The sequence below is a fragment of the Leuciscus leuciscus genome (genome assembly GCF_965113295.1).
Source record: "Leuciscus leuciscus genome assembly, chromosome: 25".
Classification (NCBI taxonomy): domain Eukaryota; kingdom Metazoa; phylum Chordata; class Actinopteri; order Cypriniformes; family Leuciscidae; genus Leuciscus; species Leuciscus leuciscus.
The window spans coordinates 7,235,743-7,306,993 of record NC_138724.1 but is presented as its reverse complement, the minus strand read 5'-3'; the positions used below and the strand labels follow the sequence as shown (position 1 = coordinate 7,306,993).

At 41.3% G+C, this 71,251-nt stretch overlaps 10 protein-coding genes across 10 annotated transcripts; all 10 read right to left on the bottom strand.

Annotated features, from left to right (window-relative positions):
- Positions 1–11,020: 11,020 nt before the first annotated feature.
- LOC309490558 (histone H2B-like) lies at positions 11,021–11,476 on the bottom strand. The gene has a single exon (XM_082159794.1). It carries the CDS (start codon positions 11,438–11,440, stop codon positions 11,066–11,068), a length of 375 nt encoding a protein of 124 aa, XP_082015920.1. The 5' UTR covers positions 11,441–11,476; the 3' UTR covers positions 11,021–11,065.
- A 7,587-nt stretch (positions 11,477–19,063) lies between these two features.
- On the bottom strand, positions 19,064–19,786 carry LOC309490546 (histone H3.2-like). Its single transcript, XM_082159778.1, has one exon. It carries the CDS (start codon positions 19,751–19,753, stop codon positions 19,343–19,345), a length of 411 nt encoding a protein of 136 aa, XP_082015904.1. The 5' UTR covers positions 19,754–19,786; the 3' UTR covers positions 19,064–19,342.
- A 534-nt stretch (positions 19,787–20,320) lies between these two features.
- On the bottom strand, positions 20,321–21,036 carry LOC309490553 (histone H2A-like). The gene has a single exon (XM_082159791.1). The coding sequence runs from the start codon at positions 20,985–20,987 to the stop codon at positions 20,601–20,603; it is 387 nt and encodes a 128-aa protein (XP_082015917.1). The 5' UTR covers positions 20,988–21,036; the 3' UTR covers positions 20,321–20,600.
- A 750-nt stretch (positions 21,037–21,786) lies between these two features.
- On the bottom strand, positions 21,787–22,500 carry LOC309490526 (histone H1-like). The gene has a single exon (XM_082159745.1). The coding sequence runs from the start codon at positions 22,431–22,433 to the stop codon at positions 21,819–21,821; it is 615 nt and encodes a 204-aa protein (XP_082015871.1). The 5' UTR covers positions 22,434–22,500; the 3' UTR covers positions 21,787–21,818.
- Positions 22,501–45,438: 22,938 nt separating this feature from the next.
- On the bottom strand, positions 45,439–45,908 carry LOC309490563 (histone H2B-like). Its single transcript, XM_082159799.1, has one exon. It carries the CDS (start codon positions 45,856–45,858, stop codon positions 45,484–45,486), a length of 375 nt encoding a protein of 124 aa, XP_082015925.1. The 5' UTR covers positions 45,859–45,908; the 3' UTR covers positions 45,439–45,483.
- Positions 45,909–46,418: 510 nt separating this feature from the next.
- Positions 46,419–46,827, bottom strand: LOC309490569 (histone H4). Its single transcript, XM_082159804.1, has one exon. It carries the CDS (start codon positions 46,786–46,788, stop codon positions 46,477–46,479), a length of 312 nt encoding a protein of 103 aa, XP_082015930.1. The 5' UTR covers positions 46,789–46,827; the 3' UTR covers positions 46,419–46,476.
- An 11,630-nt stretch (positions 46,828–58,457) lies between these two features.
- LOC309490844 (histone H3.2) lies at positions 58,458–58,932 on the bottom strand. Its single transcript, XM_082160121.1, has one exon. The coding sequence runs from the start codon at positions 58,907–58,909 to the stop codon at positions 58,499–58,501; it is 411 nt and encodes a 136-aa protein (XP_082016247.1). The 5' UTR covers positions 58,910–58,932; the 3' UTR covers positions 58,458–58,498.
- A 728-nt stretch (positions 58,933–59,660) lies between these two features.
- LOC309490943 (histone H2A-like) lies at positions 59,661–60,139 on the bottom strand. Its single transcript, XM_082160271.1, has one exon. The coding sequence runs from the start codon at positions 60,088–60,090 to the stop codon at positions 59,704–59,706; it is 387 nt and encodes a 128-aa protein (XP_082016397.1). The 5' UTR covers positions 60,091–60,139; the 3' UTR covers positions 59,661–59,703.
- Positions 60,140–60,789: 650 nt separating this feature from the next.
- Positions 60,790–61,510, bottom strand: LOC309490843 (histone H1-like). The gene has a single exon (XM_082160120.1). The coding sequence runs from the start codon at positions 61,446–61,448 to the stop codon at positions 60,828–60,830; it is 621 nt and encodes a 206-aa protein (XP_082016246.1). The 5' UTR covers positions 61,449–61,510; the 3' UTR covers positions 60,790–60,827.
- A 3,215-nt stretch (positions 61,511–64,725) lies between these two features.
- Positions 64,726–65,174, bottom strand: LOC309490845 (histone H2B). The gene has a single exon (XM_082160122.1). The coding sequence runs from the start codon at positions 65,142–65,144 to the stop codon at positions 64,770–64,772; it is 375 nt and encodes a 124-aa protein (XP_082016248.1). The 5' UTR covers positions 65,145–65,174; the 3' UTR covers positions 64,726–64,769.
- Positions 65,175–71,251: the final 6,077 nt, after the last annotated feature.

Sequence of the window (71,251 nt, the reverse complement as noted above, 5' to 3'; positions counted from 1 at the left end):
AACATTTTCTGTCCCAAATAATGCTTCCTACTATTTCTGAAACTCAGAAGGTTGAATTAAATGCACCTATTACTAAAGATGAAGCACTGTTTGCACTTAAAGCATTACAATCAGGGAAGGCGCCCGGGCCGGATGGCTTGAATGGCGATTTTTATAAAGAGTTCCACCATGTGCTATTGGACCCTTTTTTGACTATGCTAGAGCATTCTTTTACATCTGGCCTTCTACCTCAATCTTTGAGAGAGGCAGACATCACAGTTATCCTTAAAAAGGGCAAGAACGCAGATCACTGTTCTAATTACAGGCCCATCGCTTTGTTAAACCAGGATCTTAAGTTACTTTCTAAGATACTAGCGCTCCGACTCGAAAAAGTTTTGCCTGTCATAATCAAGGAAGACCAGACGGGGTTTATCAAGGGAAGAAGTTCTAGCCACAATGTAAGACGACTCTTAAATATTATTAATATATGTCAAACTCAGAATATCGAAAGTCTAATCATCTCACTTGATGCGGAAAAGGCCTTCGACCGTGTTGAGTGGCCTTATTTGCATCATATTTTACATAAGTTTAATTTAGGAGAGACATTTATAAGGTGGATTGGTTTGCTGTATAATAACCCTTTAGCTTCAGTTATCACTAATGGCTGTAGGTCTAACAGTTTCTCACTTTACCGCTCGACACGCCAAGGCTGTCCTCTCAGCCCCTCCCTCTTTGCCCTGGCGATTGAGCCCCTGGCTGCGGCCGTCAGGCAAGATTTATTAATAAAAGGAATTAGCGCTGGCGACACTCAACATAAAATTTCTCTACACTGTAAACCCTAATGTTGTCTTTACTTAAACAATCAAGTGTACTTGACTAAACATCAGGCGCGGAGTTTGCGGGGGGGCAGGGGGAGCATTGCCCCCCCTGGTGAAACGGGTAATTACATTTAAAAAATAAAATAAAAATTGCATTGTTTTAAAAAAAATATATATTATAAATATTTTAAATAACACAAAACAACTAAATGGTGGTAGGTAATACATCTGATTTCATATAGGCCTACTGCTTTAGTAAAAAAAAAAAAAAAAAAAAAAAATTCGGGGCTCTGGGTCATGTGACTTCACATCGAAAGCGACATTACGACCAAGCTCTCATCGCTATGCTCTCACCTGAGACCATTATCGACGCATATGCAGGACGCAAAAAACGAAAATTACTGTTGCACTAGTCTGGATAATGTCTAGGTCTGTAAGTTTTATTTCTCTGCCAAATAACTGCTTAAGCTGGAGAAACTCAACACACTGTTTTCAATATGCTGTTCAATATGTTTAAAAAGTGGAGAGTATTGTGTTCATTTTTCCCTCTCAAAATGTTTTAAATGTTTCATGAAGTACAACAAAATGCGAAATATAACTTGTTTTTTATTCACTCTCATTGCCACAATGTGTTTTGAAAAAAGGAAAGAAAAACCTTAAAAATCTTTTCGTTTTGGTTGAAGATAATATTTTAACAGTGCAAAAGTGGTCCACATTTCATTGATCCCAATTGTGTCCGAACGAAGATGCGATGCGAAGTCAAGTGGCGAAGTTCTACCTGTTTACAAATATGATTGTATTGTTGTACTGTTTTTTCTTGGGTTAAAAATAAATATGTGTTTATTTAGCATGTTTGTTTTGTCCATACAGTATGTGCTAGTGCTGAGTTCCCCAATTGATAGGCCATGCAGGTCCCTATGGAAGCTTGTTTCCGCCACAAAATAAAACATTTTAAAAGATAATTGTGACTTTTTATCTCATTTTGCGACATCTCGCAATTCTGACTTTATTTCTCAGAGATATAAAGTCAGAATTGCGTGAAATAAAGTCGCAATTGCGTGTTATAAAGTCAGAATTCTGACTTTTTTTCTCGCAATTGCGACTTATATCACGCAATTCTGACTTTATAACACGCAATTGCGACTTTATTTCACACAATTCTGACTTTATATCTCTGAGAAATAAAGTCAGAATTGCGAGATGTCGCAATTGTGAGATAAAAAGTCGATAAAAAAACTTTTTTTTATTTTACCTCAGAATAGTTTATATCTCACAATTCTGACTTTATAACACGCAATTGCGACTTATATCAGGCAATTCTGGATTTATATCTCCCAATTGCGACTTTATATCACGCAATTCTGACTTTATATCTCCCATTTTGCGACTTTATAGGGGTCGCAATTATTGTTATTTATTTATTATTCAGTGGCGGAAACAAGCTTCTATAGGTCCCAGCTGCTACAATGATTTTTTTTTTTTTTTTTTTTTTTTTTGCCCCCCCTGGCTCGAATGTCAAACTCCGCCTATGCTAAACATTACTTTAAATTTAGCATTTTGGCCCTGTCACTCAAAAATATAAGTTCAAATAACTTATTTACCTTCAAAATACATAAACTTAAGATTTCAAGTGCTTTGAGCTCAAAATCATGATTAATCCTCACAAAAGGTCATTTTCACAAATGTTGTTTTCTTGACTGTGAAATGATAATACATTCATACATGCTTTATTCGAGTGCAAGGTGTCATTCTTATTTTACCAGAAAACAAATGGCTTTCATTATATTACAATTATTGATCGTAATGGAAATAAACTGATTTTTATTAAAAAACATTTTTTTTTTTAAATAAAAAAAACTGATACTTTAAACTTGATAAATAAACTTTAATACCCATATACAAGAGTTTTTGTAATACTGGGGGTTGCAGTTTTCACTCAGTATAGCCTTTTAATACAAGCTCATACATTTGTAAACAGGCACGTGACGTGCACATATATGCCATGTGCCAAAATGCATGAAATAGTTCCTCACAGCCACCTCCCAAGTCTCATTAAAAAATATACAAAATAACAGAAATATAGCGACGACACATTTTAAAGTTAAATCAAATTCATTTCAAATTGGTTTAATTAAAATGGCTCTCTCTGGTCTTCCTTTGATGCGATTGGCCACGCAAGCGGTTCTGCCTGGCAACAAGAGAACTAATGCACTGATTGGTGGATTACAAAATTGGTGATTTTCGCATCGTCTGTTGCTGACACCAGTGCAAATTTCAAGACGGTCACGGGGTGTGCCATTCTCGGTAAGTACAATTATTAAGATATAAAGTTATTTTGTGTGACTTTTTAAAACTGAAATATGTTTATTTAAATCCTTGCACGGTTCTATAATAAAAGAGAACGCAGCCATAACATTAATTACAATATTTCCTGGTCAAACTTTTCCAACATAACGTTAGCCACTAATTAACGTTATTTTATTGATGGTTTTGTGATGATATGATAACTGCGATATCAAACGATTCTTTATTTTATTAGTAATTAGTAAAATATAAACTTAATCATTGTGTAATCGTGTATTTCTCGGCAAAAGAACATGGCAGCTACTATACTACGTTATACCAGTTAACGTTAGTGATGGTTTTTTTCTGGTCAAACTTTGACAACCTCGACATTAATTAACGATATTTTCTTCATGATTTTGTGATGGTATGATTATTGAAATGTCAACAGCTTATTTCTTTACCTGTGAGATACATGTTTGATGATCTTTTTTTCTGTGCAAGAAAGAACATGGCAGCTACTGCTTAGACCATGTGGGTTATTTTTCCCGGGCAAACTTTGTCAGTTTCACCAGTTTTTGACAATATTTTCATGATACATTTCTGATTGATCAATTTGTGAGCAAGTGATGTGTTGCTACAGTTCTCCAAATCTTTTCAGATAAAAAAAAAAAAAAAAAAAAAAAAAACCTCCTCTATATATTGAATGGCCTGAGAGTGAGTGCATTTTCATGTTTGGGTGAACTATTCCTTTAAAATACAAATGTGGTCAAGTCTTCAAATGAATAAACATAATTTATACTGCATACTTATAAAAAAGTATTGTCTTTGCTGGAAACATGTACATTTTCAAATGCATACTTGTCCATATAATTTGGGATTAGGGTTAGTTATTTGTGTTTTTAATAAATCTAGTGCACGTTCTGATAAACATGCATTGATAAACATTTGATTCTTGATCGCAATACTCTATTTATGCCTGTTTTTTCACTAGGTGTCTGATCATCGCAACTCCATCCTTGATGTGCCAGTGGCCAGTGGGCATCTTATTTGAGGACACTGAACTCCAGCCCCCCAATTCCTTGCATTCAACTACTACGATTGGGATAATACTTGAAGGTCAAGTGGTGATGGAAAAAATGCAGGACCTCCCACAGGCTATGTGTCTCCTCTTCGGTCTGATCTACGCACTAGACCTGAATTACCCAAAATCACTTGCCAACATGTTTGATTTCATCCAGCGTGTGCTAATGTCAATGGGACAGAATTCTCTCAAGCCTAAATTGCAGTCTTTGGCAAACCAGCTTTTTGTTTAAAAAAGCGTCACTGTGAGACTTTAACACCACTGTGAGAATGTTCTACAAATGATTTGCAAGAAATAATATGGTATATTGTTACCATTGTTACTACCTCTTCAGTTTGTGACCCAGAAAATATTTGTTTAAAAAACGTCACAGTGAGACTTTAATATCACTGACAATGTTTTGTTTTTTCCCCTCGATTTACTCCATTATTCATTTATGAAGGAAAAAATGGTTTAAATTGTTAAATGCTCAAAGTTCTATAATTAATGTGCAGTTAATTTTGTATATTGTTACCATTGTTGCTACCTCTACAGTGTGTTTGTGACAATATTTCAATTACAGTATAGTTTGTACTGTAATATTGTGCAAATTTGGTCAGTACATTAACACAAATGTGAGACTTAAGTGTAATGTCTAATTGATTAGAGTTGTACAATTGATGTAGTTCACTACTTAATGTTGGACAGTGTTGCCACCTTTAGAGTTATGTACAGGGTGTGACTCATTTCCATTTGACATTTTGGTCAATAAAGACTCAAAGGATCAATATGTTGTTCATTGTTTTATCTAAGTGCAGTGTGCACAAAGCTTAGAGTCAAAAATTATAACTTTAAAATTTTGAATTAAATTTAGAATTCTAATTTCAGTTAAATTTTCTTGTTGAGTTTACTTAAATATACAAGTACACTTGAAATTAACACTAAGTTAAGTGAACTTTATTGTTTAAGTACATTCAATAATCGTCAAGTTTGGTGAACTAAACAATTTAAGTCAAGTCTACATAAGCACCAAGTTAAGGAAACTTAAATATGCACGTTTTGGGAGAACCCATTACTCAATTAAATTGAGGGAACGAGTTTACTCAAATCAATTGAGTTCAATCAACTTATTAGGGTTTTCAGTACGCGGATGATATTTTATTATATATATCAGAACCAGCTTCAACTATTTCCCGTCTCATCAAATTATTTCGCCAATTTGGAACATTTTCGGGTTATAAAATAAACTTTTCTAAATCTCTTGCGATGCCTCTGGGGGCTCTCAGAGGAATGACTAATTCCCTTGTACCTTTTCCATTTCGTTGGTCCCTGTCTGGTTTTGTGTATCTAGGTATCCATATCACCCCTATGTTTCACCAAATGTTTAAGGCTAATTACACTCCTCTACTAGATGTCATAAAAAGAGATTTACAAAGGTGGTGCTCTCTTCCCTTATCTTTGCTTGGTAGGGTATCTCTTATTAAGATGAACGTTCTTCCTAGATTACTCTACCCCTTACAGATGATCCCCTTACTACTTTCAAACAAAGTACTGAAACTACTTAACAGCTGGTTGAGTGAATTTATTTGGAATAAAAGAAAACCCAGGCTTAAATTTTCCAAGTTACAGTTACCTACGTCAAAAGGGGGGGTGGATGTGCCTAACTTCAGATTGTATCAACTGGCATCACATTTGAGGTTTGTAGCCGAATGGGTAAAGGAGGATCCCACCTCTGTTTGGTTATGTCTAGAAAAGTTTCATACTCACTGCTCATTGCTCGGTCTTTTATCCTGTAAGAATATAAAGTCTGTAAGGACTTTGTGCAATAACAACCCTATAGTTGTTAATACTGTTAAAGCATGGTTTGCAGTGCGTAAGTTGGAGGGAAGATCTTTACTGACTCCTTTGCTTTCCCCAGTGCAAGGAAACCCTGACTTTGAACCAGGCATGACAGATACAGGTTATGATATCTGGACACGCCAAGGAATTAAAAAGATGTGTGATTTGTTTGTGGGATCCTCCTTATCCTCATTTGAACAAATTCAGGCTAAATATAACCTCCCTGTCTCTCATTTTTTTAGATATCTCCAAGTGCGAGATTTTATATTCAAAAAAACTACATTTGCTTCTGAAGCCTCTTTATCTCTAATAGAAAAATTACTACTTAAATGTCCAGTTAAGAAGGTGATCACTTCTTTTTATAATGTGCTTAACCAGACATCTGTCATACTGGCAGTCTCAGACGCAGCACTTACATGGCAAACTGAATTGGGTGTAGCTATTGATAAGGAGAAATGGGATGTCATCTGTAATCAAACAAAACGGATATCTGTCTGTAATCGCGCCAGGTTGTTACAGTTTAAAATTATTCACAGATTGCAAATATTTCCTAGCAAAAGACATAACATGTATCCTCATACCTCTCCTGATTGCCTGAAATGCAAAACTGCGTTGGGTACATATACTCATTGTGTTTGGTACTGTCCTAAAATTCAGTCATACTGGCAAGATATTCTGGAAGATATGAGTGCTATTTTTGGAACTGTTTTGACCTGTGATCCTGTCTCGCTGCTCTTGGGATATTCATTTAGCTGACGCTTTTATCCAAGGCGTGTAGGGACAGTAAAATCAGTCCTGGTTCAGGCAGACTGTATGATATTCTCACCTATGCTGCACGCAAGAACATTTTCCTGTCGTGGATTAGCGACAAACCTCCTTCTAAAACATCTTGGCATAAACTCATCATGGAGCTCTTTCCTTTGGAATACCTAACTTGCCTTCTTCATTCCACAAAAGGACGTTTCTTAAATAGTTGGACTCCCTATCTTCGTTTTACCAACTCTACTGTTGCATCTATATTGAATGGCGTCGCTATAGATTAATCATTTTTATTTGTATTGTGTCATATGTCCTGCATATTGTCCAGATGTATGCTGTCCAGATCTATATTGTGCTGAGCTTTGTTCTCTGTTTTTCTGTTCTTGTTTGTTAAACCTAAATTTGTTCAAAAGAAAAAAAAAATATATAAAAAAAAAAAAAAAAAAGAGTGTTAAGTTGATAAATGTCCCATTTATTATCATTATTATTATTATTATTATATAGCCTATTACAATTGTACTTATTTACTTAGGCCCATCGCTCCTCCTAGAGCAAAGGCCATCGACAACAATTCTGCAGCGGGCACGGTCTTGGGCTGTCTTTTCTATTTGAGTCCAGGTGATACCACTCCCCTTCAGCTCTGTCTCAGTGTCTCACCTCCAGCTGTTCTTGGGCTGTCCTCTCTTTCGTCTTCCTTGAGGGTTCCAAGTGAGGGACTGGCGTGTCAACACATTACTCATTGGTTTACGTAATGTGTGTCCAATCCAGCCCCACTTTCTCCTCCCTATCTACTGAGTGATGGCTTTCTTGATTGGCTCTTTGCCAGAGCTCCTCATTGTTGGTACGGTCAGGCCACCAGATCTTGAATATGCGCCTTAGGCATCCATTGGTGAAAGTCTGGATCTTCTGCAGTGTGCGCTTGGTCATTCTCCATGTCTCTGACCCATATAGGAGAACAGACTTCAAGTTGGAGTTGAAAATTCTCATTTTGGTTGCTTCTCCTATTACAATTGAACTTGTGTATAATTCTGTCAGGACAGCCTAGCATGGATAAGAGCAGGGAGCATGAATGAATGCAGATATCATTAAATCGAGAATCGAGAATTTATTCTGATTCAGGGGGAATCAGAATGCCTTACTGACTGGACGAGATGAGGAGCTGGGGATGGAGGAAGGTAATTAGCTCCTGAGAAACGCGATAGCTGCTGATAATACTGAAGGAGCTTATATGTATACAGTGATAGGCGTCATATTCCTGTAGGTAGACGTGGATCAGCTGAGAGGCACTGGTGAGAGCTTGACTAATGTGACCTACCAGAACTGACTTGATTTTTTGTTCTATTATTGGTTGTTGAAATGTCTTGGTAACATTACAATAAGGTTTAATTTGTTTACATTAGTTAATGCATTAAAACTAAATGAATTAACAATGAACAATATATGTTTTATTAGCCTTTGTTAATGAAAATGTTTATATTCATGTTAGTTCAGTGTATTAAATAATGTTAACAAATACACATTTTGATCTCAAAATGTATTAGTAAATGTTGAGATTAACTAAGATTAATAAATGTTGTAGAAGTATTGCTCATTGTTAGTTCATCTTAGTTCATGTTCACCCACAATTTTAATTATGTCATCATTTATTCAGCCTCAAGTTTTTCTGACAAAACATGTATGAATTTCTTTCTTCTGTTGATCACAAAACAATATATTTATAATAATGTTGGTAACCAAGCAGTTGCTGGTCCCATTGACTTCCATAGTATGAAAAAAGTCAATGGGACCATAAACGGTTTGGTAACATCATTCTTTCAAGTGTGTGTGTGTGTGTGTGTGTGTGTGTGTGTGTGTGTGTGTGTGTGTGTGTGTGTGTGTGTGTGTATAACTGATGTGATCTTTGTAAGGGGCGGCCTACGAACTCCTTGTGAGTCTTGAAGCTGATTTCTGCCTGATGAAACTGCAAACTATCTTCAGTAAAACTTTTCTTCAATTTCTTATAATTCCGACTCTGGGTCTTCTTTCATCATATCTGGTTCTGGGTCTTTGACTGTAAATCCCCTTAGAGTTTCAACTAGATTCAACAATTAACTTATAAAGGGAGTGGTGGCCCTCTAATCTATTTTTTTTTTAAAGCTCATACTATATAACTTATTTAGCATGTAAAAAAAAAAAAACACCCACAAATTAAGAAAACATCTTCATAAGTTTTACAACACACGTGTGCTCCAAATACTCACAACACAGACCTCTGCAAATAACACAGACCACAACGAAAATGTTTCCAGCGAAACCAAATAAGTGACAAACTCGGCTGGGACGTGCTTACAGCTCAAAAGTAATTTTACTTTAAAAATACTTTCTTTATTTTTTTATTTATTTTTGCAAAACATACAGAGATTACATTTTTATGACATACAACTTGTATACAATATACAAAATGTATTAACAATATGTTCAATGTCATCAGAATACAAATGAGAAAAGAACAATGTGCTGAAAACTAAAATAGGTAAATAAAAAAGATAGAGAAAAAGAACATGAGGGAAAGATATTAATCTATACATCAGTTGCACATTTTTTCATGTTATGTTTAAATTTTCATAAAGAAAAGTTTCATAAGAAATGTTAAGTAATGTAGGGTCCAAAGTTTTAAAGTTGAGACACTCACACACAGATATATAACGCATATTTTAAAAGTTTTTTTGTAAAAAAATGTTTAAATAATAAAAATAAAAAAACTTATATGAGAACATCCCAAGTGAAAAAAATGAGGAAATTACGTTGTCTTTCGTTGCTCCCTTCATCAAGTGCGATCCAAACGGCTACATAATGGCACACTAGTGCCCTGCTCACTCCAAAGTCCCACTTCAAGGGCTCTACTGTCTGCCCTTCGAAGGGAGTAGGGCATAGGGATGCTCACGAGCAATAAGCACTTCCCAGCCGTGGTCTGTTATTTGCAGCACGTTTCTGTATTTGGTTGTGTTGTGAGTATTTGGAGCACACGTGTGTTGTGAAACTGATGAAGATGTTTTCTTAACTTGCGGGTGTTTGTTCTCTTACGAGAGGTCTCTCGTACTGCGTAAGATATCTTACGCTAGGGGAAAATACTTTTCCGCGAGATATTGAAGCCAAAAATTATTATGAATTTACACACACAGAAATACAGTGTAATAAAAGAGAAGGATATAAGCGCCGGAAAGCGCAGCAGGAAGGCAGGAAGGCAGGAAGGCGACGCGGCCAGCGACTTCAGTGACTCGTCCCGCTGAAGGTGCTCTCTCTCGACGGCGCGGCTTCTAATCCAGCTCCAGCGATGCGTGTGCTTCGCTTGAAGGATGAAAAATCAGATAATAGCTGCCTGCGAGCGATATTTATAGGCCTAGACCACGCCCATTTCGGCGGGACGTGACGCAGCGGGCGCGAAGTGCCCTGATTGGGTCTGACGTCACGCCAGGCCTCGCTCGATAGGCTGCTGCAGTTGCCGCCGAGCAGCCAATAGGCGCGCGAGCTGTCTCGCCTATGTCTGCATTGCTGCTGCAACGCGTTTAGGTTACGTTAGTAATCGAGTACGTTTTTTTTTTCTATTTGCATGTGTTTTCTTCAGTTGAGCTCTCTCGGCCACCGTAAATCCAGGGAAATAAAGTTTTTAAATGTAACTTTTATCTGCACACAGCTGAATAAATTAAAACAATAAAATAAAAGTTTATGACTTGAGTTTTAAATAGTAACAAAACAAACAAAAATCTTAAAATGTAAAAAAAACATATCTCTTCTTTAAAAAGTGTCAGCACATCATGGTAATTTTGTCTGTACTTCTGCAAATCCATCTTATTTTATGACCTTTTTATTACTTTTCTCTTAAAACTTTAACAGTGATTCTTACTTTCATTGGTATTTTTTTTTTTTTTTTTATGGTATAATAAGGCATGAATACCTGTCGTTGGAAGGTAAAGCACATTTGAGTGAGTTTCAAACGTAAGGACGTTTGCGTTTTGGTGTTGATATTTACACAAGTTGGATATTGGATAATGCTGTGAGTAGGCCATTTACACAAGGAGCAAGGAAGAAAAAGACAACCTTCCTTTCAAATTCTTAAACTAAGGACAGACTGGAAGAGATGGATTAGATTTATGAAAGTGCTCAGGTTAAATCACCTCAAAAAAACTTAAAACAGTTTTGTTAGCTTTTATATGTAGATTCACCAATTCTCAGTTAAAAGCTGTAGCTAAAATAAAAAATAAAATATAAACCCACAAAAGCTCTTTATCTGAGAAGATGGGTGGCTCTTAAAAGAACCTTTGGGATAGTTGAAGTCAGGCACGCCTCACTTTGAGCTGGTGTATTTGGTGACGGCCTTTGTGCCCTCGGACACGGCGTGTTTGGCCAGCTCTCCGGGCAGCAGCAGACGCACGGCGGTCTGGATCTCTCTAGAAGTGATGGTGGAGCGCTTGTTGTAGTGCGCGAGGCGAGACGACTCACCGGCGATGCGCTCGAAGATGTCGTTGACGAAAGAGTTCATGATGCCCATCGCCTTGGAGGAGATGCCGGTGTCAGGATGAACCTGCTTCAGGACTTTGTAGACATAGATAGCATAGCTCTCCTTCCTGGACTTTCTGCGCTTCTTTCCTCCCTTACTGGCGGTCTTGGTGACGGCCTTCTTTGAGCCTTTCTTAGGCGCGGACTTTGCTGGTTCAGGCATGATGATGCGAGTTCAAAAGACTGACAAAGTAATGTTCCCTTCTTCTTCTTCTTCTTCTTCTTGCTTTTTTACGGCGGATCGCAGACAGATATGTGCATTACCGCCACCTATCTAGGAAATGGACCATTGACACAACTATAACCTCTATTTACCCGCACAGAATGTTCCCTTCAGTGCGACACAGAGGTATTTATTCACTGCCCTATGCTAATTTTCAAAGCGATACGAGAATTCTCCGATTGTCTGTTTTCATAGACCAAACCTATAAACTCGTACTTCATTGGACAACTCAAAGCATCACGAGGGCCAATCACAGGCGGATAAATAGTAGTCCCGCCCACAACTCCCCAAGATTCCCCGTTGTTTCGTTTCCCGCTCTTTCATTTTATTTTATTGATAAACGGTTTCAATATTTTGCATCATCGAATAATTTTAAAACCCCTTATAAATCCACTGAGGGAGTTGGGGAGAAAAAGAAAAAAATAGTGTGTGGAAAAAAACAAACTGTGGGTAGTCAGGAAACTATTGTTGAGATGTTGAAATGACAAAAAAAGAAAAAAAAAGAAAATATAAGCTCATTTGACAGTTTGAGTAACATTTTCTACATCCTCACTTCTGCTAACTGTAGAACTGTTTTGATCTAATTGCTTTTTTGTTGATTTCGTAAAAGAAATTAGATTCAAGTGATTAACATGTGCAACACAAACAAATGTTTTAGGTGTTATCTGTTAAAAAAAATACAAATGTTGATACAGTCTTGATTATTACTATAAAAAGTTATTTGGTGGAGTTCATCCTGGACTCAGTTAACAAAACGTTGATTCTACGGCTGATATAATCAAAACATTGACTCTTTATGTGGCAGAGTGTGTGGCTCTTAAAAGAGCCGTTGGGTTTGTGTGGTTTCTCCCGGTGTCAGTCGTTTATCCGCCGAAGCCGTACAGGGTGCGTCCCTGTCTCTTCAGCGCGTACACAACATCCATGGCGGTGACGGTCTTTCTCTTGGCGTGCTCGGTGTAAGTGACGGCATCGCGGATCACGTTCTCCAGTATGGCGAGTGGATAATGCCTTTTCTAAGACTACCCTGAAGAAGGCGAAGGAGCAGTCTACCCTTCCGTCGCCGTCAGTCCGTGTCTATTTTTGAATGGGATTGATAGAGACGTCAAACGACAGACCGGCGGCGACGTCATGGCGACGTCACAGTAGTAACGTATACCTTACGGCGACGTGGCGACGGCGTACGTGAGAAATCTATAAAAAATCATAACGTCTGAACCAGGCACGTCGCCTAATAAGACGCCTGATACACACGTCGTCCCTCAGTACGTCGCCTAATAAGACGCCTGATACACACGTCGTCCCAATATTATAATGTTATTTTTCCCATGTTGATAACGAAAAGTGAATATAGCATGAGTATTGGATTTGCAATAGGCTATATCGGGAGACATGATTTTTGTTTTGTTTTGCAGGAAGCCTTTCTTTAAAGTGAATTTTGTTTAATTATATTTTAATTTTAAGCAATTTGTCATCAACCAATTGCATGGATTTATTAAAAAAGAAGCGAATATTCCATAAACAGGCTCTAACTTGTTGGTCTTTCTACAGCAGTGTTTCAATAAATGGTCTATCTTTTCTAGACAGAAAAGTTACAAACAAAGTAATAAAAAATATTTTATGTGCAAAATCTATCCCTGCCTCCAATGGTCCCCCTTGTATGAAAATATTAATTGGAATAGAGCATGGAGTAACCCACATACATTTTTAATTACAAACAAAGTAAAAGAAATATCATTTAAAATTCTTTACCATTATAACCCCTGTAACAAGATTATCTCTAAATTTATACCGTAGACGAAAAATGCAGCTTTTGCTTTATGAAAACGGAAACGTTAGACCATTTAATTGCTCACATAGCTCTTCTCTGTGGAATGATATAGCCTACAATGTTTCATTAATGGACAACTTGGCTCAAACATAGTCATTTATCTAATTTTGATATCTTCTTTTACTTTTCTGACTCAAACTTCTCTGTACAATATATAGTCAACTTAATAATTTTGCTTGGAAAATTCTTTATTCATAAATCGAAGTTTATGAAAAACTACGGTGCGCATTGCTGCCACATAGGCTACATATTATTTTTTCCACTCAATTATGTCGAGATCTTTTGTCGTTTTAACGACATCTTTTTCTCGTAATAACAAGATCTTATGTCATTAAAACGTCATATTTTCTTGGACTTATAAGGACATGTGTAGTCATGTACAAAATATGTCTTTATCCACATAAAATTGATCATACGTTCAAAAAGCTGAAGAAATAGCAGCCCCCATCGGACATTCATGTTAAAAGATCACATTATGTACACACCTTATTAATAGCAGATGAACCCAGAATACGAACATTGTGTTTAATTGCATATTAGGCTAAACGTTTTCCTCCCATAGAAAACCATTATTATAAAGAAAAAGCTTAATGTCGCTTAATAGGCTACTTCAGTGATAAAGATCAAATGCTGTACACACCTTATTAATAAACCATAGGCCTACTATCCTACAGAAAAGCAGATGAGCCCAGAATATGAACGCAATGCATTTAATTATACGTTAAGCGTTTTCTGATAGAAACCCTTTATTATAAAGAAAATAAAGGTGGCTCTTAACGTGTCTTTCTATATGGGAGGATGGCATTGCGGTGCACAGCAAATCCTTTAAATGGTATTCAATGCAAAACAAAAATGAAAAATAAAAGTAGCCAATAAAATAAACAAATTATTGTGGCATTAATTAGCCCACAAACAATATTTATTTTAAAGACTAAACGAATTTGTTTAAAGAAAAACACCAGCGTTGGGCGTTTATCTGTATAGGCTAAGTGTTTCAGCCACCCTTTTCAAACTGGCGCAATAAAATGCAACAGAATTTGATTTGTTAAACATGAAGAGGACTTATCAGTCTGGCATGGCCATTCGCTCTAACGGTAACCTAGATAGGCTAAATGTTCGCTATTATTAAGCGCATATCCGAGTGTTTGTGCGGAGTGTGGAGCGCGCACTGCATGACACACATGGACGCGCCGGTGCCATCACTCGCATTTTCCTATCAACAGTGGAAACAACTTAAAATACTCCATCATTTCTGGTCATACAGAAAAGAATAATACATCAGTCACAACTACTTTTATTTGTGTAAACTCTCAACAACAAGAAAACGTTGTGCTTTTGTAAAATAAAAGAAAACGAACAGGGCGCGCTTTCATGATCTCTGTCAATTGGAGCGCGTCTCAAAAATGAACTGAAAAACAGTGTATAGACAAGCCTCACAGACATGAGAAATATAACTATCTATATAAAGTTTATAAATAAAAAAATGTCCACCAACGAAAAAAAATCCAATCGAAAGCAAATACGGTATAGGCTACCATCTGATTATGTGATCCTGTCCGTATGAAAGGCGCATCTCTAGAGGCTAAATTACAGCGAAGATGTAGATATGTTTGCAGGCAGCCTACACTGATTTAGAAAAGACTAATTCATTAATAAACAATTAAAATGCTTCATTATTTTTTTCATACACATTTATTATATCATTAGCCTACTTTTGCCGGTGCTTTGCGGCAAGTTTTATGCATGCGGAATAAAGGCTATAGCCATATATAGGCCTACACCCAGGGTTGAATATAAACGTGCGATTAGTCCTAATTGCTTAAATAAATGACTACTAGTCTAGAAAAAACCTTTAGTCTATGGCAACTATAGCCTACATTTAATATTTGACATTATTTAATTAGTAATTAGTATCCAGCTCTTTACATTAAATTAGTTGAGTTAGCATAAATAGTTAATGAACAAATAAAATAATAAAATAAAGTTTAAATTAAGATACTACCGGTTACCATATATTTCTATATAGCATTGCTTATTCCACCACACAAAGGACTGTTTATAAGGTGACAATCCGTTATACATGTGAAGATTGTATATGGCTGTATCTCGAAGATTTTTGTATTGTATCTTCTGTTATAAAGATGAAGATTGACATTTCGTTAATTAAACAAAATAACACAATGTTGTAAAAAATAAACAACTTAGGCTATGTTCTGTTAGATGTGTTTTTTTGTTTAATTATATTTCTAGGTAATGAAGATATAGCCTATTAACAAAAATAAATCTTAGGATATAATATATTATATAAAAAAAACCTTATAGGCCTATACGCCGGTTATATATATAAAATATATTTAAAAAAAGGGCCTCATTGATTCATTTTGCCTGATTGGGGGCTGCTACTATTGCTTAAGCTTTTTGAACGTATGTGTGATAAAGGCGCGATAGGCTGTCAATTTAATGTGGATAAAGGCATATTTTGTACATGACTACACATGTCCTTATAAAGGCAAAAAAAAAAAAAAAAGATGTCGTTTTAACGACATCTCGTTATTACGAGAAAAATATGTCGTTTTAATATGCGTCATCGTAGTACTGCTCTTGATGTAAAGTGTAACAATTATCGTCAGCCCTCTTGCGCCCTCTGTTGGCATTTGTACATAATATACATATGTTCATTGTTTATATATGTCTTCATGTATTTTAATAGTGTTGTTAAATAAAATAAAATAATTAATTACTTTTAATAGCCTACTTTATTTGAACCAATTATATTCCCTCGTTTGTAATATGTATTTAAGTCATACTAAAGGCTATTGTTCACTTCATATCTATCTTTATGACCAAAAATAAAATAGTCGACACTGACAGCCTTTTGAACATTTGAACATGAACCTACATTGTTTTGCATTTTGTGACTAAAAGACTATTTCCCTGTCTTATATTTTTTCATTGTTGATTTATTGAAAATAATATTAAAATACTTTCTTGTCACCTTCTCCTGTAAAACAATATCGTGAATAGTTTCATATTGTGTATTTGCCCATTATGGTCAACTGTGTAAATTAAAATGATTACCACCTTCAAAAGTAAAAACTCAGAATGACACAATTACAATTAATGAATTTATCTGTTCAACTTTAAAGTTGTTGTTAATAATTGTGCAAAAAGTTGTGACTTTGATGGTGTATAATTTGCATAGTCCTCATATCCAGTAGAAAGTGAGTAAAAATAAATAAATATATACTGTTCATAAACCATTCAGAGATGACATTAATGACATGCACAACTTTGTATACAATACAAAATTTGTATCAATGATATTTTCAATGTCATCAGAATACAAGAAAAGAATGATTGATTAGAAAGATAACAAAGGAAAGATAAGAAAAGCTAGGGAGAAAAATAGATATTATTTTATTGTGATGCGACGTCACAGGTTGGTGTCACGCGTCTGTGGTGCAACGTGCTGTGGTGCGACGTTGGAGTCACGCGTTGGTGTCAAGCGTCTGTGGTGCGGCGTACCCCTTCTGTCACGTAAAAGTACACGACTGTCGACTTCGGTAAGTTATCCGTGGCACTATCCACTCGCCATACTCCAGAAACACCTTCAACACTCCGCGGGTCTCCTCGTAGATCAGACCGGAGATGCGCTTGACACCGCCGCGGCGAGCCAGACGACGAATGGCGGGTTTGGTGATTCCCTGGATATTATCGCGCAAAACTTTACGGTGACGCTTAGCGCCTCCTTTTCCGAGTCCTTTACCGCCTTTGCCTCTTCCAGACATTCTTCAATTCGATTTCTTCAGTCGATCAACGAAAGACAACAGATATAGATATTGTGAGTGCGTTGTAAGGAAGCCCTTTACATTCGCTTACAGGACCTGACAGAAACCAGCGCCACGTCACATGACACACACCCCTCCCCCAAAATATAGCTAGAGCACATGTGATTTAATCCCAATCGTGACGTTTGTTTCATAATAAAATTCAAGTTTCATAAAATGTATTTAACAAATATAATATATTTTACAGTAGTACTGGTTGATAATGAAAAGTGATTTACTGAAAGTTCACCAAATTAAACGAAGAGGGACACAAGATGACATATCACAATATTAGTAAAATTATTTACCCATGTAATCCCATTTCCCTCCCAGAGATAACATTTATGAATATGTATGGTATCTGTAGGGATATTAAACAATCAATGTTAATTATGTTTAAAAATAAAATAAAAATGAAAAGTCCATGAAAAATGGGTTTAATGTCTGGTCATAAACACAGGGAGTCTAGGTCTATGGTGTTAATGCATTAAACAAATGACAAACCTCCTGCAATTAGTTTAAAGACTGGGTTAAATAGTTGAATTGAGTGTTTTATTCCATTAACAAATAAGTAAACATTGTCTGGCTCAGTTTCAAAAGGGACAAATGCATTCCTATGCAGCAGTACTGCTTAAATAATCAAATAAAATGATGACAACATTACATAAATTATAGGAAATTGGAAGGTAATGATGGTTAACTTCATTATAAACTGAAATAAATAAATAGCACATTAAATAAGTAAAGTGAAGTAAATATAGATAGATAGATAGATAGATAGATAGATAGATAGATAGATAGATAGATAGATAGATAGATAGATAGACAGATGATGGATAGATAGATAGATAGATAGATAGATAGATAGATAGATAGATAGATAGATAGATAGATAGATAGATAGATAGATAGATAGATAGATAGATAGATAGATAGACAGATGATGGATAGATAGATAGATAGATTTTAAACACAATTATATATATATATATATATGTGTGTGTGTGTGTGTGTGTGTGTGTGTGTGTGTGTGTGTGTGTGTGTGTGTGTGTGTGTGTGTGTGTGTGTGTGTGTGTGTGTGTGTGTGTGTGTGTGTGTGTGACATTCTACCAGAAACTTACATTATCTGTCCTTGAATTGTTACAGTGAATAAAAAAGTATTTCATCCAAAAAATTCTAAAACTGGCTCATAGTTGATTTCTGTAAAGGAATATGTCATTCATTAGGTTCTCAGATATTTTTTTCTTTATTAAAAACACTTTTGAAAATTACAAATCCTGTCCATGTCCTTGTCCACAGCCTCAACAAAACTATGAAAGATGTAGCTCCAATTTGCTACATCTTTCATAGTTTTGTTATGCTAAAAACTGTTATTTAGAAAAGAAAAAAAAACTCCATCAATAACAAGTTTAAGCTGTTATCATTCACATCAACTGATCAAAAACATGAAATTATATATAAATTCTACAAATAAATTCTATTTTACAACTGTCCCCATGTTTTGGTCAGTCCTGTCACATTTACATAAAACTCTACATAAAATGTGTGAAATATGCCTTTAAGGGAATCACTCATACCCCTTTTCCACCAAGGCAGTGTTGGGTGTTTCTCATAGTTTAACATGTCCTCCATATGACTCAACGTTCAGATTTAAGAAAAATATATTTTTCCCCCCAAGATTTTTGGAAGTGGAAATGTACGTTTCTGGTAGAATGTCCATATATATATATTAGTATTGTCATATGACATTTGACAAAATTAAAATCTATTAGTCATGCTTAAAATTGTTGGCAGGAGACATTAGCACATGTTAGGACACATGCTGTGAAGGGAGTCCATTTCAGACTAGAAAATACATATCAATTATAATTATTATTGTTTTTTATTGTTCATCCAAATGCATTTTATAAAGTTTTTGGTCATTTTTTAATCCACATTTTGTAAAATCAATAACATCGGATACTTTGGTTTGATACCGTTTTAACTTTAGGATTTTTATTTTCTGCTCGATATACTGTCTTTTCTAATTATTCAGACCTGGAAGTTAGTTTAATCATATATCATGCTGCGTAGGACCCGGATGTTTAATATTTGTTATTTTCAATGTTACATAAGTCGAAATTCCCTCGTTCAGTGTGATTGATGTGGCTCTTAAAAGAGCCGTTGTGGGTTGAAGCAGACGCGGGTTTAAGCGCGCTCTCCGCGGATGCGGCGGGCCAGCTGAATATCTTTGGGCATGATGGTGACCCTCTTGGCGTGGATGGCGCACAGGTTGGTGTCCTCAAACAGACCAACCAAATAAGCCTCGCTGGACTCCTGCAGGGCCATGACAGCGGAGCTCTGGAAGCGCAGGTCCGTCTTGAAGTCCTGAGCAATTTCTCTCACCAGCCGCTGGAAGGGCAGTTTGCGGATCAGCAGCTCGGTGGACTTCTGATAGCGGCGGATCTCCCGCAGAGCCACGGTCCCGGGCCGGTAGCGATGAGGCTTCTTGACGCCGCCGGTGGCCGGAGCGCTCTTACGGGCGGCTTTAGTAGCGAGCTGCTTCCTCGGGGCTTTACCACCGGTGGACTTACGAGCGGTCTGCTTGGTTCTTGCCATTGCTGATGTCTGTCTCTCTGTCCTGCTTGCGCTGGAAATGCTGCTCTACGTTAAACACCCGCTTTTAAAGCATTGAACCGCCACGAGCTCATAGTGACGCGATGATGCAGGCCTTCTGATTGGTAAGTTAATACGTGATGTCTGCGCATGAGTGCCAGCCAATGACTGCGCGTTTCCTCTTTTCAGACAAGCGGAGGGTTTCCCGCTCGAGAGGCTTAATTTCTTTGTTCCGTTGACTACTTTGCTCATAAAACGGTGTAATCCCTGGTCTTTATACTCACATTGTTGCATTCATGTGTTCTGAAATACTCGCCTTAATTCCCAGTGGTGGTGCAGATTTTGGATTAGAACAAAGTCACATTACAGTCTGTGTAAAAGCACTGCAGTGAGACACACTAGGGTTTCCATCCGTCCCGTAAAACAGGGGGACGTTCCGTAATCAGCATAAAGGACAAAAGACCTAGAGTAACATTGATGACCAATTTGTGTTTTCCTGGAGCTGATATGCAACGTACTTTATTTCACATAATCAATTTTTATTATATACAATAAACAATCAAGGCTTGGTAGACGACTATATTTTAATATTAGGTGAGATGGGTTGGGTAGCAAACACACGTTAGAGGATCATAATGTGTTTATAACAAGCATGCGCACAACTACGACTATACCTGTAATCGTCGATGCAAAGAAATCATACATTGTACAGATTTGAAGGGTCATTTTCCCCCTCAATCACATGAGTTAAAGACATTTGTAAATATAAACAAAGAAAAGCGCTCGTTGTCAGATAATATGAGTGGCTCTTAAAAGAGCCGTTGTTTCAGTAACCCAGTCTTCAATCTGCTTATTTGGATTTGGCAGGTTTCTCGGTCTTCTTGGGCAGGAGCACGGCCTGGATGTTGGGCAGCACGCCGCCCTGAGCGATTGTCACTCGGCCCAAAAGTTTGTTGAGCTCCTCGTCGTTGCGCACCGCCAGCTGCAGGTGACGGGGGATGATGCGGGTCTTCTTGTTGTCCCGAGCGGCGTTTCCAGCCAGCTCCAGGATCTCAGCGGTGAGGTACTCGAGCACCGCCGCCAGATAAACAGGAGCACCAGCACCAACGCGCACAGCGTAGTTTCCTTTGCGCAGAAGCCTGTGAACACGGCCAACGGGGAACTGCAGTCCCGCCCTGGAGGAGCGAGTCTTGGCCTTCGCTCGGGCTTTACCACCGGTTTTGCCTCTACCGCTCATTATTTTTTTTTAGATCCTTACTTTAAACACCTCAGTCAAAAGTGACAGAATGATACTCGCGTGTTTCCACACACTGTATATAAACGAAAGTGGAAGTCACCCATTGGTTTAGAGTGTGTAGATATTCAAACCAATCACTGAAATTCCCTCCAAAGCCCAAAATCCTTTCTGGCGGGGATTATTATGCACACGTATTAATGACCTTTAAGACTGTCTTAATAAGACAGAAGAGATGAAACCATATCAATGTTTGTTATATAAAATTTAAATAAATACAAAAAAGTATGTTGTATGCTGTTACTACTAAAGGTACTACACCTTTTTACACACTGTATATTCTGGTACAATGACTGTCTGATACTTTACAGTATTATGTTCCTATTGTAATATTGGAGTTTTATAACTAATTGGTTGGGTGTGGGTTGTTTGTACTGTCACAATTATCCAGTATATTCTGCCTAGGTACTGTTGTACAACATATTTAGACTGATGACTGTTCTGAAGCTTTTGCAATACATTTACAATAAATCTTGTACAGTTAAACAATGATTTATTTTGTAATACAAAATTTAACTCACTGTAAAAAAATCACTCACTGGGATTTACTGAGTTTTTTTCTTTTCAAAACTGGGGTGTTTTGAATTGTTTAGATTGCATGAGCCAAAAGTCACATCTCATCTATTTGCTTTCAAAATTAAGCATCGGTATATATATATATATATATATATATATATGTGTGTGTGTGTGTGTGTGTGTGTGTGTGTGTGTTTTGCTCTGATTCAGAGTTAGTGGGTGGCTCTTAAAAGAGCCGTTGAGAAACAAACATTGGACTTATTTCTTTTTGGGCGCTGCCTTTTTAGGCTTTGCAGCTTTAGGTTTAGCAACCTTTGCCTTTTTAGGGCTCTTGGCTGCTTTCTTAGCGACTGCTGGCTTCTTTGCCTTCTTGGGGCTCTTCGTCGCCTTCTTTGGGCTCTTCGTCACCTTCTTAGCGGCTTTGGCTGCGGGTTTCTTGGCCTTCTTAGGAGATTTCTTGGCGGCGGGCTTCTTAGCCGCTGCGCTCTTGGGCTTCTTGGCAGCAGCGGGTTTCTTGGCCGCGGGCTTCTTCGCTTTAGGAGCCGCTTTCTTCTTGGTCTCGGCTTGCTGCTTGTTGAGCTTGAATGAGCCCGAGGCACCGGTCCCTTTGACCTGCACCAGTGTCCCTTTAGTCACCAGGCTCTTGATGGCGATCTTGACGCGGGAGTTGTTCTTCTCCACGTCATAGCCGCTGGCAGCGAGCGCTTTCTTCAGCGCGGCGAGGGACACGCCGCTCCTCTCCTTGGATGCGGACACAGCTTTGACGATGAGCTCGCCGACGCCAGGACCTGCTTTCTTGGCTTTCGTAGCGGATTTCTTCTTGGGCGCTTTAGCCGGGGCGGCAGCAGCGGGTGCTGGGGCGGTTTCTGCCATTTCTCTCTGATTGGATCTACAGTGTTTCAAACGCTGTCTCTACTTTCAGCAATGAATGACGCTCGAGCGGCGCTGCGCTCTTAAATAACACATGAGAACCTTATAGACTCAACCTGCCCGCTCGGCCTCTGTGCGCGTCCACGAGCCCCTCACGCGTGTGTTTTCTTCCCTTACATTTGGTTCAAAACTAGAGTGGTAAAGTAGTTAGGCGCAGTCAAAACAAAGTGAACACCAATCAGAGGTTCTGAGCTTTCATTGGAGACTAAAATACGCGAGAGGACATGTTTATTTTGCCTTCGTCAGATCAAATCCAAGGAGAGCATCAGCCACGGGGAAAAGCCGCGTGTTAATTTGATGGACAGTTTAAGTGTAAAGGTTAATAAAAGCCTGAACGCCTCATCTGTGTGTTCAGCAAACAGTCTGAAATAGACTTTAATGAAATCAGCATCAGTGAGGACCGTGAGGAGGCTTTCATACAAATGTTGTTTTGGGCAGCTTGAAGCACAGGAGTCATCCGGAGTCTCTGTGACTCGTGTCTGGCCAGCAGATGATCTGGCAGTAAAATAATAATTGGTATTATTATTAATTAAAAATATATAGCATTTTCATAATCTGATGTACATAAATAAAATATCACATACATAAAAATGTAAATCGTCATATTTGTCTCTCCTTATTCGTCCTTCATCTCAGTTTTCATCATGTGAATGGGGATCATGTAAAAGCTCATCTGAATGAGCTGCTCATTTAAGCAAGGCAGAGCAAGTGACTCAAAAAACAACTTATTTTTCCTCACTGTTTCATATTTGCCTTGTTCTAGCTTGTACTTTTCTGAACAATGTTTGAAACTTTGTGTTGCAAGCATTTCTTATATCATTGCCTCCTTAAGATGAAGTGCTTGTTGTATTTCTCCATAAATCGCTTAGGATAAAATCATCTGCTAAATTAATAAATGATAAAGAGCAGGTCACTTATTGTAAGTTTGTTACATTTTGATTTAACCACTGTTGAATACTAATTCATAAAACAGTCATATAATTTGCACTATATGTTTGATATATTTGTACAGATGTTGAGGTTTTGGTCAGCTCTAACCCAACTCCGGATCAATATAATGAAGGTGTTTAAAATTACACGGGCAGGTTACACTGGGATTATTACTAAGTTATGAGGACACTGGAGCTGAAGAGCTGATAATAACTAAGTTAAAACATTTTGAATTTAAACACTCAAAATCAATTAAAAACGTAGTTTTGTTGGGTCTCAGTTGTTTAGAAGTTTTCACTTATTCCTAAAATGTGTTTATTGGAATTGAAAACATCAGGGAATATGAGGGTATTCTAATCCAAGACAATATTTTTCTGTTAGATTTGTTTTCAGGTAGACTCTCTGCAGCCTCAAAGCATCTGTCAGTCATCAGATGGAAACAGGCCTCGACCCCTGTGATGTGTGGCATCAGTGCAAGATCAATGATCAAGACACAGACAGTGTAGTACTATCACATTCTCAACTTTATTAAGGAGGAAGGGTCATATTTATACAAGATAAAGCAGAATCATCCAGAATGCCCAGGCCATCCAATCATAATACTGAAAGATCAACCCCATATGGCATATTAAGAAATAACAAGTAAGAGAAAGTAAGAGAGGTCAGATATTCAAATGTGTGTGTGTCTTGACTCTATTGGCATAGACCTTGTTTTGTCTAGGTGTGCCCATGATGTGCACATAACAAAACTGAAAGAAGGTGCACAAGTCTTACACAAGAATAGTCTAATGTGAAGCTTAAGAAAGAAGAAAGAAGAAAATATTATAAATCTCTTGTGAAAAAGAAATGGGGCTCTCATGATGCACAGTAATTATATGAGAATTATAATTTCCCTAATGTTTCACTATATTAGCAAGGATATTTTGTGCCTCACATGTAAAACCAAACATACAGCATCTTTTATTTAACCCTGAACCGAAACTGGGAAAACTTCTCTGCCTAAAATAACACTTTGTAGACTACATTAATGTGCTTAAATGGATATAATTTTGAGCGCGCTTAAACTGCTTCTGCTTCAACCCACAATGGCTCTTTTATTGATATTCAATTTAAACAATGTAGTTAACTAATGAAACATAGTGTTTTTATTTTTATTTATTATTATTATTATTATTATTTTATTATTATTGTAGGCTATTATGAGATAGCATTCACTTCATGTTAATTTTGTAACAAATACTTAAAGACAGTATGGATATTTGATGCCATAAAAAAATAAAAAATAAAAAAAACGTTTTTGATGCCCAAACTTTTTAATTTAAAATTCTAAATAAATAGTAGGCTACATTTTCAACATTCATTATTATTTATATTGACTCACCCTCAAGTAGTTTTGACTAAATATGTATGATTTTCTTCATCACACACACACACACACACACACACACACACACACACACACACACACACACACACACACACACACACACACACACACACACACACACACACACACACATGCTAAATAAGTTATATAGTATGAGCTTTAAAAAAAAAATAGATTAGAGGGCCACCACTCCCTTTATAAGTTAATTGTTGAATCTAGTTGAAACTCTAAGGGGATTTACAGTCAAAGACCCAGAACCAGATATGATGAAAGAAGACCCAGAGTCGGAATTATAAGAAATTGAAGAAAAGTTTTACTGAAGATAGTTTGCAGTTTCATCAGGCAGAAATCAGCTTCAAGACTCACAAGGAGTTCGTAGGCCGCCCCTTACAAAGATCACATCAGTTATACACACACACACACACACACACACACACACACACACACACACACACACACACACACACACACACACACACACACACACACACACACACACACACACACACACACACACACACACACACTCACTCACACACACAACAGTTATACCCTTCACCAAGGTCTAAGCTAAGTCCTTGCTTCAGGTTAAAATATTCTGATTGGTTAAGAAATAGATAAACAGTAATTTTCCACACATATACAGATAGACTGAAGCATATCTCCATCGATTATGCAGCTGACACTCGGACCCTGAAGTTGGGCACGTCGTGACCTTCCAGGTCGCAGATTTGGGTTGCTGGGCGCCAGCCAGTCGAAGAAAACAAGGCAGTCAATCTCTAATAATGCCGCTTGTTCCTTAACCTGTAACCAAGAAGACTAACACACACACCGACACACAGCTTTTTCAAGGTTGGATTTGACCAAGCTCTAACTATAAACAGGAGTCTTCTCAAAACATCAAAATAATACGTTCTTTCTCTCAAGGAGAGGACACTTTAATATAACACAGTAAAGTAAAGCTTTAACAAAGAAATGGTCCCTTAAAATATTGGTTCCAATGACCCTTATATGTTTTAGCACACGTTGAAGACCTCTCTCAAACAAAACGAGTCCATATTTCATTTCTGGAAGCCGGGATAAATGACCAAGCACTGTTACTGAATTCAGATATCAAATACAGACATTAGAGAATACATGAAAATAACATTTCAGTAATCACACTGGCAACTTCTACACTGTAAAAAATGTGGCTGCGATTTAGTTATAACAACTTAAAATTTGTTGAGATAACTTAAATATCCAACTTAACTAAAGTTAACTAAACTTAATAGTTTAAGTCAAGCATGAACACATACTTTTTAAAGTTGAAACAATGTTGGATTTTAAGTTGTGATAAATAATCGCAGCAATTTTTTTTTTACAGAAATCTCATAAGCCTGGAGAAGGAATTCAACTCATGTGATATGTAGAAGGAAAAATATTGATTAATACCTTGATTATAATAACTCATTGGATATACATTGAAGCTGCAGTGGATTCCAGAATTCACCCCCTTCAAAACAACAATTTAATATTAATAAGTTATCAACTTATCAATTTATTTGAGTTTTTGCTACAATTTAAGTTCATCTAACTCAATGTTGTTTGAAGATAATTTAATTAGAAGTTGTGACAACAGTTTGATTGATGCAAACTGCATTTAATTTGTTTTAAGAGGGAATTCTGTGGACTAGACAGAAAAAATCCCCCCCTCTATCAAATCCAATGTGTGGATAATTCCGCTGTGAAGAAGTCTGCAGATGAGTGGAAATAACGCTGGACTGGAGAGATTAGCAAAATACAGACCATATAATTTACTAACTGTAGATTTTTGAGAGACTTTAACAAATGGTACAATACAATATTCATAAACACAAATGACTAAGATGTACAGTGTAATAAAATACACTACGAATATTATGGTCAAAATCAATTACTTCTGATGCTTATATCTTTTTTGATACAAAGGATTGCTCTATAAGTTATGGTCAGTGCTTAATATGTAAATTCTGAGCTGTTGTGCATCATTTTGAACATGAAGAAATGAGAAGCCAGAGGAAGTGGATTTGAGGCAATGTCTATTCATTGGAACAAAATAAAGAAAAACATTGTTTGTATCTACACCTTTATGTCTGGACTCTGTTTGCACACGTTACTTACTCACTCACTCACTCACTCTTAATGGAAAGCCGTAACAATCTGAGTTCCTCTTTCAAGTACTTAACGCAAGTTATTTGTTTTCCAATGTATTGATTGACAGCTCCCCTGTCCTCATGTTGAAAGAAATCACGAGTATAAGTGCTGAGGTGTTGTGTGCGCTGCATAGATATTAGTAGATAATTTATTATTAGAACTAGATATTTATTATTGAACACCAGCAGCGTGTGCTGCTCACCAGCCCGTGCATGTATAACACTCACTCTTCTTCTTCTTCTTCTGATTAAAAAAAAAAAAAAAAAAAAACTTAAATAAATAAATATATAAAATTACTAAATAAAACTATTAATAATAATATATTATTATTCCCATCATTATAAACACAATTTTAATAATAACTAAACTCATCCTTCTAATAAGCCCAGTTTTTTCAAAAAAAAAAACTAAATATTGATCTCATTCACATGCCCTGAATTCAGTTGTAATATTTCCTTCATTTGAAATCTATTTTTTTTTCTTTACTTAGCCTATCTTTCAGAATCATCCTTTCCTGCTTGTACCTAGGACAATTAATAATTATGTTCTATTGACTCTATACTATTAAACTGCTCACACAACCCAGTTTCATGTTTCCCTATTATTTTAAGCGTACTATTTAATCCACTATGCCCAAATCTAATTCTCGAAATAATGTCCTCTTCTTTTTTATTTCTATTATTTTCTCTCATTCCTCCTATCTTCTTCTGGATACTAGAACATTCTCGCTTTTATTTCCATATTCCACTCCTGCCACTTCTTTTTCATTTCTGTTTTGATTATGCTTTTCACTTCCGCCTTACTATAAATGACTGGCATATTTACCTCGTTTTCTTTTTTTTTTTGCATATTTGTCTGCCGATTCATTTCCGACTACTCCTATTGGCTGGAATCCAGATAAATTTCACTATTACTCCTACTTTATTGATATTTTAAACAGTTTGGACTATTTCCAACATAATGTCCTGTCTTGCTTCTGACTGCATGTTTTTGAAACTGGTTAGCGCACTACTTGAATCTGACCCCATTAACACTTTGCTTGGCTTATTATTTGATTTGATTTGATTAGCCTTTATTGTCTCCTAGCGGAGAAATTCATCTTGGGCATTCGGGACAACAGATGCAGCACAACATACATAACACATAACATGATTTACTACACATAACATGAATTACTACACATAATTATCACCTTAAAAAAATAAAAAATAAAAAAATAAAAAATAAAAAATAAATAAAAAAAAATCCGTGAACACATCCCACCTTCCTAGCACCTTCTGCTAACGCATACTTATTATACCCACTCAAGGTCTTAAAGATTATCATTAACTCTTTTATTTAACATAACATTTAATTCTGGTATAGTGAACACAGCTCCTACTCTATTATTATCTGTTTTTGATGCATCAGTTTATATCTTAATAAACATCTCTAAATAACTGCATCCTCTAAATATCTAATAACCTGAATCCTGTCTATACTTCTCTCTTTTTTCCACTCTAAAAGGTGCTTATCTACCCCTAACTCCCTTAAAGGTTGTATCAGTGATTTCAGGCCCCCCCCAAAAAAAGATCACATTCATCTAATCTTTCCTAACGATCCGCTAGCTGCCCGCCCCATAAGCATGCCGTCAAAAAACCAAAACAAATAGTGTTCCAACCAATCACCAACAGGTTGTGGGTGTTGTGAGGTTTTGTGCTCGTGCACGGCTGCACACGAAGTTGGAGCTGAAGAAGAAGCTGGCTCAAAACCTTACAACACCCTCCCCCTGTCGGTGATTGGTTGGAACACTATTTGTTTTGGTTTTGAGTGGTTGGTGAAACCAATTGTTTTTGTGTGCAGATCTCAGAGCCTAGGCTGCGTACAGAGACGCGTTTTTTTTTGACGGCCTGCTTATGGGGCGGGCAGCTAGCGGATCGTTAGGAAAGATTAGATGAATGTGATAAAAAAAAATGTTTGGGCCTGAAATGACTGATACAACCTTTAATAACCAAGGTGGGACACTGGATAATGGCACTTTACATCCCTTATTCCTATCTCATTGACTGCATCTCCTATTATCCAACCAAAGCTCTTAATCTGTCGTCTTTCCTTTTCTTGACAAGGTTGTAACACCTTCTGAGTCGGGTGATTTTCCTTATGCCCTTTTAAGTTTACCCAGTACATTAATGCTATCTGATTTCTTCTAATATTCACTGGCATTTCATTCATTTCTACTTGTAATGCTGCTACTGGGATTGTTTTAAAAGCATCACAACAGAGTCTCAAAGCCTGATATTGAATTACATCCAACTTTTTTAGTAATGTTCTCGAAGCAGACTGATAAATTGTACATCCATAATCAAGAACTGCCCTAATTAATCCAATGTGTTCTGCTTTCAATGAGATCCTACTTGCTCTCTACCTCTCAAACATCTTACAACATTTAGTAATCTTTTACAATTTTCAACAATATTCTATTCTCGATATGTATTTTCCAATGAAGTTTTTAGTTTTAGTTTTTTTTTGTCAAACCTTATCCCGAGATATACTTAAAACACTCCCATCTCTCTAAATTGTTTCCAAAAAGTTTAAGTTTAATCTGCTCCTGAATTTTCCTTTTTGAAAAACAGACTACTTTGGTCTTTGCCACTGAAAACCTAAAACCCCATTTCATTCCCAAACACTCTACTTTCCCTATTGCTTCTTGCATTTTCCTCACTATATATTCTATATTTCTTCCCCTTTTCCACATAACGCCGTCATCTGCAAATAAAGCAACACTTATAGATCCATCTTCTATGGGAATTCCTGTTATCACTCCCTTAGCTCCTCTCTTCTCGCCAGTTATTCTTGTTTCCATTATTTCTTTTTAACACACTGATTGCAGTTTTTTTTGCTCAGCATTTTTGCATTTCGCCAATAGACTCCCATCATGCAACACCTTCACCATTTCTATTTCCCCAATTGCTTTCTTCAATCCAGTTGTCAGAGTGTTCAGGCTAACTGATGTGATTTCATTCCCCACTTTAAATTTAAGAATGATCTTAAATTCTTCCGTCATAATCTTTTTCCTTGCGTCTCCGCCTTCTGCATCCTCTTCTAATGCTCGTTTATTTGTCGACTAACTGTTTCTATTTTCTTTTCTCCCTCCTCCTTTCCTACTTGTACTCCTTTCCCAACCCGTCTGCATATCTTCATCCTCTGATAATCCACTATAGCTTGCCATTCTGATCCAGTCACAAATCAGGTTATGCCAGGAACCCGCAAACAAAACAAAATAAAACAAATATAGCAATAGCAAGGAATTTTGATTACAAAGTGTTGTCTTCAAAATGTCGCGCCACCCGCTCCATAACACTCATAACACTCACTCACTCCCGGTAACCAGGGGGCCAATGTTTCGGAAAACATTGAAGCTTCCCCGGGCGCCACCATTAATTAGCGGACCCCCACCTGCTGTTAGCATTCCATTGACTCCCATTCATTTTGGTGTCACTTTGACAGCGAATAACTTTACATGAGGCGTTTAAAGACTCCATTTGTCCATTATTTATTTCTAAAGAAATACGAAAATGTATAAAAGGCTCCATTACCTTGTATCTTACGTTATGGCCCCGTAGAAGCCGTTTTTGTAAAAATAGGCGTACGATTGCGTCATAACCACACGACTCTCTGTCGCACAGTAGAGAAATTACCGTATGGACAGGAGGAGAAGCTCGCGGGCAATCGGGGGGACGTGGAGGCAAAATAACAAAATTCAGAATAATTCAAATCAGAATACTTAGCAAAAGTTTCTCCTGCTGCTAGCTCATGGACACCTCCTACTCACACTCTCCGTCTCTGCAAGTTTCGGAAGGGAATGTTTCAGATTTCTCTTGGCACAGCTACTAGAAGACAGACGGGTTGCTCACGTCACATCTACGCCGTCAAGCTCAGTTTGAGTATGCGCAGTACGCTCGACCATCAGGAAGTGAGTGCTTCTAATTGACTTCACTTTTCTCCGTTGAATCTAATGGGGTCGCTGTGTCCATTTCTTTTACTGTCTATGTAAGCCGGTAACCACAATAGTAAAATCAAGGTAGCCCTCTAGTGGAGTCAATATGCAATTACACCACAAATGTATATAACACTGCACCACACACATTCCGTATATTATCCCTTATGTACTGTTGCGGGTCAATTTGAGCCGTTTTGATTTGTGAGTTGTCGGAAATATCAGTTAACCTATATATATATATATATATATATATATATATATATTTTTTTTTTTTTTTTTTTTTTTTTGTGAGCTCCATAACAAGACGGCTCGTGAGTTTGATAATGCATTAAGATGCTTGATTTATAAAGCTTACCCTTCTGCTGATGGTGCTTCACAAGCTCGTGACCACTTTGTCACACATGTAGTAGCGACAACATGCGTGTACATTTGCACAGTTCAAAACCTGCCACTTTGGAAGGCGCGATTAATTTAGCATCTGAATTTGAGCTTTTTCGGAATTTAGAACATACACATTGTTCAGATTCTAAAGTTTGTGGTCTGAGTGCTCAGAATTCATCTGATAATAAGGTTGAAGTTTTACTGGGCATAGACGAGGAGTTGCGTCAGGAGGTTATGGCTTTACAAGTTACTGTAAAGGATCAGGTGAAGTCTGCACGCACCACTCCTCTGAAAAATTTATCTGAGCCACAGGACCTTTTTCGGACCGAAGCATGTTGGGAATGTTGTTGTACTAGACACCTACATAGAAATTGCACTTATTTGCAGGGAAACTAGAGGGGGCGGGCACAACAGGCCAAATGCCTGCCCCCACGTCTGTGTCTGATAAATTGGCCTCAGTTTCTTCAACCGGTGCTGGAGTTTTTCTGACTGTTCACGAGTTCACACTTACAAATAAGTCAGATAGAATAAATGCGTATTTGGCGTGCTGTCCGAGGAGAGGGCTCCGGACTCGGTATTCGGCCCGAACCCAGAGTACTCCCCCCGTATTCCTGGCTGTGAAAGAACAAGCCAAGAGTGAGGAGTCGGGGTGGTGGAGGGATGCTGAAAACTGTCAAGGAATGTTAGGTGAGTTGACAGAGTGAATATATATATATATATATATATATATATATATATATATATGCTTCATCTCATGCTGATAGGGTAGACATGGTAATTATTTGATGACAAGTTGATGTGTACCTTTGCACCTCCAGCAGGAGGTTGCTGAGCAGATAAAACAGATGCAAGATAATGGCATTATTCGTCCATCATGTAGTCCGTGGGCAGCACCTGTGGTTTTGGTCAGAAAAAAAGATGGCAGTCTCCGTTTTTGCGTAGATTATCGTCAACTAAATGATGTTCAGTTGAAAAATGGGTCAGGGGATGGTCGTAGGGAAGCTGAGCTTAACCTGCCCTTGTTAAGTATTTGCCAGTGTGGGACCAATTGCAGATCCAAAATCAGCGGTTGGTGAGGATACTTCCAGCAAATTCTGACGCTGCTTCTGCAGTACAGGTGGTTTTACCAAGAAGTCTTGTTCCAGGGGTTTTGTCCATGCTGCATAATACATCCACTGGGTGGCGTTTAGGGATTCAAAAGCTACAAGCTATGGTGAAAGATCATTTTTATTGGCCTGGGTGGTTTGGGGATGTAAAAAATGGTGTTGGGAGTGTCATGATTGCGCATCTCGAAAGGCTTATGGAAAGGCCCCTTGTGCCCCTCTTCAGATGTCTGTTGTATCCCGCCCATATAAACGTGTGGCTGTAGATATACTGGGCCCATTGCCAGAGACTCTAAATAAAAATAAGTATATTTTAGTTATTGGTGATGATTTTTCCAAATAGCATTCCCCCTTCATAATCAAGAGGGTCAGTCCATTGCTAGAGTGTTGGTAGAGGAGTGGGTGTGCTGGTCCTCAGAGTTTGCATTCTGATCAAGGGAGTAACTTAGAGTCTAGCCTGTTTAAAGAGTTGTGTAGATTGCTGGAAATAAACAAGTCTAATACTTCTCCGTATCGTCCTCAGTCTGACGTGCTAATAGAACGGTTTAATCACACTTTATTATCAATTCTTTCATTGTTTGTGGATGAAAACGAGATGAACTGGGATAGATTGCTGCCATATGTGATGATGGCTTATCGTATCAGTGTGCAGGCAAGCACCGGTTTTTCAACGTATAAGGTGTTATTCGGGTAGGAGATGGTCCTTCCAGTGGATATTATGTTGGGAGTAGATAATATGCAGAAATTTCAGTCTGTAAATGAATATGTGACTGGAATAGCAGAAAGTTTATCTACAGTAGTAGAAGCAGTAAAAAGACACCAGAGTCAAGCTTCTCAGTAACAGAAGACGTGCTGATTTTAGAGCAAATTTCCACTACTATGTAGTTGGTGAATTAGTTTGGATTCAAAACAAAGCTCGTAAACGGGGTGTGTGCCCTAAGTTGCAGAGACGATTTAAGGGGCCATTTAAAATCCACTATCAAAGTCTGCTGTAGAAGGTGGTCTTTTCCAGTGGAAATTTACATCCTGCTCTGGTGGACACCGGTCAAGGTGAGATACAGCAGGAGAGAAGTTGGAGGCTCTCTTCCAGAGCAAAGGATGCAGTCAGCTCGTTCTCGGAGACCACCAGCTTGGTCCAAGGATTATAATTTGATGTGACTCAAGGACAAGTCCTGTCTACCCGAGGGGAGGGGATAGTGCGATGAATGCTGGGGACTGATCTTTTTGTTTGGCTTTGGTCCCGCCCATCTGAACCTTTCTGCAGCACGTTTTCGTTGCATGGACCGAAGGCAGGGATAATTGATCTGACCTGGAGTGGAGGACATTTAAGAGAGGAGAGTTGAGAGAAAGGCAGGCTCGGCAGGGGTGAACGTGACTGACTTTTCGCGCTCGGGGGAAAACGGGGACACTTTGTGTTGCTCGAGACCATTAGGGTTTGTCTGGCAATGAAGATAGCTAGCTAGATAGATCGTATCTGTGTAGTAAGATAATAGTGGGACTGGGTGTGTAGGAGCGCTGACCACATATTTGTCAGAATGAGAGTCGTAGATCCAATTGCAAGTAAGCAGTTTATTGTGACAGACAGGACAGCAAAAAATACTCAGAAAAGAACAATAATCAGGCTGGCAGACTCAATGCAGCAATCCAAAGGAGAGAGAGAAATGAAGAGACAGGAATCAAACACAGCGTGGTAACTCAGACCGGACAGCTGGTTGAAGAAAACTCTGGAGCGATCTCCAAGCTGCTTGCAAGCACAGACGAGATGCAGGAAAGTCTCAGCTTGAAACTCAGACACAGGAACTGAGTGAGAGAACAAAACAAGAGTGACGAACCGACACCAAGCATATCTCACTCCAGCTAGATATAGGCAGCTGAATGACTGATTGAGTGATCAGCTGGTTACTAGGAAACAGACAAGCCACCACACACACAGACCCAACACCTACAAAGACACCAGACAGATACGCAAAATGAACACATGGATCTATGAACCGTGACAATGTTCCAGGAGCGGGTTTGAGAATTGTGTTGCGCAGAGGACTCATTCAGTACTAGACATTGTGTGATTCCCAAAGAGAAACGTGCTGCGCAAAGAGGACTAATTAATACCAGTGCCATTGTGATTAATTACTGTGACTGTGGGGACAGGAATAATGCGAAGAAGAGTGTGTGCTTTCTCTGCGGACAATTTGGCACGGCTGATTCCTTTCCCTAGACCCCGGGGCTGGGTCCTGTTTCCTGAAACCGGGGAAATGTTTTATATTTTAATTCTTTCATGTGTTGTGTGCATGTGTCAGTGTGTATGTTGAAGTTTTGAGTTTTATAGGTTATATGAACATTACTTCATGTACGCTGGACTGGGGATGTGCTGATTTTTCCACTTTATAAACTGATTGCTGTTTGATCACGATTTCTAGTGTGCCATGCAGGGCTGGGGATAACCACTGGAGTGCAGTGTAGTGACGTTTTGGAGTTTCACTTGTGTATTGCCGTTTGTCCTAGTGGGGGCGTACTGAGTAAATGTTTGTTGAACTTCTTTAAATGCTTATTTACATAATGATTATATTTTTCTAAATGAAATTGTAAATAAAGTGATATTTTTCCATAAAGTCCTGTGTTTTAATGTACCCTCAGTCCTCCATAAATCTGGTTAAATGAAGTTTTATGTAACAAAGTTCGGGAGGAGCATGTTCAGGTAATCATCCATTCAGCACAAGAAGAAGCCAGTATAAATAAAGCCTTCCCTTACCTCCTGTCTCATGACTAATTTCTCAGCATCCCGCCACCACCCCATCACCACACTTTCGGCTGGGTCTACTCAGAGCCATAGAGAGAGAGAGTTGCGACACTCCCATAGACCTCCGTTGTAAATAATGGCGGCGCTTTTAACCGCCTACTTCCGGGATATGAAGATCGGAATAGTTCCAAACACTGTCATTTGGGCGTTGGACACCATTCACTTACATTGCTGCGCGTCGAGTTGTTCCAGAGTTAAGTTGCCGAAATATCGACCTCTTTTGAATTGTCAACTGTCTATATTGTATCAGAGGCCCTTTGCGATGCTTATACTGGTCTTCATTTGTACATGCACAGCGTAATTATTTATATTTTATGTTGGTTGTTTCAACCAATTTTCAAGCACTGCCTGCTAGCTAACGTTAGTTAGCTAGCGCGACTTCGTCAGCTAAAGGCCAATTTATACTTCTGCGTCGGGTTCGCGTAGAAGGTACGGCGTAGCATACGCATTGACGTGTACCATACGTCGTACCCTTCGCCGTACCCTGACGCGCACCTCCTCAAAAATGTAACTACGCGTCGCGGCGACGCGGACCGCAAGATCTGTGATTGGTCGGCTGGATAGCATCGCATTTCCTCCTACGCATTTCCGGAAGGATCTTCTGCACTCTGCACCGCCCGCCCGCCATTTTTAAATTCCGAAGATCAGTGAAGAGCCATGGAAATAGACCAAGTGACCGAGAGATTGCTTGAAGAAGTGCGGAAATACAGCCATCTGTATGACTCCTGTCCTTCAGTCACCATTGCTCGTAGAAACCTAAACTCAAAACAGCCGCGAGGAATGTAAACACAGTGGAACTGGAACATTAAAACCCACCCGCGCCAACTAGCGTTTCGGCGGTGTAACTGCAGAGCAACACAGACATTCGCAGAAGTATAAATGCTCACGACGGCGTCGCCTACGTGCGTACCCTACGGCGTACACTACGGCGTACACTCGACGCAGAAGTATAAATTGGGCTTAAGAGTTCGGTAATGAATCGCTACCACCTTTATAGCAATTTTTATTTAATTTAATTTTTTGGGATATACTAACTTTTCATTATGTTATTATTGTCTTGAGTGAAGCGGCTTGTGAGAACAATGCTGGACCTTTAGGATTGTTATGGCCATCACCAGTCCTGTCTGTTTCATGGATCACCTGCTCCTGGTTTTTGTTTTTGTTTTTCTTGTTCACACACACAAGCACACATTTTTGTTGTCTGTCATTGTTTAATAAAAAAATATTTTATTTGAAAACCTTCATTTGTATCAGCCATGCTTAAATTCGTTTTTAATCTGTTATAGTTTTGATAATGTGTATGGCCTTAATCTTAAAATAATATTCTTAGTCTTAACATGATTATGTTTCACGTTGTGGTCCTGGGGGTGTCCACTTTCATCAGAAGAAGTGAGCTAGCTTCTAAGCGAATTCTGAACGGACCGCCACGGCAGACCTCTTGCGTGATCATGAAGGTAGGCTAATGGCTGAATCAAAATTTATAAGCAAAATCACGGGAATCAATAGCCTAATACTGCCCAGTTGTGCTAAAATAAATATCATGAGACGTCCATCATCAGATGAATGATATGGAAAAGTTCAGTTAGAGCCGCTAAAGCCAGTGCTTTTCCCTCCAAAAATATAGCCTAAAACTTATCTCCAAATGCAAAACTGACATTAACAAAATGCAATAATGCAATAACAGCTGAAAAAGTACTTGGGTGTGTGTTTTATTTTATATTTACCGTTCAATAATGCAATCGCTGCTGTCTGTCCCATAGAAGAACATGACAGCCAGCGTACGTTTTGGAACTATTGGGGCTTACATGAACCACGTGACAGCCATAGCGGCGACATCAAAGAGTGTCGCAACTCTCTCTCTCTATGGCTCTGGGTCTACTCATAGATACCTATGAGGTATACATTCATGGGGGGAGTACTCTGGGGTCGGGCAGAATTCCGAGCTCGGAGCCCTCCCCCCAGACAGCAAGCCAAATACGCATTATAATATTACATCAGATTTCATTAATATGTGAACTCCTGAAACCTCTTTAAATAAATTAAAAGGTTATTTAAAGTAAAAATTACTATTACGTTTGTGATGTTCGCGGGTCAATTTGAACCGCTTATTTTAATGTTCTAAGGCAACTGTACAGACCAAAATAATAATATTTATTGTTTATATTTTATTATTTTAGTTTTATTCTACCATATGAAACAAAAAAAATTGCTTTTTCCTACTTTTTCAATACAGAAAAAATATTTTGTCAGCCATGCACATATGGTAAAAATTTGCTATTATTATTTTTTTTTTTTATCTATCTGTTTTTCTTTAATTTTTTTGACTTTTTCTCAGTTAGGGTCATGAACATAGATTTGCAAAGTTTCAACATGCTGATGTGTTGTGTTGTGCTATTCAAGAGCAACTGTACAGACCCAAAATACAAAACACTTTGTTGTATGTCAGAGCTCTTCATCTGAGTGCCAGTGTCTTGCTGAGTTTAACAACTTTTTATTTTCAAAGTTTGTGAAAATAAAAAAGTTGTTTTACCTGTTCAATGTCTGACCCATTTATTGAGCATAGACTTAAAAATGACTTGAATAGGCCTACTTCAGAGCACAGACTTAAGGCCGTCTGTCCACCAAAGCGTTTTTTAGTGAGTGAGAATGTGTTTAGAGTTTTGCAAAAAGAGTTCATGAGATTTGCTAACAGTGTTTTAACTACCTGCACTTGTTGAATGTTTTACAGAAAGAGTGTTGTATTCGACAAATTGCTTTAGGCTATTGAGAATTTGGTTCAGAGAATGGGGTTAAAAGCCGCTTGTCCACCAGCGTCCGATCAATTTTTGTTCCGACGCGACGCCTGTGACGTTTTCGCTGCTTTTCGCGCCGGGAAAAATGTAAAAAAAAATATGAAACCATAGCAACGGCCATACACAAATTCTCGCCGCCGAGTTTCCATTGGCTGCTGCCCCGCGTTTTGACGATCTCATTTGCATAAAGTATCCACCGAGATACTTTTTTGCAGCGCCGCTGTTGACCAAATCGACGCGACGCGACCTATCATGCTTTGCGGGGGCGTTTTTGCTGCCTGATGCCTTGACGTAGTTCCATAGGAAATGAATGGGCTTTGGCGTCGCGTCAGAAGACGCTGGTGGACAAGCGGCTTTAGTGTTTTAGCACTTCAGGAAAACTGTAACCATATTGAGGAATCCTTTGTATCAAAAAACAGAATCAGATTTTTTTTAAACAAAAAAGAATCAGAAGTAATTGATTTTTATCATAATATTTGCAGTGTATTTTATTTCACTGTACATATTAGTCATTTGTGTTAGTGAATATTGTATTGTACCTTTTTTTAAAGTCTCTCAAAAATCTACAGTTCTCTTACGAGAGGTTCTCTCGTATTGCGTAAGTTTAGCTTACGCTACGGGGTAAAGTCATCTTTTCTCGAGATATGAAGCAAAAAATTATCCTTAATTTTTATATCTTGTCAACGCAGTGCAGCAGCAAGCAGACCTAGAGCAGGCAATCTAGCGTGCTCATAGGCTGCTCTGCGGCAACTGCAGCAGCCTATCACTGAGCCCTTGGCGTGACGTCACGCCAAATGAGCGCGAGCAGCGCGCCTACGCGTCACGGCCCGAGGCGGGGCGTGGCAGAGGGTATAAATATGGGCTGAGAGGCTGCTTTCACTGATTTTTGTCTCTTCAGCGAAGCTCTAGGCATCGCTGATCTCTGAGGAAGCCGCCGTTGAAACCAGCGCCTTGCAAGCCGAGGATTCTGCCTGAGGAAGCCGGCCGCCTTCGCCGCCTTCAGCTATCCCTGCCTGCTTCGCTATCCGGCGAATATATCCTTTATTTGCTCTATGTGTGTGTGTTGTGTGCTCGCCCCGCGACACACTTTGCATCTAAAAGAGCGCGAGGCGTTGTTTCAAATGCCTCGCTCATCCTGTGGCTCGTGCAGAGCCACGCTCAGCGACGGAGACCGCCTTGTGATTGCGCTCTCTGCCTGGCCTTCTACCCGGGCGGCTGCGTTCAGCGAGCCGGGTATGACAGCTGAGCGCTCGCCGGAGCCCCTCCCGCGAGCCTCGCTCTCTCCTTCTCCCCCGCCCTTCACCGACGCGCAGCGGCCGGCCATTGCCCGCACTGCCGTCACCTCAGGGGACGAAGCAGATGACGTCAGACCCCTCTGTCAAGCCGCGCAAACGGCGCCGCTCACAAGGGATGTCAGAAACGGACGGTCTCGGGCTATAGCTTCCTTTACGTTACAAGAAAGCTACCCCCCCGTCACTGGCTAAGGGAGAGTAGAGTGTTAGCGGACTAACCTCCATTCCTGACATATTTCTCAGTCCCCTCCTAGCTCAGGCGACTGGAAATACATATATTGCAGTAACGAGCCTGTTTTTATGCACGCACGCCTGCAAACTAACGCTACGCAAAACATGACGACGCTCGCCCTTCCTGCGCTCTTCCCCTCTGTTCGAGCCGCGCAAACGCGCCGCTCACAAGGGATGTCAGAAGTAGGCGGTCACGGGCTGGCTTCCTTTACGTTATAAGAAAGCTACCCCGCGTCTCGGTCGTGCGCGTCACCTACCGGCCACCTCCATTTCTCAGTCCCCTCCTAAGCTACAGGCGACTAGAAATATATATGTTGCAGTAAACGAGCCTGTTTTCATACACGCACGTCTGCAAACTAACGATGTCACAGCACATGATGACATCTTCCCGCTCTCTCTCCCTTTGTCCGAGCCGCGCAACCGCGCCGTTCTCAAAGGATATCAGAGCGGACGTCACGAGCACCGGCGAAAAGAGGAAGTCCCACCCAGGTCGGACTAAACTCCGTTCCTGACATATTTCTCAGTCCCCTCTAAAGTTCAGGCGGCTGGAAATACTAATACTGCAGTAAACGAGCCTGTTTAATACACGCGCGCCTGCAAACAAACGCCGAAACGAAACACGACGCTCTGTGATATGCTCGCGCTAACTGAGAGCTTATGTGTGCCCCTGTGGCTCAGTGGCAGAACACTAGGCTTCCGTGCTGGAGACCCGAGTTCGAATCCGACTCTGGCGGCAGATAAATATATTTTTTCTGCTGGCTTCTCCGAGCTCGCGGCAGCTTTCTTACATACAGAAAGTGAACCCGCACAGGATGGTGCTTGAGTATTTATGAGCGTCTAAACATATGAGCCATCAAAGCATTCGCTCTATCAGTTTCCTATAACGCCAAGGGTGTTATAAGTGTAGAATATGTGCCCACTCCCACGTGCTCACTGCTACACACAAACACGGTCTCCCCGGTAACGCTCACAGAGCGCACTCTCATAGCGGGCATGCGCCGCTCGAGTGCTAAGCGTAGAGAATGTGCCCACAATTCTGTGCCCACACCTACCCACTGCCCGCTCTGTTACACAGTTACACCGGGTTGCAGATCCTCCAAAGCTCACAAACATTCCGGCTCTGGCCGAAGGTGTCATAAGTGTAGAAAATGTGCTCACCACTACACACAAACACTATCCCCATGGTAACACGCTCAGAGCGCACTCTCATAAAGCGGACACACGCTCGAGTACCAAGTGTAGTAAATGTGCCCACAACCCTGTGCTCACAACTACCCGCTGCTTGCTCTGCCACTCAGTTACCTCGGGTTACAAAGCTCCCAAACACTGGCCGTGTTATAAGTGTAAACTCTGCGCCCGCTCACGAGCACGCGCACCCACTTTCAGACATGACAACCCCCACGCCGCTCTCGCGCCAGGGGTGTTTAGCAGCAAAACTCGCTCCATCCGTAGCGATCGAGCCATCATATGCTGTACAGCCAGTCAGCACTGTTTTCCAGCCCCCGTGTTCGAGCACTGGCGGCGCGTCGCCGCCCCATCCTCTCTGATACAGGTTCCCCATCCCGCTCAGCGCGGCGATCTGAACCCAGAGACCATTCGACCCCTAGCTATGCGTGCAAAAGCATGGGAAGCTATTCAGGGCGCGTCAGAATGGGTGCTGAATACTATATAACACGGCTATTCGCTTCAATTCGCTCGTCGCCCCCCGCGCTTTCTAGCGCAGACGGAGACAAAAGTGACTTTAGAAGCAGCGCACCTGCTTCAAGCAGAAATAGCGAGGCTGCTGCGCAAAGGGGCTATAGAACAGGTTTATCCTTCTCTGAGCGAGTCGGGCTTTACAGCCGTTACTTCCTCGTACCCAAGAAGGACGGAGCGCTGAGACCTATTTTAGATCTGAGACATTTGAACAAAGCTCTCATGAGACGGCCGTTCAAAATGATCACAACCAGACAAATCCTCGCGCAAATTCGCCCGGGAGACTGGTTCATCTCTCTCGATCTAAAGGACACATATTTTCAGATTCAGATAATACCCCGTCACAGGCCAGTCTTGAGATTCGCCTTCGACGGTCGGGTATATCAGTACACCGTCCTGCCGTTCGGTCTATCTTTAGCACCCCGTACATTACGAAGTGCATGGACGCGGCTCTCTCTCCCCTGAGGAGACAAGGAATGCGGATACTGAATTATCTGGACGACTGGCTAGTCCTCGCGCAGTCAGAGGCAGAGCTTTTGTCTCACAGAACAGCGCTTCTCAGCCATCTGGAATGCTTGGGTCTCTCGGTCAACTGGACCAAGAGCTCATTACTGCCCCGCCAGTCGACTTCCTTTCTCGGAATAGAACTGGACTCGGTGGCTATGACGGCCAGATTGTCAGAGCAGCGCGCGCGCCGCATTCGACATCTCGCCGCGTCTTTCCAGACGGGCAGTCAGGTTCCGCTGAGGACATTCCAGCGAGTCCTGGGGCATATGGCCTCAGCTGCAGCAGTGCTCCAGCTGGGCTTACTGCGCATGCGCCCGCTTCAACTCTGGCTGAAAGCGCGAGTGCCTCACCGAGCCTGGACGGCCGGCCGCTTACGAGTCAGAGTGGATCATGGCTGTGTTTCAGCCCTGCAGCCCTGGCTAGCAGCCGAATGGTATCGCACGGGAGTGACGATGGGAGTTGTCTCGCACCGGAAAGTTGTCTCGACAGATGCATCCAACCTAGGTTGGGGAGCGCTATTAGAGGGCAGACCGGTCTATGGCCCTTGGTCAGACCAGGAGAGTCACCTTCATATAAACTGTCTAGAGATGCTGGCGGTCGAGAAAGCGCTCAAGCACTTCCTCCCATACCTACAGGGCCACCATGTACTAGTCCGCACGGACAACATGTCAGTGGTAGCCTATGTGAACCGTCAGGGCGGTGTCAGATCCAAAACACTCTGCGCCCTGGCGGAACGCCTCCTTGTGTGGGCTCAGCACTCACTGCGCTCGCTGAGAGCCGCGCATGTGCCGGGTCTCCTGAACGAGGGTCCAGACAGACTGTCCAGGGACAATGTTCCCCTGGGGGAGTGGTCTTTGCATCCCCAAACAGTCCAGTCACTGTGGCGCCGTTTCGGCAGAGCGGAAGTCGACCTCTTTGCGTCAAAAGACAACGCGCACTGCCCACGGTTCTTTTCCAAGAGCGAGGACGCGCTGGCCCAAACCTGGACCAGCGGCCCGCTTTACGCTTTTCCCCCTGTCTCTCTGCTGCCACAAGTCATCGGGAGAATCAGGGAAGCGCGCCACACGGTGCTCCTCATAGCCCCGTATTGGGAGAATCAAACGTGGTTCCCAGATCTAATACGGCTGGCGGACACACCCCCCTGGCCGATACCGGTGAGAAGAGACCTTCTCTCTCAAGCCCGCGGCTCGATCTGGCATCCTCATCCAGAGCGTTGTCTCTGCATGTATGGATAGTCAACGGATACCCGTTGACTTGCCAACAGGGGTTGTGAACACGATCACACAGTCTAGAGCTCCCTCTACGAGACGGCTCTACACATCTAAATGGTCTGTGTTTAATAAATGGTGCACCGCCCAAGGGCTGGATCCACAAACATGTGAGGTGTCGCGTGTGCTTTGTTTCCTCCAAGAGCTGTTGGACATGGGCAGGTCCCCCTCCACGCTCAAAGTATATGTTGCGGCCATATCAGCTTTTTCCGACTCGGCGCTGGGCCGCGCATTAGGGAGGAATGAGTTCATTATCCGCTTCCTTAGAGGAGCTAGGAGGATGAACCCCCCGCGACCCCCCTCGGTTCCTATTTGGGATCTTTCCCTGGTCTTAGAGGCCATGAAAGCGCATCCCTTTGAACCCATGGAAACTGTGGATATGAAATACCTCACGCTCAAAACCGTTTTTCTGATAGCCCTATCTTCAGTCAAACGTGTGGGTGACCTGCATGCGTTATCAGTTAACGCGGCATGTCTCGAGTTCGGACCTAATGACTCTAAAGTCATTCTCAAACCGAGACACGGTTATGTCCCCAAAGTGTTGGGCACACCCTTCAGAGCACAGGTCATTTCTCTCTCAGCTTTGCCGGCTACCGGCAGCGAAGTTGACAGTAATCTCCTTTGCCCTGTCAGAGCGCTGAGAAATTACATTACGCGCTCCGCCGCCATGAGGCGCTCGGAGCAGCTTTTCGTTTCGTTTGGTGGGCGCACCAAGGGTCTCGCCGCCTCGAAACACACTCTGTCCAGATGGATAGTGGACGCTATTGCAGCTGCTTATGCGTCTAAAGACCTGCAATGCCCTTTGGGCATCAGAGCCCACTCTACTAGAGGCATGGCCTCGTCATGGGCTTGGACTAGCGGAATTTCTATTCATGACATTTGTACGGCGGCGGGCTGGGCCTCCCCGTCTACATTTGTTAGATTTTACAATCTAGAAGTTCCCGCCCTGCAGGCTAAACTTTTATCAGTCTAAATCTCGCGTAGGCCGGCCCACTTCTGTGCGCGGGCTACTGCTGTTTGATTTAGCCCTCCTGGTTGAGCTGTACAATATAAGGGTTGGTTAGTCAGACCGGCCGCGCCGTTCTGTTCCCCCTACTATGTGCTTATGTACTTGCGCTAGCCATATCATTGGCCGCCTGGCTCACACTCTCGTGTTCCCCGGGCTTCCCTGGGACTCATTCAGTGGATGCCGGGCGCGCACGGCGTTGACAAGGGAGTTCCCGTAGCGTAAGCTAAACTTACGCAATACGAGAGAACCTCTCGTAAGAGAACGTACTCGGTTACCTAACGTAACCTCTGTTCTCTCTAGAGAGGGAACGAGTATTGCGTAACCCGCCGTGCTCGCGCCACGAGCTCACTCGCTTCTGCGACAAAAACCAGTGAAAGCAGCCTCTCAGCCCATATTTATACCCTCTGCCACGCCCCGCCTCGGGCCGTGACGCGTAGGCGCGCTGCTCGCGCTCATTTGGCGTGACGTCACGCCAAGGGCTCAGTGATAGGCTGCTGCAGTTGCCGCAGAGCAGCCTATGAGCACGCTAGATTGCCTGCTCTAGGTCTGCTTGCTGCTGCACTGCGTTGACAAGATATAAAAATTAAGGATAATTTTTTGCTTCATATCTCGAGAAAAGATGACTTTACCCCGTAGCGTAAGCTAAACTTACGCAATACTCGTTCCCTCTCTAGAGAGAACAGAGGTTACGTTAGGTAACCGAGTACGTTAGTAAATTATATGGTCTGTATTTTGCTAATCTCTCCAGTCTAGCGTTATTTCCACTCATCTGCAGACTTCTTCACAGCGGAATTATCCACACATTGGATTTGGCACAGGGTGTTCTTTTTTGGTAAAAGTATTGTGATTTATCTGTCTAGTCCACATAATTCATTCTTAAAACAAATTAAATATTTTGCATCAATCAAACTGTTGTCACAACTTCTAATTAAATTATCTTCAACCTACAAACAACATTGAGTTAGACAAACTTAATTTGAAGCATAAAGTTGATTACTTATAAATATTAAATTGTTTAAACATAGCTCACTTATAAAGGGAGTGGTGGCCCTCTAATCTATTTTAGTTACGTTTTTTGCCAAATCAGTTTTTTTTTTTTTGTGAGTGTTCATTTTCTGGAAACATATGCTCTATAAACTACAGTAATGTTCTTACTTGAAATTTGGAAAAAATGTCAGTATTTTATAGAATGTTAATTTTACAAAGAAACATTTGTTTACAAACAAATTTTTAAACTAATAACAGACTGAAATAGATGGACTAGGGTTATGAAACGTGCTCAGCCTACATCTTCTCAAAACCCTGAAACTGTGTTGTCAGCGTTTATATTAGCGTATTCGTCAATTCTCATAGAATTAAGGGCTGCAGATAAAACACAAAAGCTCTTTATCTGAGAAGATGGATGGCTCTTAAAAGAGCCTTTGGGATAGTTGAAGTCAGGCACGCCTCACTTGGAGCTGGTGTATTTGGTGACGGCCTTTGTGCCCTCGGACACGGCGTGTTTGGCCAGCTCTCCGGGCAGCAGCAGACGCACGGCGGTCTGGATCTCTCTAGAAGTGATGGTGGAGCGCTTGTTGTAGTGCGCGAGGCGAGACGACTCACCGGCGATGCGCTCGAAAATGTCGTTGACGAAAGAGTTCATGATGCCCATCGCCTTGGAGGAGATGCCGGTGTCAGGGTGAACCTGCTTCAGGACTTTGTACACATAGATAGCATAGCTCTCCTTCCTGGACTTTCTGCGCTTCTTTCCTCCCTTAACGGCGGTCTTGGTGACGGCCTTCTTTGAGCCCTTCTTAGGCGCGGACTTTGCTGGTTCAGGCATGATGATACGAGATCAGAAAACAGACAAAGTAATGTTCCCTTCAGTGCGACACAGAGGTATTTATTCACTGCCCTATGCTAATTTTCAAAGGGATACAGAAATCTTCGATAGTCTGTTTTCATAGGCCAAACCCACAAACTCTTAGTTCATTGGACAACTCATAACATCAAGAGAGAAAAGAGAGCCAATCATATCAGAGAACCAATAATAGTCCCGCCCACCGCTCGATGTTTGAACGTCCTTTGTTTCGTTTCCCGCTCTTTTAAAAAATTAAATAAATAAATAAAGCACAAATATTGTGCATAATTTTGTAATTTCAAACCCAATTATAGACCAATTGAGTGAGTTTGGAAGAAAAGAGACCAATAATGGTCAGACACGCTTTAACAGTTTATCCTCGGAGCTTCATTGATTTAAAAACGAGACCAATAATGGAATATGTTGTTCAACTATTTAAACCACATGAATAGTAAATAAAAGCCCATTTGTTAAACAATTGTGCTTGTTTTATAATGAATGTGTGGTTAACGTCGTCAAAACATTGACTCTTTATGTGGCCGAGTGTGTGGCTCTTAAAAGAGCCGTTGGGTTTGTGTGGTTTCTCCCGGTGTCAGGCGTTTATCCGCCGAAGCCGTACAGGGTGCGTCCTTGTCTCTTCAGCGCGTACACAACATCCATGGCGGTGACGGTCTTTCTCTTGGCGTGCTCGGTGTAGGTGACGGCATCGCGGATCACGTTCTCCAGGAACACCTTCAACACTCCGCGGGTCTCCTCGTAGATCAGACCGGAGATGCGCTTGACGCCGCCGCGGCGAGCCAGACGACGAATGGCGGGTTTGGTGATTCCCTGGATGTTATCGCGCAAAACTTTACGGTGACGCTTAGCGCCTCCTTTCCCGAGTCCTTTACCGCCTTTGCCTCTTCCAGACATGTTTCAAAGACCACAAGTAATGTACGTGTAAGCGTTGCAATTTGCAAAGAGACCTTTTATATTTATTTATTACAGGACCTGGCAGAAACCAATACCGCATCACAAGGCGAAACACGCCCCTCCCCTCAATATAGTTCCAGCACAAAACAATGTGCGTTAACCCAGACCATAATCTAACGAGGCCTGTCCGACTTCTTTCATGTTTTATAAGATTTATTTGATGAAGAGGAGGTTAAAAGATCATTCATATACAGAGATACTGAATGGTAATGAAATGTGCTAGTCTAGATGGACCGTATAGTACATTTTTATTAGACAATTTGGATGTATTTGCATAATATAAATTATTTCAGGCCTCAGTGGTTTACTATGTCTACCTTTAGCTGAACTTGCACCTTTATAAGAGTAATCTCTTCTTTGGCCTTTGATTTGCCATATAAGTTTCAAAACAGACCATGCAAATATTAGGGAGTAGCTGCAAGAATAAAGTTGGAAAAAAACAATTAGTCTTGTTTGGGTAGACTGAAGACGAAAAGAAGCTTTACCTGTAAATATGAAGATAGATTTCTTGCTGTGTTGAAAATTTCCACAACTAACCACCATATTGGAAACTGATTTCTCAGCTTATCTGTCAATCAATTGCACATGATAACTGTGTTAATTTCAATAATAGGTGTTTTATATATAATGTGCCCTAAAGGCCACTGTGTAATTCGAACCCTGAACAACTGATATCACAGCATTCAAGTGTGGCACTTTGATTGTCCAGTATTTAAGACAACACCAATTTTGGCACTAAACAGAGACTACGCCACCCCGGAAATCTAGGCCGGGGACCCACAGGTACATCGAGTGCACCAGACACACAGATACGTCGTGGCTGCGCCAGGTATCAGAAACCGATGGAATGTTTTAATACAATTTATTCAAAAACACAATTGAATAAATTACAGAGTTGGTCTCTTTAATTTACAAACAGTTAAATAAATACATTAATCATATAACATTTGACACACACATACAGTACCACTTCAGAACTGGGGGGATTCGTCTTGCCTATTCAGTAAACACAGCAACCAAACGTGCTACCTCACACCACAGCACCACACAATTGTGAACACTGCAGACTGACAGTCGGACCACCACCACACACAGAGGACTCTGTGGACTCTAATACTGGCACCCCAATTCTGAAGGGAAAAGAAAATAATGTAAGACACAAACAAACACATACACTTTCCACATAATAATAATAATAATAATAATAATCAGTCGATGAATGTTTATCACGTGCTGCCAGAAGGAATTAGGTCATCACACGATGGCAGCTCAGTAGCAGGCAAGCACATAAACGCCCTTTAAAGTGTAGTAGTCGCAGATTTCCATTATACAAGAAACATTCATCAAAAACACATGAGAAAACAAACGTTCAAGCACAAAAAAATAAATGAAAAAAATAAAAATAAAATAGCAAACACATTCACAGAAAAATCCACAGTAATGATGACAAACACGTAGCTATTCGCCACTGTACCCCACCGCAAGTCCCATGGTCAATAAATACCTGAAAATATTGAATTTAAATACGTCACATCAGGCTGCAAACACACTACCGTCCTTATGAACCTCTTTGTTAAAATGAAATAGTCATATAACTGGACATACGAATTCACAATAAATGCGTTGTTTCAGTAAGAAGCAAAATATTGATTGAAGTGAAAAGCACACAAAGGGAAACGATCCATTCTGTCCGGACGCGTTCCAAAGCAGTCAGACTCATACAGGTAGTTTGCGATCCATATATCCTAAAAGTAGTCAGCTGCAAATATGGCTTAACCCTAACAAAAGGTTTCTCAGTGGTTTACAGTAGTATCAGATGCACTTAAAAATATACTAAAAGTTTAACAAAGTTTGACTCCAAGAAAGGCCCCATTTTCAAAATGGCGGCCGTCAGGTCCTTAAAATGACCATTACTCCTTTGTATTCATCCTAGACCAGGAATACTGGTGCCTGATATATGTTTGGGCCATGTAATATTCTAATTAGCATATTTGCATGATGGATAAGTGATTACAAGTACAATTATATATTAAAGCAATTGGTTACAAGCATATTTATGTGAAAAAAAGTGTGATTTTTTTTTTTTTTTTCATATTTCTCCTTTCTCATATCGTTTTGCCTAGTGTTGGTGGTTTCTGTGGTTCATAACCATTCTTTTTATTCCAATAAAGAATAAATTAGTTACTTTTGGGTGCAGTAACTTTTACATTGACTGTCAAGTCTGTGTTTTAGCAAAAAAAGGGTGTGTGTCCAAAAACACGTACTGAGTAGGAGTTAAATGACATAGGCTAAATCGTTTACATCTCTGGCTCACCCAAAACAAAGATAAAACTTTACAGTAATCTCCCAAAATCATGTATTCCATAAGTATGTAATCATGTTAGTGCAATTTAGACAAGTCCAATGGATTCATAGACCCAGAAAAAATGGAGATAGGCACCAAGATTACTTGGCTAGGTCAAATAATGAAGGAGTTAGGACATTTTAAGGGCTTCCTGCCCATCTTGGACACTATCTTGAAAATTACACCTTTCTAGTGGTCAAACTTTGGTAAACTTTTAGTATGTTATTACAAAAAACAGCTGAGAAACCTTTTGTTAGAATTTTTTTAGGGTTAGGTGTTTTTTTCCCCATATATGCAGCCGCTTAAAGCGTCATATGTCTAGCAGTGCCCCACAAAGCCTGCTGCAACACTATCATGTATTTTGTACACTATAGTGTACAACACTATCATGTATTTTGTACAACACTACCTGTACCTGGGTGACGTCATGAACAGTCGAGTTAAGTAAAAACACAAGACCCTGCAGTGAAAGCCATCTCGTGTCTGTGTCATCTTATTATTCACCTTAAGTATATTCAATACATAACATGGTGTCAGAAGACCGATAAAAAGAAAAAAAAAGAAGAAAAGAAAAGCACAACTGAAAAGATGTCGCTACTGCAGCCACCATCAGTTTTGTCTCTTCACGGCAACCTGGCGGAGAATTGGAAGGTATGGCTTCAGAAATTCGAGTTGTAACTCATTGCGAGTGGCGTGACAGAGAAAACCTCACGTTGGAAAAAGCAAACAACACCTGCCAGGCCAACGAGTTAACGTCAAATCAGATGAAAATCCTAGCTGAAGAAATAAACGTAAACTAAATAAGCAGTGTCAAAAACAAAGATAAGAGGAGGCAAAACAGTGCAAAGTGAACAGAAAAGCACACAGCATGCAATGGAAAGTCACCACAAAGCAAACGTGAAAGTTTTAAGATGTGGCTACCAACATGAATACAAAAAGTGTCCAGCTTATGGATAAATTTGCAAAGCATGCAAGAAACAAAACCACTTTGCAAAAATGTGTAGAACGCAAGTCTCCACCAAGAAAATACAGGCTGTAGAGCAAGGTGAACAAAGTGATGAGCAAGATGATTTCTTTGTTGGAACCATTGGTGTGCAAACAACAAACAATGAAAAATGTGCACACAGGCACCACTGAAAAAGACAAATGGAAATAAACAACAAGAATGTTACATTTAAATTAGACACAGGGGCAGCATGTAATGTAATACCCAACAATGTGTTCAGGTCACTGGAAACTCAAAGAAAACTGAAAAAAATCCACCTGTCACTTAATTACATATTCTGGCCACAAGATGTCACCTGTGGTACAAGTTCAACTTACCTTCACCTACAGAAACCAAAAGCATAATATTCAATTTCAAGTGGTCGATGGCAACGTACCTGCACTTCTTGGACGCACAACCTGTGAAAAATTAGGGATGGTGAGAAGAATATATGAAATAAAGATTAAAGATGACCCTTTGAAAACTCTGACTACCTGTTTTCTGGCCTTGGTTGTTTACCAATTGAGCATCACATCAAAACAAACCCCAATTTCTCACCAGTGATTCATCCACCAAGAAAGGTTCCTGTAGCACTCAAGGACAATATAGTTGAAGAGCTACACAAGATGGAAAGCATGGGTGTAAAGCAAACAGAACCGACAGAGTGGGTGAACAGCATGGTAACAGTGGTGAAACCAAACAAGATATGCATATAGATCACATCCACAAGACCTTAATAAAGCAATAAAGCGTGAACATTACCCTCTACTGACAGTGGAAGAAGTGGTATCCAGCATGCCAAATGCAAAGATATTCTCAGTCCTGGATGCTAATCAAGGATTCTGGCAAATAAAATTAGATGATGAGAGCTTGAAACTCTGCACGTTCAACACGCCAATGGGGAGGTATAGATTTCTTCGCTTACCATTTGGTGTGTCTTCAGCCAGTGGAGTCTTCCAGTGTGCTGTCGAGCAGATGCTAGAAGGTCTTGAAGGTGTGGTCAATGTCATTGATGACATCCTAGTATGGGGAGAGACAACAGAAGAACATGATCAAAGACTCATCACACTGCTGGATAGAGCAAGATAATAGAATTTCAAACTAAACAAGAGCAAGTGCCAGATAAGACCATCAACAATAAGATATATTAGACACATCATCTCAGAAGACGGTCTTAAGCCAGATGATGAAAAGGTGAGAGCAATCGTGCAAATGCCACCACCTGAAAAGTGTGAACATTACCCTCTACTGACAGTGGAAGAAGTGGTATCCAGCATGCCAAATGCAAAGATATTCTCAGTCCTGGATGCTAATCAAGGATTCTGGCAAATAAAATTAGATGATGAGAGCTTGAAACTCTGCACGTTCAACACGCCAATGGGGAGGTATAGATTTCTTCGCTTACCATTTGGTGTGTCTTCAGCCAGTGGAGTCTTCCAGTGTGCTGTCGAGCAGATGCTAGAAGGTCTTGAAGGTGTGGTCAATGTCATTGATGACATCCTAGTATGGGGAGAGACAACAGAAGAACATGATCAAAGACTCATCACACTGCTGGATAGAGCAAGATAATAGAATTTCAAACTAAACAAGAGCAAGTGCCAGATAAGACCATCAACAATAAGATATATTAGACACATCATCTCAGAAGACGGTCTTAAGCCAGATGATGAAAAGGTGAGAGCAATCGTGCAAATGCCACCACCTGAAAAGTGTGGCCACCAAGGGGTGGTGGTGGCGCAGTGGATAAGACACATGCCTTTGGTGTGAGAGACCCGGGTTCGAATCCACTGTGAGACACCAATGTGTCCCTGAGCAAGACACTTAACCCCTAGTTGCTCCAGAGGCGTGCGACCTCTGACATATATAGCAATTGTAAGTCGCTCTGGATAAAAGCGTCAGCTAAATGAATAAATGTAAATGTGAAAACAAACAAGCACTCATGAGTTTCATGGGTATGGTCCAAATTTATCTGATGTCAGTGTTCCTCTTCGAAAGCTGCTAGAAGATGATGTTCAGTGGCACTGGGAGGAAGAGCAAAGAGAAAGCTTCACAAAAATGAAGAATTTACTGACAAATGTTCCAACACTGAAATTCTTTGATGTACAGAAACCAGTGACACTTTCAGTTGACGCCAGCTCAGAAGGCTTATGGGCAGTCATTCTGCAAGATAAAAAAAAACAGTGGCTTATGGATCACATGCACTCACAGATGCTCAAAAAAAGATATGTGCAAATTGAAAAAGAGCTACTTGCTATAGTTTATTGATGCGAAAAATTTCACATAAGTGATCACAAACCACTGGAAAGTATTTAAGAAATCACTGCACCAAGCTCCACCCAGATTACAGTGCATGCTTCTCAGACTTCAAAGATAAAGCCTAAAGGTAGCCTACAAACCAGGTAAAAAGCACTTAGTCTTGCATACCTGAATGAGCATACAGAAGACTTGATTGGTCAAGAGCTAGAGCTGTGCTGGATAACAACGTATCTGCCTGTGTCTGAAGAAAAGCAAAGTGTTTTCCGCAGTACAACAGCTGCTGATCAAGAAATGCAACTTCTGCGCAAAATGACCATGGATGATTGGCCTAATGAGAGAAGTGATGTTCCGAAACTTATTCAAGTGTACTGGACATTCAAAGAAGAAATAAGCTTTACATCAGTACTCCTTTTTTAAATCTGCAAAGCTCATAGGTTCCAAGCAAACAGACAAGAAATGCTGATGAAAATTCACGAATCACAGCTTGGAGTTGTAAAATGCAAAGAAAGCGCTAGAGATGTTCTGTATTGGCCGAACATGTCAACGCAAATTGAAAAGTTTGTCTCCCATTGTCCAGTGTGCAACACACATAAGAACAGTAATCCAAGAGAACCATTGATATCACATCCAATACTAGGAAGACCTTGGTCAAAAATTGGCACAGATCTATCCCATTACAATGATTCAGATTATTTATTGTCTGTTGATTACTACTCTAAATTACCAGAAATCAGCAAACTGTCTGACACAACTGCTCAGAGTGTAATTGTGGCCATGAAATCTATGTTCGCAAAGCATGGTATACCAGATACTGTAGTCTCGGACAATGGTCCACAGTATGCCAGCACAGAGTTCAGCAACTTTTCAAAAGTGTGGGAATTCGAACATGTGACGTCCAGCCCAGGACATGCATAGTCGAATGGACAAGCTGAGCAAGCAGTCCAAACCATAAAAAACTTGTTAAAGAAAGCTCAGAGTGGCAAAAGTGACCCCTACATTGCTTTGTTGGAATACTGAAACATGCCATTGGATGGTATTGGGTATGATGGTATACTCACCATTACAGTTACTAATGGGACGTTGGTTGAAATCCAAAATACCTACCTCAGTCACCTTATTGTCGCCCGAGAGCAACATACAGATCCAAGACAACCTGAAACTAAGACAAGACAAACAAAAAGCCTACTTTGACAGACAAACAAGACTGCTTCCAGATGTCCACATAGGAGAAAGAGTGAGAGTGCAACTAGGAGATGTCTGGCAACCTGCAGTAATCATAAAAAGACATGAGCAACCAAGATCCTTCATCATACAAACAGTCTCACAACAGCAACAGACAACAGTCAACGAGTGAGTGCTAAAAGATGCCATAAAGAGGATGACGTGCCAAATGTGCCAGACTTACAGATATTATTATTATTTTTCAAGAAGACACATGAAAGGGTGACTCAGGGCGTTATCATGAAAGGGCGTTATCAGTTTTAATTAAATTTCAGTGATTTTAATTGTGATTGTTTAATTAAGATAAGCCTGATGCTGGGGGAAGTGAGAAAAGTAAAGAGACCGATACATTGATATTCAGTGAGACAACAGCAGCCAGGCAGAAGTTCCCTGACAAACGTGCCAAACTGACATATTTTTTCAAGACAGATGAACACACAGGAACAGGTGACTCAAGGTTTAGTGACTATGGTCAAAGACTATAGATTTAGAAACACAGAAAGTCCCGCCTTCTAAGTTGAAGAGCCAATAGCTGATTGGTAAAGTCATTACGTCGCTGCAGTTAGACACTCCAGTGGCAGTTCGCATAGAAACCTGAGACTGGCGCTTAGGACTGCACATGCACATTGGCTCGTCTAGCCTGAAAAGTAAGTCTTTTTTTTATATACGAACATAAGAAACAACATTTATGGGAAAGTTCATACTCCAAGTACCTACAGATAAAGGCTATGGATATTCTAGCAGCTCAGCACCTGGTTGAGGGGACAACTGAATGCCTTAACAAATTTATCAGAGACTTTGAGGGAGTGAAAGTAGCAGCTGATGGGTTTGTGGGTAGGGCCAATCAAAAACTACAAGAGGACAGCATTGAGATAGAACTGCAGACTGCACTTCCAGAGAAACGGGTTCGGAAAAAGAAAAACATGCCTGGAGAGCTATCAGAAGATGACCCTCTGACATCACCAGATGCTGACTTTGAGGTCAATGTGCACAATGTCATTCTGGACACTGTGGCAGGTAGCATACATAGGTTTTCAGCAAATACAGAACTCTTGATCCTAATAACTTTGGCAAAATTAAGGCAAATTGGCTCCCTAGTTCAGCTCTTCAAGACATCAGCATGTGTCTTCTTAAATTAGGTAGACCTTGAGAACACGACTGTTCCTGCTGCAAAAACTCTGCCATTTGTCTCACAGTACAACCTTCTTACTGTTGCCTACCATGTAATTGGTTTGGCATATAAGTTTCTGTTGACAATCTCAATCACTCAGATCGCCTGTGAGAGAAGCTTCTCAACACTGAAATTTGTTAAGAACAGGCTAAGAAGCTCAATCTCTCAGGAGCACTTAGAGGCATTCATGCTAATGGGCACAGAAAAGGAAATACTCATGTCTATAGACAATGAGACAGTTATTAACAAAGTTGCAGAAACCAGTGCACTGCTTAGGCAGTTGTTGATGCTGTAAGGCCTTGCTATTTTCAGTTCTGTGTGTAAGCCAAAACTTGTAAAGAATGAAGGCCTATTTCTTTCTTTCTTTGCATATTGAGATGCATATTTGCATGCATATTGACTGCTTTGTAGTTTTTAATTTGTGTCTTTTATTGTTGTGGTGTACAGCACTTTGGAAACCTTGTGTTTATTTAAATTGTGCTATATAAATAAAGCGGATTGGATTGGATTGGATTAATTTAAAATGCAAATTTTTATTTTTTTTCATAATGCAACAGTTGTATGTTTTGTAGCAGAAAAGTTTAATATAATGCATTTATTTATTACATTAATATATGTATGTATTAACATGTTTTATGTTATATATTTTATCCCATTATATATATATAAACAAAAGTCGGAAAAGTATATTTATTACTGCAATACGTCATTTTTGTTTTGAATGCAGACCATTTTAAAAAAAAATTATAAAGTAACAATTGGACTCTTTGTAGCAGAAAACTCAGTATGTGATTTGTTATTTGGCTATATTATATTATTAATATTTCTTCTTGAATCATTTTAAAAATAAATATTACAGGATAGTAAGAACAGATTTGTGACTTCATGAATCCAGGTTCAACCCCCGGTGGGAGGGGCTGGCCTTGGACATTGAGTGTCAGCTTGGTGTGTCCCGGGCTTTAGACTCCGGGCTGAAAATGGGTCCCACTCCGGCCCTGCCTCAAGGTACAAGGACTGAACAGTGGTTTGCACTATACAAATGTACATCGCCGTAACCTGAGTTTTGTTTTTATTTTGAATAAATTGCACAGTTAAAAGAATGAGCTCAATGTTCATAAGATTGCTCATAAACAAAGAGATTAACCTATATTTATGTTATAACGTTTATTCAGATATGTTGTAAAGAGTTTACACCTTAGAATTGTTTACAGATGAGCATCTTGATAGTGACTTTAAACAGACAAGGCTGTTTTATAGATTGATGTCAATATGCATTAGTTATGTAATAATAGTTATTAGCTGGATAGTTCTAAACTTAAGAGGGGGGGGTGTCATGTATTTCATATGGTTATGCTACCTGTACCTGGGTGACGTCAAGAACATTCGAGTTAAGTAAAAACACAAGACCCTGCTGTGAAAGTCATCTCGTGTCTGAGTCGTCTTATTCTTCACCTTAAGTATATTAAATACACAAACACCCCCTGACCCCTGTATCACTATTAAAAATAAAAAAAGACGTTTAAGTTAAGACACATAGTTCACTAACGCAAATGTTAAACCAGCATAACATACCTGCGGATGATGACTCACTCTGCCCAACGCACTGGAGGGCGTGCAAGTTACTCTCGTGCAGCTAAGAATTCACTCAACGTGTCTGTAGAACTCCTCATCCACACTGTAAATAAAGTCTCAAATACCCTGCCAAAAAAAAAAAATTACAATGACACCTGTAGCTCCCACCTCCTGAACTACAAACGGCGCACCGAAATTGACGTCACTTCCTGGATCGCAAATGGACGCGCTTAGCTAGATGTTGGTCACATATCTCCTTTTATATCCACCCCTATACAGCTATAATGGTATATCGCATCACCACACAAGTAAAACAAGATTATAGATAGATTGTAATGTCTATACAAACATTCAAATACATAACCGATTAAAGATACTTGAAACATTACGTACACATAATTCATATTTCCTTATATTTAAGTATTTTATAATTAGGATTATATTTCATTCTTATGGCGCGTTTCCACCGAGCGGTACGGTACGGTACGGTACGGGTCGGTACCCTTTTATTTGCGTTTCCACTGCCAAAAGTTGAGAATGGTACCAAAAAGCCGAACCGTACCGTACCACTTTTTGGGTACCCTTCCGTTGGGGTACCTAGCACAGTGGTACGGTACTAAAAGGTGGAGCTAGACTCACTGCAGGACGTTGATTGGTTGACAGAGAATCGTCACTTGCGCGTGCTACGAGGGGAATGACAACATAAGAAGCGCCATTTTTTAATATACAGTTTAATATAATACTACTGTTACTGTGTCACGAAATGTAATTTTAAGAGTTTTTCAGGCGAGAATGTAGTTGTTTAAAGCTCAAATCTGTGGTTTATTTATAAAGATGATTTGTTTTTCCCCGGTTGTGAGATCCATGCGATCAGCGGGCGCTCGGCGCTCATGTTTCCCGGCTGGATGAGCCTTTCCTCGGCTAAGTTAACGTTAGTTCTTCTGACGTTCGCCGATGACTCCGACGGTAGTGGTTAAACATGAGATATAATTCGTCTTGTGCAGACCTAACGGGCGATCTTTGGTCTAGTGAATATATAATTCGTTCCCTGTCAATCGTTTTGGCTGAGGGCTAAGTTTAGTTTCATATTATAGGCTATTTGTATTTAACTTTACTGTTGTAATGTTAGACTAGAGCGCAGCATTTGGGCATTTGACTGAATTGTTTGCTTTATTTCTATTGTATAGCTTCTTGTACCTTTTACTTAAACTTTTATATTGGCTATTATTGATAAAACTGAAATTCTACAAAAAGAAATATGGTTTCTTGTCATTTTCTTATTACAAGATTATCACTGATGTTTATTGCAACATTTGTACAAATGCATATTGCCTGTAATGTGTAATTTTTTTTTATTATTTAAACGAAAAGAGGTAACAGTTAACGTTAGGGTTGTGTTTTAAATTTCGTTTTGTTATAAATAGAATAACGTATAACGTGCAGTGAATAATCAATATGCGTTGCGCATGAACCACATTTGTGTCCCTATAATGTTTAATTTATTTAAATGAAAACTAAAAGAGGCAGAGTAGTGTTTTATAACATATTTCGTTTTATTGTTGCTTAAAATGTAGGCCTACATACAGAGTAACAGAGATAGCCGGAGTAGCAGAGCGAGCTGAGTGACGCTTTTAAGAACGCGCTGTACCATGTGCATGTAGGAGTGAGTCGCACATGGCAAGTACAAACTTTGCGTACTTAATATTGAGAAAAGCCTAATGTCGGCGCTTGTCTTCTTGTGACAAACATGTCGAGGAGCAAGAACAAGATCTGCTGTATATGTCATCCATTGTAGTTTACTAAGTTCTTCTTCGCGCGAAAATGACGTCGATCGAAACACCACGCCTATCAAGTAAGGGTACTGTTGGCAGTGGAAACGCTAGCCAGATCATGGTTAACAGACCCGAACCGTACCGTACTGTACCGTACCGTACTGTACTGCTCAGTGGAAACGAGCCATTAGAGAACGGTGACCAAGGTAAGTGTAAATGTAATGAATGAATACAACTTTATATTCATTGAGTTAAAATAGAAATTATCTCGTTTCGTGCAGTTTTGGTGGCTCTTAAAAGAGCCTTTGTGGGTTGAAGCAGACGCAGGTTTAAGCGCGCTCTCCGCGGATGCGGCGGGCCAGCTGAATATCTTTGGGCATGATGGTGACCCTCTTGGCGTGGATGGCACACAGATTGGTGTCCTCGAACAGACCGACCAAATAAGCCTCGCTGGACTCTTGCAGGGCCATGACAGCAGAGCTCTGGAAGCGCAGATCCGTCTTGAAATCCTGAGCGATTTCTCTCACCAGCCGCTGGAAGGGCAGTTTGCGGATCAGCAGCTCGGTGGACTTCTGATAGCGGCGGATCTCCCGCAGAGCCACGGTCCCGGGCCGGTAGCGGTGAGGTTTCTTGACACCGCCGGTGGCCGGAGCGCTCTTACGGGCGGCTTTAGTAGCGAGCTGCTTCCTCGGGGCTTTACCACCGGTGGATTTACGAGCGGTCTGCTTGGTTCTTGCCATTGCTGCAGTCTATCTCTCTATCCTGCTTGCGCTAGAAATGCCGCTCTGTGTTACACGCCCGCTTTTAAAGCATTGAACCGCCACGAGCTCATAGTGACGCGATGGTGCAGGCCTTGTGATTGGCTAATACGTGACGTCTGCGCATGAGTGCCGGCCAATGACTGCGCGTTTCCTCTTTTCAAACAAGCGGAGGGTTTCCCGCTCGAGCTGCTTTGTTCCGTTGACTACTTTGCCCGCCTTTATACTCACAATATTGTATTTATTTGTTCTGAAATACTCGCCTTAATTCCCAGTGCTTGTTCAGATCTCGGATTAAAACAAAACCACATTACAGTATAAAAGCACTGCAGCGAGACACACTAGGGTTTCCATCCTCCTCGTGAAATGGGGGATCAGTAGATCAGCCCTGCTACTAAAGGGAAAAGACCCAGAGTAACATCGACCAATTTCTGTTTCCATGAAGCCAACATGTTACTTTTTTTTATTTTGGATGATCATTTATTAAAATATTAATTATCAGAGCTTGGCAGACAAATTTATTTTAAGATTAGGGGAGATGGATTGGGTGGTAAACACATTAGGGGGTCATCACGTGCTTACAACATACACATCAACTGTAAGGTTAATCGTCGAGGTAGACAACCATACACTCCAGTCGTTTGGTGGGTAATTTTCCCCCCAACCAAAAGAGTTTATACTGTTTATAAATATTAATAGAGAAAAGTGCTCGTTATCAGATAAAATGGGTGGCTCTTAAAAGAGCCGTTGTTTTAGTAACCCACTCTTCAATCTCTTTATTTGGATTTGGCGGGTTTTTCGGTCTTCTTGGGCAGGAGCACGGCCTGGATGTTGGGCAGCACGCCGCCCTGAGCGATTGTCACTCGGCCCAGAAGTTTGTTGAGCTCCTCGTCGTTGCGCACCGCCAGCTGCAGATGACGGGGGATGATGCGGGTCTTCTTGTTGTCCCGAGCGGCGTTTCCAGCCAGCTCCAAGATCTCAGCGGTGAGGTACTCGAGCACCGCCGCCAGATAAACAGGTGCACCGGCACCAACGCGCTCGGCGTAGTGTCCTTTGCGCAGAAGCCTGTGAACACGGCCAACGGGGAACTGCAGTCCCGCCCTGGAGGAGCGAGTCTTAGCCTTCGCTCGGGCTTTACCGCCAGTTTTGCCTCTGCCGCTCATTTTTAGTTCAATTACTTCAAATACCTCAGCCTAAAATAATAGAATGAAATTAGAGTGTCTCCACACACTGTCTTTAAACGAGAGTGACAATCGCCCATTGGTTTAGAGTCTATAAAGATTCAAACCAATCACTGAACTTCCCTCCAAAGGCCAACACCCTTTCTGCCTGGAATTACTATGCACAAGTATTAATTACATTTAAGACAGAAGAGATGAAACCATTGATATATATATAAATATATATTGTACGCTGTTTCTTGCAAAAGTGCTGCGCCTTTCTCCCTTTCACATCCACACTGTCTGGGCACATTGACCGTCTGATACTGTACAGTATTATGTTCCTATTGTAATATTGGAGTTTAATCACTGCCCATATTGTTGGGTGTGGGTTGTTTGTATTGTCACAATTATCCAGCATAGTGCTGTGTGTATATATTCTATCTGTACTGTGTTGTACAACATCCTATTTACACTGATAACTGTCTGAACCCTCTTCAGCTTTTTTGGCCATTTAAAATACATTTATGTACAAATAATGGAAAACATGACTTTTTTTTTCCCTTCAAAACAAGTGTTTTGACTCGTTTGTTCAAATTGCATGAGTCCAAGAAGTCAAAATCACATATCAGATACTTGCTTTAAAATATAACACAAATCATTGATATAAACGAGTTTTGCTCTTATTCAGAATTAGTGGGTGGCTCTTAAAAGAGCCGTTGAGGAACAAACACTGGACTTTATTTCTTTTTGGGCGCTGCCTTTTTAGGCTTGGCGGCTTTAGGTTTTGCCGCTTTAGGTTTAGCAACCTTTGCCTTTTTAGGGCTCTTGGCTGCTTTCTTAGCGACTGCTGGCTTTTTTGCCTTCTTTGGGCTCTTAGTCGCCTTCTTTGCGGGTTTGGCTGCGGGTTTCTTGGCCTTCTTAGGAGATTTCTTGGCGGCGGGCTTCTTAGCCGCTGCGCTCTTGGGCTTCTTGGCAGCAGCGGGTTTCTTGGCCGCGGGCTTCTTCGCTTTAGGAGCTGCTTTCTTGGCCGGTTTCTTCTTGGTCTCCGCTTGCTGTTTGTTGAGCTTGAATGAGCCCGAGGCACCGGTCCCCTTGACCTGCACCAGTGTGCCTTTAGTCACCAGGCTCTTGACGGCGATCTTAACGCGGGAGTTGTTCTTCTCCACGTCATAGCCGCTGGCAGCGAGCGCTTTCTTCAGCGCGGCGAGGGACACGCCGCTCCTCTCCTTGGATGCGGACACAGCTTTGACGATGAGCTCGCCGACGCCAGGACCTGCTTTCTTGGGTTTCGCAGCGGACTTCTTCTTGGGCGCTTTAGCCGGGGCGGCAGCAGCGGGTGCTGGGGCGGTTTCTGCCATTTCTCTCTGATCGGATCTACAGTGTTTCAAACGCTGTCTCTAGTTTCAACAATGAATGACGCTCGAGCGGCGCTGCTCTCTTAAATAACACATGAGAACCTTATAGACTCAACCTGCCCGCTCGGCCTCTGTGCGCGTCCACGAGCCCCTCACGCGTGTGTTTTCTTCTCTTACATTTGGTTCAAAACTGGAGTGGTAAAATAGTTTGGTACAGTCAAAACAAAGTGAACACCAAGCAGAGGTTCTGAGCTTTCGTTGGAGACTAAAATACGTGAGAGGAAATGCTTATTTTGCCTTCGTCAGATCAAATCCATGGCGAGCATCAGCCACGGGGGTAAGCCTCGTGTAAATGTGATGGATAGTTTAAGTGTAAAGGTTGATAAAAGCCTGAACGCCTCATCTGTGTGTTCAGCAAACAGTCTGAAATAGACTTTAATGAAATCTGCATCAGTGAGGGCCGTGAGGAGGCTTTCATACACATGTTGTTTTGGGCAGCTTGAAGCACACGAACATCATCCGGAGGCTCCGAGTCTCTCTGTGTCTGGCCAGCAGATGATCTGGCAGTAAAATAATAATTGGTATTATATATATATATATAATTTTCATAAGCTGATCCACATCATATAACGTAAATAAAATGCAAATCATCATATTTGTTTCTCTTTATTCGTTATTCATTATTCATCTCAGTTTTCATCATGTGAATGAGGATTGTGTAAAAACTCATCTGAATGAGCTTCTCATTTAAAGTAAGGCAGAGCAAGTGACTCAAACAAAATTTGCTAGAATTTATGTCATTGCCTGAATCGCTTGTTGTATTTCTCCATAAGTCACTTTGGATAAAGTCATCTGCTAAATAAATACATTTAAATAATAAGCACAGGTTTCTTATTGTAATTTTTCTAATTTTGTATCTTGATTTAACCACTATTAAATGCTAATTCATATAATAGTCGTATTATTTACAATATATGTTTGATATATTCACGTTAAACTGGGATTAGGACTAAAGTATGAGGACACTGGAGCTGAAGAGCTGATAATAACTACAATGATGTTGAAACATTTTAAATTTAAACATTCAAAAACAATTATGAATCATAATTTTCCTCATGATTCACTATATTAGGGAGGAGATTTTGAGCCTCACACATAAAATCAAACATACACCATCTCTCTTTAACCCTGAACCAAAACTGAGAAAACTTCTCGGCCTGAAACAACATACTTTGGACGTTGATGTGCTTAAATGGATATACTTTTGTTCTCAAAACTGATTGAACCATTGAGTTGTTTTGTTGTTTGCCTGGTTGGAGTGAGATTTTGAGGACATCAATGACAAGAGCTTTTTTAATTTCACCTTAATAATGCAAATTAGAAACAGACCGTATTAACTTTGCTTTGAAATGAAGGAGAAATATTTTCAGCTTGACTTTTGTCTCTGTCTTCCCTGTTTTTATCTTTATGAACCCTCTCTCCGGTCTGTATAAACATGCTGACTTTGGAGAAATGTGGAGAGGGGAGAAGCTGTTCTTGTTCAGAAGCTGTTCAGCTCTTGTATTCTTTGTGTGTGTGTGTGTGTGTGTGTGTGTGTGTGTGTGTGTGTGTGTGTGTGTGTGTGTGTGTGTGTGTGTGTGTGTGTGTGTGTGTGTGTGTGTGTGTGTGTCTTGGATACCAGCCTTCTCCTTATGGACTTGTGTTACTCTTTGTCTGGATTTCTATATGATGTAATAATGTAGATTCTCACAGTTACTTGAATAAAAGCTAGCATGCTGGATACGTTTTGTGAACAGAGATAGGCTGCATGTTTATGACTCTTTCTGTGGATACGTGTCATTCTTGAGTGAAAGAGAGACTGAGAATGAGGCACAGAGAAATAGTTATTTTATAATTACCAGCCTGTCAGATTTCTTAATGACTAGTTTATTAAAAACACAACTGTCATTTATTTTTGTATGGTCTACACACTATGTTGTAAAAAAAAAAAAATAAAAAAAAAAAAAAAAAGGTGCAGTAAAGGCCTCCATGTTATAGTATATAAAAAGTGTTGTATGTCATTCAGTATAAGCTTGCTGGTCCACAGATGTAAAGCAGAATGATCATTTAAAACAGGGGGAGGCAAGTTTGGTCCTGGAGAGCCGCTGTCCTGCAGAGTTTAACTCAAACCCTAATCAAACACTCCTGAACAAGCTTATCAATGTCTTCAGGATTACTAATGCTACAAGCAGATGAGTTTTTTTTTTTTTTTCAGGGGTTGAGCCAAACTCTGCAGAACAGCAGTTCTCTAGGACCAAACTTGCCTACTCCTGGTTTAAAATGAATAAATTATAGAAAACAAGAAAAAGCAAAGGCACAATCTAAATGCAAACAGGTCAGAGGGAGAAAGTTCTGTAAGAAAACACACATGCAGCCCCTGAATACAGTCACATATTACTGTCATTTATTGTTCTTGAAGAGCCTAAATGTAAAGAAGTCCTGTTACTGTTTCTTGCGTAAACTTTATTCATGACAGTGTGAGACAGAAGGTGTGAGTTTTATCTGTGTCAATAAACAGATGGAGGTGCTGAATGCTTGGAAAGGCTGGAAAACAACGGCCCACTTGAAGATTATTTTAATAAAGAATGAGAGCAGTGCTTTAACTTCTCCACAAACAATTTCACAATTTTGCTAGTCTCATTCAATACTTTAACTCAAGATTTATTATGTTTTGTATCCATGTGCTGGCGAATAGGCCTAGACCGTTTATTTTTGCGATACTTAATTTCACTGATTAAAAAAAGATTCTTGATCACCAAGCAAGATTATACATATATATATATATATATATATATATATATATATATATATATATATGATTGACTCTGGTTAAGTGTGATTGAGGAGGGACTGCGTTTCCAGTGGAAATCCAGCAAGCAATTAAGAGTTACATTAGATTCTGGCCTCTAAAAGCAGGAAGTGGAGTGAGGATTTAATCGTCGGTCATCATAAAAAATTTTTTTAATAATAATAATAATTATTATTATAAGCATATAACAAGTTATAAGAACTTCTAGTTAATAGTTTTAAATGAAGTAAACCCACAAGCAGTTGGGTAACAGGATAGTACAAGTCTGAAGGACACTACTCTAAAAGCATAACTGTACTTGAAACTTTTCTGCTTTTTGAGTACAAGACTCACAAGAATGAAATGGACACCAAGAAAATATATTTTTAGCACTTAAAACAAAGTAGTAATACAAAAATACAAGAATATAAGCTCTTTGTTTGAAAAGATGGGTGGCTCTTAAAAGAGCCTTTGGGATAGTTGAAGTCAGGCACGCCTCACTTGGAGCTGGTGTATTTGGTGACGGCCTTTGTGCCCTCGGACACGGCGTGTTTGGCCAGCTCTCCGGGCAGCAGCAGACGCACGGCGGTCTGGATCTCTCTAGAAGTGATGGTGGAGCGCTTGTTGTAGTGCGCGAGGCGAGACGACTCACCGGCGATGCGCTCGAAGATGTCGTTAACGAAAGAGTTCATGATGCCCATCGCCTTGGAGGAGATGCCGGTGTCAGGATGAACCTGCTTCAGGACTTTGTAGACATAAATAGCATAGCTCTCCTTCCTGGACTTTCTGCGCTTCTTTCCTCCCTTACCGGCGGTCTTGGTGACGGCCTTCTTTGAGCCCTTCTTAGGCGCGGACTTTGCTGGTTCAGGCATGATGATACGAGATCAGAAGACTGACGAATCAATGTTACTTCCAGCGCGATAAAGAGGTATTTATTCACTGCCCTATGCTAATTTTCAAAGGGATACGAGAATACTCCGATTGTCTGTTCTCATAGGCCAAACCTATAAACTCGTACATCATTGGACAACTCAAAGCATCACGAGGGCCAATCACAGGCGGATAAATAGTAGTCCCGCCCACAACTCCCCAAGATTCCCCGTTGTTTCGTTTCCCGCTCTTTAATTCATTTTTTTTTTTTTTTTGATAAGCGGTTCCAATATTTTGAAACCAATATAATATCCAATATAAGCGGTTCCAGATTTTGCATAATCGAGTAAAAAAAAACAAAAAAAACATATAAATCCACTGAGGGAGTAAAAAAAAAAAAAGTTGTGGAAAAAAACAAACTGGGTTGTCATGAAACTATTGTTGAGATCTTGAGATGTTTAAACGACAGGAAAAAAAAGAAAATATAAGCTCATTTGACAGTTTGAGTAACATCTACATCCTCACTTCTGCTAACTGTAGTACTATTTTGATTCAAGTGATTAACATGTGCAACACAAACAAAAGTTTTAGGTGTTATCTGTTAAAGAACACAAATATGTTGATACAGTCTCGATTTATTACTGTGAAACGTTGTTTGGTGGAGTTCATCATGGATTCAGTTAACAAAACGTACTCGGTTACTAACGTAACCTCGGTTCTCTCTAGAAGAGGGAACGAGTACTGCGTAAGATATCTTACGCTAGGGGAAAATCCTTTTCCGCGAGATATTGAAGCCAAAAATTATCCTTAATTTTGTAATAATGCAAAACGCGTTGCAGCAGCAATGCAGACATAGGCGAGACAGCTCGCGCGCCTATTGGCTGCTCTGCGGCAACTGCAGCAGCCTATCGAGCGAGGCCTGGCGTGACGTCAGACCCAATCAGGGCACTTCGCGCCCGCTGCGTCACGTCCCGCCGAAATGGGCGTGGTCTAGGCCTATAAATATCGCTCGCAGGCAGCTATTATCTGGTTTTTCATCATCGAAGCAACCAGAGCGTGTGCATGCACGGCAAGATACGCAGTACTCGTTCCCTCTTCTAGAGAGAACCGAGGTTACGTTAGTAACCGAGTACGTTCTCTTACGAGAGGTCTCTCGTACTGCGTAAGATATCTTACGCTAGGGGACCCAATGTAAAACGCCGTGCATGCTGAGATCTGACACCAAAGACCCAAGGGCGAAAGCCCGGGCTACATATAGTGCACAATCACTCAGTGAACTCACAGGGAGTCCGGGAAGAAGGAGGGGTGCAGCCTCACTTTTCCACATAAAGTAGCGTCGATGGGACGCGAATTTCATCATACAGACAGGGCGGGGTACGGCCTGAACTGATGGGGAAAAATGTGGGTCTTACACAGTTTGCCCAGCTTTATACTGTCGAACATTGAGCTGTGCTCAGCAAACGCAGCATTCTGAGCTGAACGCATCAGGTCAGATAATACTGGTAGTTTAGACCGACAGCAGCCTGGCCTGCAGGGCGGGAACCTCTAGGTTATAAAACCTTATAAATGTAGACGGGGAGGCCCAGCCTGCCGCCATACAAATATCTTGCAAGGCAATCCCACTTGACCAGGCCCACGAAGAGGCCATGCCTCTTGTGGAGTGCGCTCTGACACCCAAAGGGCACTGCATGCCCTTGGAGGCGTATGCCAGCGCTATAGCATCAACTATCCATCTGGATAGGCTCTGTTTCGACGCGGCTAGTCCCTTAGAACGTCCGCTAAACGAAACAAAGAGCTGTTCCGTCTGTCTGAAAACAGACGAGCGAGACACATAAGCTCGTAATGCCCTGACTGGGCAAAGGAGGCTCGCGTCTCTTTCCTCATCAGGGACCGGTAGGGCTGACAGAGAGATAATCTGCGCCCTAGACGGTGTGTTGAGGGATTTTGGAACATAACCGTGCTTAGGTTTGAGTATAACTTTTGAGTCATTGGGCCCAAACTCCATGCACGCCGCGCTCACAGAGAGCGCGTGCAGATCCCCTATGCGCTTCACTGAAGCGAGAGCCAGCAAAAACACCGTTTTGAAAGACAGGTGTTTCAAATCGATTGACTGTAAAGGCTCAAATGGCGCACCTTTCATGGCTTCCAGAACCGTAGAAAGGTCCCATACGGGGACTGAGGGAGGTCTGGGAGGATTCAGTCTCTTAGCCCCTCTAAGGAAGCGGATGACTAAATCGTTCCTTCCTATTGACTGACCAAGCGTTGTTTCTGAGAACGCTGCTATAGCCGCCACATAAACTTTGAGCGTGGAGGGGGCCCTGCCCCCATCCAACAGCTCTTGTAGGAAGGAAAAGCACCTCCGTCACATCACAGTTTGTGGGTGACACACCACGGGCTGTGCACCAGCCCGAAAACACTGACCATTTCGAAGAATAGAGTCGTCTTGTAGACGGAGCTCTAGCCTGCGTGATCGTGTTTAATACTCCTTTAGGGAGTCCAACATGTACCCGTTGATGGCCCAGACATGAAGGGACCATAGTTCCGGGTGAGGATGCCAGATCGAGCCGCGGGCCTGTGAGAGGAGATCTCTCCTCACTGGTACTGGCCACGGGGCAGTACTTGCTAACTGCATCACGGCTGGGAACCAAGGTTGGTTTTTCCAGAACGGTGCTACCAGCAGTACTGAGCATCCTTCTTCCCTGATCCGTTCTATCACCTGAGGCAGGAGAGAGACGGGGGGAAAAGCATAGAGCGGGCGGCGGGGCCACACATGGGCCAGCGCGCTCCTGCTCTTGGAGAAAAATTCTTGACAGTGAGCGTTTTCTTAAGACGCAAACAGGTCCACTTCCGCTCTGCCGAATTTCTTCCACAGCAGTTGGACTGTCTGTGGGTGTAGAGACCATTCGCCTGCCGGAACATTGTTCCTGGACAGTCTGTCCGGTCCTAAATTCAAGATCCCTGGCACGTGCGCTGCTCTGAGCGAGCGCAGGTTGCACTGAGCCCATACCAGGAGGCGTTCTGCCAGCCTGTACAGTTTCTCGGATCTGATGCCGCCCTGGCGATTTATGTAGGACACCACAGACATGTTGTCCGAACGGACCAAGACGTGGTGACCTTTTATTTGGGGACAAAAACGCGTCAGCGCGTTGTCTACTGCCAGCATTTCGAGGCAGTTTATGTGCAGGAGCTTCTCCCGTTCTGACCACTGGCCGAAGAACGGTCTTCCCTCGAGCAGCGCTCCCCATCCCGAGGTGGACGCGTCCGTGGACACCACTTTCACCCTCGAGGAAGTCCCCAGGCTTACACCTGATTGGTACCAGTCGTTCGCTTTCCAGGGTTTCAGAGCTGTAACGCATTTCTGATTGACCCTGAGGCGAAGCAAACCGGGTGCCCACGCATCGCGTGGGACTCGCGCTTTCAGCCAAAACTGCAGCGGGCGCATGCGGAGCAGACCCAGCTGGAGCACTGACGATGCTGAGGCCATGAGACCTAGCATCTTCTGAAATTTCTTGAGCGGGACAGACGCGCCGCAGCGAAAAGAGTTCGCTGTGCGTCGAATGTCTACCGCGCGCTGTTGTGATAGTCGCGCTATCATGGATAGTGAGTCCAGTTCTGTGCCCAGGAAAGATATTTTCTGACTGGGTGACAGGGAGCTCTTTGCCCAATTGACACTCAGACCCAAATCCTCGAGGTGATCGAGTTAAATGGTCGTGTGTTCTATGAGCACTGCGCGAGATTGCGCTAGAATCAGCCAATCGTCCAAATAGTTCAGCACTCGCATGCCTCTCATTCTGAGGGGTGCGAGCGCCGCATCCATGCACTTCGTAAATGTACGGGGTGCTAGGGACAAACCGAACGGCAGGACTGTGTACTGATATGCCTGGCCCTCGAAGGCGAATCTCAAATATCGCCTGTGACGTGACGCTATCTGTATTTGAAAATACGCGTCTTTCAGATCTATTGACACAAACCAATCTCCTTGGCGAATCTGCACAAGGATTTGCCTGGTCGTGAGCATCCTGAACTGTCGCTTCACAAGCACTTTGTTCAGTTGCCTTAGATCTAGTATGGGTCTGAGACCCCCGTCTTTTTTCGGTACCAGGAAGTATCTGCTGTATAGCCCTCCCTCGCTCTGATCTTGAGAGAGAGGTTCTATGGCCCCTTTGCTCAATAGTTTCGTCACTTTGGCTCGAAGTAGATGTGCTACTTCTGTTTTTACCGTGGTCTCGACGCGCGCCACATAGCGGCGAGGGCGTCGGCGAAACTGCAGCGAATAGCCTCTTTCTATAATGTTCAGCACCCACTTCGAAACCCCGGGTAGCTTTGCCCATGCGTCTGCATGGATAGCTAGGGGTCGAATACGAAGCGCGCTCCGCTCGCACAGCGATGGAGAAGCTTCGGTGTGCTGTAACACAAGCGTGTCGCTCGTGACATTTGAGGCATGGGGCGCGCTGATGACAGCGGGCAGATTGCCCGCGCTCGACTCCTCTGCGGTGGTTAACCGCGAGGGGGAGGGCTGGGCGGTTCCCGTGGGAACTGTCATGTCTATGTGTGGATGTGGGCGCGGGACAGCGGGCACATTTATCACACCGAAAGCATCGTTCGCTTGCGTGAAGCGAGTGCACGTTGGTTTCGTTTTTACAGAAACCGTGAGACATGCATAACGTGGTGTTAGTGGGCACATTCACCATGTTTGAAGCACAATCGGTCTGAGCCGATTCATGTGCGCGAGCCCTGTGTGACGGGCTGTGCTTGTGTGTAGAGATGGGCACTGGGCAGTGGGCATTCTTCTTACACATAAAGCACCATCGGCCGTGGCCGGGACACCAGAAAAATTCACACTTATGGGATTTATCTGGGTAGCCGTAAAAACGGCGTTTGTGTGCAGGCAAGCGGGTGACAGAACCGACTTGTTTACTGCAGGATACACTGGAACAGTCACATTTACTGGAACTGAACGAGCGAGAAGTTGCCATAGAAACAGAGAGCGTCAACATGCTGGCGTTTATTGCAGGCCTGCGTGCATTACAACAGGCTTGTTCACTGCAATATTGACATTTCCAGTCGCCTGAATTCCAGAGGGGAATGGGAAATGTATAGGAAAAAGGAGGTTGGTCCGTCCGCAGCGGGACCAGAAAAACTCCCTTTTTTCCTTACGCCAGTGACGCACGGAACACCATAGAAACGGTGTTTGGGTGCAGGTGAGCGGGTTGTACAACGCGCTCGTTGGCTGCAAAATACACATCTGCAGTCACCTTTTCAGGGAACTGACAGAGCGAGCATTGACGGCATAATTTTATCTGCCGGTAGACCCGGGGATCGAACGCGGGTCTCTCGCGTGCAAAAACCTGAGAGTCTGCCACTGGGCCACAGGGGGAGACACATTGTAACTCAGTTAGCGCGAGTATTATAAGAGAGCGTCAACGTGCTGGCGTTTGTTTGCAGGCATGCGTGTATTACAACAGGCTTGCTCACTGCAATACTGACATTTCCAGTCGCCCGAACTTCAGAGGGGAATGAGAAATGTACGAGAAAGAGGAGGTCGGTCCGTCCGCGGGGGGACCAGAAAACGCTCTTTTCTCCTTTCGCCAGTGACGCACGGAAACCATAGAAACGGTGTTTGGGTGCAGGCGAGCGGGTTGTGCAACGCGCTCGTTGGCTGCAAAATGCACGTCTGCAGTCGCTTTTCAGGGAACTGACAGAGCGAAGCATTGGCGGCATAATTTTAACTGCCGCTAGACCGGGATTCGAACTCCGGTCTCTCGTGAGAAAAACCAATGATTCCGCCACTGAGCCACAGGGGGGGAACGCAAAGGTTTTCGGATGCACGAGCATATAAGAGCGTCACATGCTTTCTTCGGCGTATGCTTGCAGGCGCGCTTGTATTAAAACAGGCTCGCCTGCTGCAATATTGATATTTCCAGTCGCATGTTCAGGGAACTGGGAATATGTAAAAGAAAAACTAACCCCGACCGTCCGGAGGAGCAGTCTCGGAGAAGGATGCCAGGTGAGTCCTCAGAGTCACCATAGGCAGTACCTAACTCGCAGTGAGGGCAGTCGCCGTCAGCGAGTGCGAGAGCTGCGTGATCAGGAAAAGGGGCGTCTTGAA

Coding starts and splice junctions, on each gene's coding strand:
- LOC309490558 (XM_082159794.1), bottom strand. CDS start 11,440: ATGCCTGAACCAGCAAAGTCCGCGCCTAAGAAAGGCTCAAAGAAGGCC.
- LOC309490546 (XM_082159778.1), bottom strand. CDS start 19,753: ATGGCAAGAACCAAGCAGACCGCTCGTAAGTCCACCGGTGGTAAAGCC.
- LOC309490553 (XM_082159791.1), bottom strand. CDS start 20,987: ATGAGCGGTAGAGGCAAAACCGGTGGTAAAGCCCGAGCGAAGGCCAAG.
- LOC309490526 (XM_082159745.1), bottom strand. CDS start 22,433: ATGGCAGAAACCGCCCCAGCACCCGCTGCTGCCGCCCCGGCTAAAGCG.
- LOC309490563 (XM_082159799.1), bottom strand. CDS start 45,858: ATGCCTGAACCAGCAAAGTCCGCGCCTAAGAAGGGCTCAAAGAAGGCC.
- LOC309490569 (XM_082159804.1), bottom strand. CDS start 46,788: ATGTCTGGAAGAGGCAAAGGCGGTAAAGGACTCGGGAAAGGAGGCGCT.
- LOC309490844 (XM_082160121.1), bottom strand. CDS start 58,909: ATGGCAAGAACCAAGCAGACCGCTCGTAAATCCACCGGTGGTAAAGCC.
- LOC309490943 (XM_082160271.1), bottom strand. CDS start 60,090: ATGAGCGGCAGAGGCAAAACTGGCGGTAAAGCCCGAGCGAAGGCTAAG.
- LOC309490843 (XM_082160120.1), bottom strand. CDS start 61,448: ATGGCAGAAACCGCCCCAGCACCCGCTGCTGCCGCCCCGGCTAAAGCG.
- LOC309490845 (XM_082160122.1), bottom strand. CDS start 65,144: ATGCCTGAACCAGCAAAGTCCGCGCCTAAGAAGGGCTCAAAGAAGGCC.